The sequence below is a fragment of the Gallinula chloropus genome (assembly GCF_964237585.1).
Source record: "Gallinula chloropus genome assembly, chromosome: 4".
Classification (NCBI taxonomy): domain Eukaryota; kingdom Metazoa; phylum Chordata; class Aves; order Gruiformes; family Rallidae; genus Gallinula; species Gallinula chloropus.
In genome coordinates, this window is record NC_140088.1 from 35,718,373 (window position 1) to 35,789,469 (window position 71,097).

General features: G+C 43.7%; 5 protein-coding genes across 5 annotated transcripts; 3 read left to right on the top strand and 2 right to left on the bottom strand.

Annotated features, from left to right (window-relative positions):
* The first annotated feature begins 9,581 nt into the window (after positions 1–9,581).
* On the top strand, positions 9,582–11,836 carry PTPMT1 (protein tyrosine phosphatase mitochondrial 1). Its single transcript, XM_084263113.1, has 4 exons — positions 9,582–9,757; positions 9,829–9,909; positions 10,358–10,549; positions 11,589–11,836. Exons 1-4 carry the CDS (start codon positions 9,587–9,589, stop codon positions 11,718–11,720), a joined length of 576 nt encoding a protein of 191 aa, XP_084119239.1. The 5' UTR covers positions 9,582–9,586; the 3' UTR covers positions 11,721–11,836.
* A 268-nt stretch (positions 11,837–12,104) lies between these two features.
* On the bottom strand, positions 12,105–19,428 carry KBTBD4 (kelch repeat and BTB domain containing 4; the record flags this gene model as incomplete). Its single annotated transcript, XM_084263344.1, has 4 exons — positions 12,105–13,639; positions 14,222–14,328; positions 16,718–17,338; positions 19,410–19,428. 4 exons carry the CDS (start codon positions 19,426–19,428, stop codon positions 12,779–12,781), a joined length of 1,608 nt encoding a protein of 535 aa, XP_084119470.1. The 3' UTR covers positions 12,105–12,778.
* Positions 19,429–19,596: 168 nt separating this feature from the next.
* On the top strand, positions 19,597–25,051 carry NDUFS3 (NADH:ubiquinone oxidoreductase core subunit S3). Its single transcript, XM_084263991.1, has 7 exons — positions 19,597–19,676; positions 19,796–19,858; positions 20,691–20,788; positions 21,052–21,201; positions 23,042–23,167; positions 23,458–23,577; positions 24,804–25,051. Exons 1-7 carry the CDS (start codon positions 19,631–19,633, stop codon positions 24,969–24,971), a joined length of 771 nt encoding a protein of 256 aa, XP_084120117.1. The 5' UTR covers positions 19,597–19,630; the 3' UTR covers positions 24,972–25,051.
* A 5,179-nt stretch (positions 25,052–30,230) lies between these two features.
* FAM180B (family with sequence similarity 180 member B) lies at positions 30,231–33,432 on the top strand (the record flags this gene model as incomplete). The annotated part of the gene is made up of 3 exons (XM_084263361.1): positions 30,231–30,297; positions 32,324–32,403; positions 32,989–33,432. 3 exons carry the CDS (start codon positions 30,231–30,233, stop codon positions 33,430–33,432), a joined length of 591 nt encoding a protein of 196 aa, XP_084119487.1.
* Positions 33,433–37,645: 4,213 nt separating this feature from the next.
* On the bottom strand, positions 37,646–38,749 carry C1QTNF4 (C1q and TNF related 4; the record flags this gene model as incomplete). The annotated part of the gene is made up of 1 exon (XM_084262798.1): positions 37,646–38,749. One exon carries the CDS (start codon positions 38,747–38,749, stop codon positions 37,646–37,648), a length of 1,104 nt encoding a protein of 367 aa, XP_084118924.1.
* Positions 38,750–71,097: the final 32,348 nt, after the last annotated feature.

Consider the following 71,097-nt stretch of genomic DNA (forward strand, 5'->3'; position numbering starts at 1 on the left):
ACACTTTTTGCACTAGTGGGCAATAGGTACAAGTCAAACTTCGTATATACGTAACTCAAACATCTGCCTTCTAAGAGACAAAACCAACAACTTAGCTTAGCTCTGAAAAATATCACTTTCTTACATACTGCATTTAGGAAGATTCTTATCAAATGGAAAATTTAAATCCCCTAGTGCCATTCTACAGTCTGGCTTTACCTTTCATCTATGCAATGCACCTGGTGAACATTTATTTCTTCAGTGTTCTACCTATTTATCATAGCATCTCTCAAAAAATGGATACACAGTATTTTTTAAACATGCAGTATTATACTTCTAAGAGGCCTTTGAACCTGCTTATTCATATCCCTGCTACAAGACTGCAAGCAGGAGCTAAGTATGCTACCAGAAAAAAAGCAGGTAGAGAAATTACACAACCCTCATCACTGGCATCAAACAGTACCAAGATTTGCTTTTAATTTGTATCGTAAACTCAGAAACAGTTTAGATTATGTTTTTGCCATTTTGCTCTGGCTATTATAAATGAAAGAATGTCAGCTGGGGAGTAAGGAAGTATAGAAGTGGGAAGAGAAGGCAGAGAGCTTGAAGATGATATGAGAATTGGGAAACATATCAGAGCGCTTAAATCAACAAGCTTAACATCCCAGAAGCTGTGTATTCACAGTAAATTCCATAGGTTTTCCAGATGAAGATAGAACAACTATTGCAGTGTGTCCCCACTACACAAAGAATGATCAGAAAACAGCCACACAACAAAGTTGCTTGAGTTCAAGCACTTCAAGAATGAGATGACCTTCTGTCACACATCAATCACAGTTCCCTGCCTGCAGACACAGTGCTGATTCAGATACTGCTGGCCAGCTGAGATCCCTCAATTTTCTCCCAAACTCAAGACACACATAGTTTTCTCAGGAGGAAATACACTGAAGACACTGCAGTAGTAGGAAAGAAAAATAATTCAGACTGGGTTTATGGAACATGGTCCTCAAGAATTATTTTAGCAAGACACTGTCTTCTGTTTTATGGGTGAAACAGTATTTTCCTCACTTGAATTCCAGGAACAGAAGGCCTGATGCCTATTCAGATAGATATTCAAGAGGCAGCAGAATTTGTAAGTGGACAGCATCCCCTAAAAGACAGGAAAAGTACCCTATAGCCGCCTTCTCTTTTCTTCCTCTCAAAAAATCTACTGCCAATGTTAATGGTGGATCTAGTTGCTGCCACTATTTTGAGCGCCTTTCTGCTACTCAGAGATCATATCAACAGTTTACTACAGTGTCAGCAGCTAACAGACTTCCTGCACTATTTGCTCACCTGATCTACTAAAGAAAAGCAGTTGTGAACAGTCATCCCAATTTGTGCAGGGCCTTAATACAAAGTTTATGCAAATACACAGCCAGGGAAGCCCTAGTTACAACTTTCCAGCTCTTCCTAACAAGGTATTTCCTACAGCCCCATCCCTCAGCACCAGCTCCTTATTCCAAACTAGGCCGGCCAGGGTCTAGCTCCAAATTAACCCCCCCTTGCCCGTGACAAAGACGGCACTCAGTTCCTCCAGGACAGGATACAGCTTCTGTTAATCTTCACAGCAGACTGACAACAGACCTTTTATGGAAAGATACAGACCCTGGCTAATCACTCTCCACAGCAGGCATGGATATTAAAATCCTCATCCCAGAAGACAGCAGCTCTTTTGGAGGTTAAACCTGTATCTCTCTAATGCCACTGCCACCCACTAAATACTCTCTCTGCAAGACAACTGCCTTTTCTTCTCCACTCCCAGTCTGTACTATTGCAACTTGAATGAACTGCATTTTATGAAAAAATAAAAACATCCACAAACAGATCACCTTTCACTTGAAATGCCAGTCTTCCCCAGAGAGGCACAGACAGACAGACAGACGCAACAACAGAAACTGCAAGCCCTGGCTCTCAATTCTGCTCAGCAAATGCCGAATGCACACAAGGCTGGCCACACTGCCTGGTTCGCTAGTGTGCTCTGCTGTACAAATATAGAAAGCAGAAAGTAGAACACCAGTTTCAGCAGAGGAGATTCTGCTCTGCTCTCCAAGAGGGAGGAGCAGGGAGCTGAACTAGCCGAACTGCTTTACCCATACATGGTCTCTGAAACAGACCATTGCTAAGACAAGCTCCTTTACACACACACACACCCTCATTCACTGTCACACTGTGCAGGGGAAGAAAAGAATTAAAAGTGTACAACCTTAAAGGAGTTACTGTTTTGGAATAAGTTCCATGTCCATTTTGCTTGAGCTCACCTTAATAATAAAGAAATGTCCAACACTCTTCAACCAGCAGAATTTGGGCAACAACCCAGGCACAAGACAAAAATCTCCCAGCATCTCAAAAACTACTGAACTGGCCAGGTCTTCCTTGTTGCTTTTGAACACTCACACCCACACAGTAAGCTCTTGGTTGGACACCACTCCACCCAACACCCCCCCCCCCAGCTGACCTATAGCAATCTTTTTAAAATCATTCTCCCTTGTGAAGTTTTTCCCCAAACCAGTAAGCCTGACCTTTCCCATTGGTTAACACTAAATACTAGGGTGACATGCTGTATAAAGTCTGTTTTCCAGCAGCCCTTTTTGCCAGTGTTTAAACACAAACTAAAACTTTTTCTATGCATTCTTCTTAAAAACAGAAGAAATCCACTTCTATGAAGTATCTCCTCTCTCCTCTCCCTTTCCTCCCCGCCTTTTCATGTTCTGGCATGGAAAGAAAACAGAATCGGTTTAATTTTAAACCCTGAACCCTTAAGTATTCAAAGAAAAAAAAACAAGTGGCATAATTTCTGGTTGTTTTATTACACAGGTATGACAGCACACAAATATGAAAGCAGTTTTGTTCATATACAAAAGTGTAATAAGAGATTTACTACCCTGTGCTGCTGCCTATTTCTTATACTTATGGTATCCCACTTTTATATGATGATACAAATTTATTTTACAGAAGTTACCAAGAAAGTTCTCTCAAACAACTAAGTGGAAGTTGAAACTTTCAGCTGTATCAAGAATGTTCTACCAAATTCAGAACTCAAAGACGTACACTTAATACGCAGGCAGTTCTCTCAACATGACTTGAAAGTGCATATAAAAGTGTTGGATTAAATACCAATCTCAATACTTTTTTCAAATTTCTCTTGGCTGAGATAATGGTTTAGGCTACCTGCAAATTCAGAAAGACAGCAGCATAATCAGAATTAGCTGTACGCCTCAGAATATCCTGAGTTATTTTCCTCACAAAAAAGGAACATGAAAATGTGTCCTAGCCCTGCCCCCCTAAAAAGCAGATATGACATGTCTATTAAGCTTAGCCTTGACTTCAATTAAAAAGACTTTAAATCCCCATGAAATTCTAAAGCAATTTCTGCATCAGAGAATCAATAACACAGCCACTTCCACACTGTGAAATACAGACAGTACCACCTACAGCCAGTCTCTGATAGTGATCTAATTCTGGTACTGAGTGTACAATCCAAAATGTAATATGGCTGGCTTATACTCCATAAATACCTGAATATCTTTTCCTAAGTCACCAAGCAGTATGACCACAGATTTCTGAACAGTCAAAACTGCTTTAGAAAAGTTAACAGACAACCCTTTTTTTTTCCTGAAAAAGACTTTGCATATTTATCATTTTCAATGGTAGTATCACTTCTAATGTCAATTCTAATTGTGCAAATAATCTTTACTGTTTTGCTCATAAATTGTGTTAGAAATTGTACAATCATAACACAGTGATGGTCAAAAAAAAAAAGCCAAAACAAAACAGAAAAACCCAACCAAACGAACCAGAAGTAGTACAATTAAGTTGACCTGCCATCAAGATGAATGTTTTCTTAATTTAGAAGTTTCAATGGAAAGCAGGAATTTTTAGAAAAGAAACAGCAAGGAGGAACAGGTGAGTTGGCAAGAAGATTTTGAGATAGTGCTCAGCTTAGAGATCTAAATCTATAAATGAGATATTAATTACTTTTACACCGCATCATGCCTATGGGAAATGCAATAGGTAGATGTGACATTCAAAATATATTCTCTTATTTCAAGAGTAGTGTTTCATTCCCTTCTGAAGAACCATTTACCTAAGCTCTAACTTGTAAGTTTTTTGCAGAGGTACTAAGGTGTCTGGTGTCCATCCTGCAAGTGTCTACACGTACTAAATTAAGAAAGATGCTATCATTTTATATGAAGACTTGGATATTGTCTGCTAATACTTCATTCAAATTACAGACTTCATAAATAACCAATTTCTCTGCTTTGAAAAAAACAGACAAGAATGTTCCCTTTCCAACAGATTCTGAAGACTTGTTAATAGCGTGTGTATGTTGGAATATCTTTTGAACAGAATAGTTGGAGGCAAAAATAGCACAAAATATTAATAGATTCAGTGAAAACTTGAATTCTAAAAGACAGGATGTTTGAAGAACAATAGCTTTACTTTGACATGTGAAAGACTGAAATCTAGTGCACAAGACCTAAATTATTTTTGTGAAAGGTGTAGTGTGAAACGGCCTGCAGACAGAATTAAAACCTACCTTAGAGGTGAAAAAAAGCCAAAATCCTGAAAAACTCAAATTAAGTTGAAGCAAAAACAATGTAAGACATCCTTGAACTTGAGCTCAGAAGAGAATTCAGTTCTCAGAACACACAGATAGCATCAACCAAAGAAAAAAAAAAAGAAAGAAAAAAATTGTCTGCAAAAGCAAGCCTGCCAGATATCATACCAGCAAGACACTGGATACTCAAAAAACACTCATCCTCTTATCCACACGCTCATTCAAGATCTCCTTGAGGTATACTGATTAAAAGGACAAAGAACCTAAAGCACCTCCTTATTTGCAATAATTTCAGCAATATCTAAACCAGTAATCCCAACATATCTTCACACGTAATTTAGTTAAACACTGAAAATCCCAGGGAAATACGATTTTAAACCCAGTTTATATAGTCTTAGTCTACTTGGAAAACTTTACATCCAGAAGAGAAGGCAATAAGTCAGTTATAAATGTACTCATTACTTAAGCTTCCAGTTTGTCATTTTGCTGTTAGTACTGTGTCTAACAGAGCAGCCAGTAAAACAGTGTATCTTTTCTAAAAATAAAAACAAAACAAAAGACACTCAGTAAAAAAAAATCTACTGCAGACAGAAGGGTAACAGCATAAATGGGGCAGAGAAGATGGCTTATGGGTGATCGTTCCACTTCTGGCATAAAGCTTTCACACACCTGTGCCACAAGCTGTATTACCTGAACTGAAATTCTCTCCAATAGCTGAAAACTACTGAAGCCTTCTAGTTCAGCTACCTAGTTGCTCACTGTTCATCCAGAACTCAATAGCAACAATACCTTTTCTTTTAAAATGCACTGAGTTAAGATGGCTGGAGGTTGTATGCTACTCAGTATGTCAGAAAGACGACTTCCTTTATCTGGGATACCGTATCACTGCCAAACAAATAAGCCTGCCTGCTCTATCACAGTTCAGACTTTCATCCCTACAGCAAAGGGTACCCAGACTAACTCGCACTGAAACTTTAAGCAGTTTACATTTCCCCCCTTGCTCTATTCACATTTCCTGCTTTGATCTAAGGTATATTTCAGCTTTATGTGCTTCAGCCTCCCATCAGATGCAGACAAAATGATCGTCAGTTGACATCTGGGAAATCTCTTGCAAAACCAAATGCTACACCTCTCCCTTTTCACTGTTATGCCCCAAACACAAACTATTAGCAGAACAATCTAAGACAGATGTAGACAGTAACAGCAAAAAGGTGGTATCTTGCATTTTTTCCTATAATGCAAGCATCTCTAACGATAGGAGGAAGGGCAATAAAACTGCTAGTAACTTTTTTCCCTCCGTCAAGGTCATCTCTCTTGCCACAAAAAATCTTGTGACAGGATCACAACTCAAGATACTGTGCTACTTCAAGACAAATACCCATTAGAGGGCTTGGATAACATTTCTCCATTTATAGGTCCCATACTAATAAAAGCTGAAGTATGTTACTCTGATTTGATTTATACTGTTTTTGGTTTTTTTTACCTGCCAAATAACTGATCAACAGATAAAAATGATAATTTCTTATCTGAGGGCAGTTACCAAGGTAATGAGTAACTCTGCACGTAATCTTGGGGAATGGTGAACTAAAGACGAAGCAGCAATACTGAACAGGCCTAGATTGAAATAAAACATTTAAGACATTCATGGCAAGACTGATAAATAAGAATGCAGAGATACAAATCTGTGCGTATTAGACTATTGCCACTGTCAGTAGCAAAAGTCATATTATGACTCAGAAGACTGGACTGTCTCATGGACATACTGACAAACAACATCTTCTATTTGCAAAGTCAGACCAATGGGTTCTTCTGATACCAGAGTTAGAGACTAGTAGACAGGAAATCACAGAAACAAAGAGAATTCGTGTCACTTCCCACCTAGTCTGAAAAAGCATTAAACAAAAAATTAGAGCAGACCCTCTGAAGAAATTTGTAGCAGAGGACCCAGAAGGGAAACAGATGAAATTAAGAAACATAGCAACTGATTGGCAATAACCACATTTCAGAAAGAGATGCAAGAAATACTTCAGGACAACCTGCTCATAACAAAGGTTCTTACTGAATTCAGTTAGAGACTGGATTATAGGTAGTATTTTACTTGACTCAGTGAGTCTACTTTAGAATGACATAAACTTTTATCTTTTATGAAATTCAACTGTTTCAGCATAGCATTGTATGCAGTAATTAAAACAAGTTATACAACATTACAAATATATATTTTAGGTCAAAGCACCATAATTTGTTTCCCCTAATGATTCCCCAATTGACATAAAGTTTACATGCAAGGGACCCTGCAAATTACGGCATTTTCATCAGTGAGATACACAACTCTTGCCTATGCATGATATAGCCAGCCTCCTTGCTTTTCCCTTGAGGGGGGCAGTGCCAGGCAGCATGCCTTCACACACCTTCACCCCACCATGTAATGATAATCTTACAAGTGCATCGAGTTTTGCAGGATGGATACAGGAATAAGCACACAGTACTGCCATGGAGTTCTTCACCATATCTCCCATTGTGAAAAGACAGGCAAGTTCTTGTTAGTGTTTGAAAAGTGTATGGTTTACAAAACTAACATGTAAACCTTCAGGGTTTATTGTTTGTGAGTTTCTGATAATCACTTCAATTGTCTACTTTTGCACAGATGCTGTGCTTCTGCTTTCCCATGTAAACAAAATTTCTTAAGTTTGCATCTATTATTTTGTTTCATATATATATAGATAGATACATAATCATATAACTCAGGAAGTAGGATATGAGACTGACTTTTTTCTAATGTAACACTAGAAACTTTTACAGGGAAAGGAAAAACACAGCCAACCATGAGTGATCATTCAGAAAGGATGAACACACTCAACAAAACAGCATATACTTTGCCAGAATAAATATCAACAATAATTTTGAAAGTGAGCACAGGCTGAAAGAGAATAGTAAACACCTTTAAAAAAAAAAATAATCCTTCACATTACCATATTCTGAAATACCAATTTAGGAATTTTACTGTTACATACAAGTGCACCGTGTCCCCAAACAGACAGAAGAAGTGTGTTGCTGCCCTGGGGGACTATTCATCAGCAGGAATGCAACTGAACATATTAAGTTGCAGGATGCAAGCTGCACCCACCTTAACATTTCCTATCTCAGTGTTCACACGTAAGTAGTATTTTTAAACTTCTACCATGGCAGAAGTGTTTGCAACAAAGCTGCTTCTTAAATACTTGGGTCCCAACACAAGTCTAGGAAGTACAGTATCTCACACTATGCATGGCTCCCAAGAATATAGCTGAAGGGAAAAAAAAAAGTCATACGTCTAGTATGGATACACAATGCCAAGTCACTGCAGTAAAACGTATCTGATTAATTAATGTCTAAAGAGAAGCAATAGAGAAGACACCAAAAGGCACCAGGAGACAACTTAGCAATTATTGTGATCACTGGTACAAACAGTAAGACCGAAAGGACAGATACTCACACAAAAATAAAATAAAAAATAAGCAAATCCAAGATACTGAGAAAGTCCAAGCTTTTCTAGACCAGAAGCAAAGCCTACTTCACAACATAAATCCCCACTAAGTATTTTTCTAAATCTAGTGAGCTCCCAGTGAAACACACTTGATGACCACACTCAGGCAATACGTACAAGAAATCTGCAACATTTGAAAAATGCTCCCTGACAACTTTTGGCATAAAAGAATGCCTGTGCCTTAAAGGCGAAAACGTCTGGGCCACTATTCCTCAGGAATAGTGAAGACTCTACATGCTATTACAATGTTGCCCCTCAACTTTCTACTCCTAAGCAACCTTATAAAAAAAAATCTCATGCTGTTATCGACCTTTATTGCTTCCTCATGTATTAATCATTCAGTTCACATTCAGCCTCTCCTGGATTTTTTTATATTTCTTTTCCTACTTCGTTCCAGTAGCGTCCTTCATGCCTTCTCGCACTTGAGACTGCAGAAGCTCACGCTGTGCTGAACTCCGATTCCCCTGTTGTGCTTCTCGCACAGCCGACTTGCCTCTACCCCCTCGCATACCAGTATGCGTCTCATCAGACCAAAAGACAGACCCTTTCCGTGCCTCCGACATGTAACCGCACCCCAGGTTACTAGGATAAGCCCCCGGGGCCTCTCCGAGGCGCTTCAGCCGCCCAGCCCGGCGTGCTGACGGCGGCCGTAGCCCGGGGGAACCGCTCCCCCGGCCCAAGGGCCGCCCCGGGCCCGACGCAGCCCCCCCCACCCCAATGGCGACGACATCTCGGGCTGCGCCCGCACCTGCAGCGCCCCTCGCCGCCGCCCCGCGGCCCGGCGGCGCCCGAGGCGCTGTCAGCGCCCGAGATACGACAACCGGCGGCCTCCGGTTGCGGGGCCCCGAGGGGGCTCATGGAGAGGGGGCCGCAGCCTCTGGGATGGCGCACACAGGGCGGCGGTTCCTCCGCGGGGCCCAGTCCCTCCGCGCCGCGGGGAGGAGAGGAGGGCGGGCGGGAGCGAGGCGTCCGCTGCAAAAGCCGCCGCCGCGGCTCCGCACGAGTGGCCTCACCACGGGAGCCCGGAGGAACGGGGTGGCGGGGAGGGAGACGGAGAGCCGTTACCTGTGCGAGGCGGATCGTGCTCTCCGTGGGCTCGACTTCACTCCGCTCTCCGCGCCGTCCCTGCCCGGCCCGGGCTCCTCCTGGCGGCCGCCGCCCTCACCTACCCCCGGGGATCCACCCGCGCCCCGCTCGACTCCCTGCGCCGCCTCAGGCCGGCTCCGCAAGATGGCGGCGCTTCCGGGAGAGACCACAGTGAATCTGAGGTGATAACGCCAGGGCCTCGCACCCGCCCTCGTCGGCCGGCCGACGCCTCCGCGTCCCGCCTGACTCCGCTCCGCTCCGCTCCAGGCGCCGCGGCGACCAACTCGGCTCCCGCCCTCCACTCACGCCACAGGCCCGCCGCAGGCTCCCCCTGTCTCCTCACTCAAGTGCGCTCGTCCGCGGCGCTCCACCCCGCCCCTCGCCCGGCGCTGCCCGTGATGGGGGTGGCTGAGGCGCTGGGTGCCGGGGCAGCGCGGCTGCTCTTCTACCCGACGCTGCTGTACACGGCAGTGCGGGCGTGGCTGCCCGGGTCCCGCCGGCCCTGGTTCCACCGCATCGACGGCGCCGTGCTGCTGGGGGCGCTGCCGCTGCGGGGACGCAGCCGCAGGGTAAGGCGGGCGCGGCGGGGAGGGCCGGGAGGGCCGGCCGGCGGTGCCTGACGGTGCCTGTGCCCCCACAGCTGGTGGCGGAGGAGAACGTCCGCGCCGTGGTCACCCTCAACGAGGAGTACGAGACCCGCTTCCTCTGCTGCTCCGCCCAGGTGAGTCCCGGGAGCTTGCCGGTGTCCCGGGGGAAGAGTGAGGCTCTCGCCGCCTCCTGCCGTGGACCTGGCGGCGGCCGCCAAGTCCTCTGACAGGAGGGACGTGGCTTCCCCGTCCCTGAGCCGACTGTCAGAACTCTGCGATAAACCGAGTGAAAGGCGAGGACGCGAGCAAAGTGTCAGAGGCACGGTGGCGAGATGGAAGGGGCGCCTTAAATCCCTGCCCATCGCTATGCAGGTGCGAGAACATGTTTTGTTTGGGGCTGAAGCACATCTTTTCAGTTCCCTGTCTGACAGGCAGCGCTAAAGATTTCATACATCCCACTGAAAGAATGGACATAACCAGTCTGATTGCAACCCCGCTGAATTTCCCAGCTGTCTCAACAGGTTCTGGATGTTCTCTCTGGAAAAATAAAACACTGATCGAACCTGCTATGTCCCATTTCAGGAATGGGAGGCAATGGGAGTGGAGCAACTGCGTCTCAGCACCGTGGATCTAACCGGAGCCCCCACCCTGGAAAACCTTCACAAGGGAGTTGAATTCATACTGAAGCACCGAGCCTGTGGTAACAGCGTCTATGTGCACTGCAAGGCAGGACGCTCCCGCAGTGCCACCATGGTGGCAGCATATTTAATTAAAGTAAGACGGATTCTATGCTAAATGGGGTTTATTTTCATACAGTCTGGGCAATATACAGCCAACCTTTACAGTCTGCTTTTGGTGAAGAGGCCTGAGCGTGTACAGGTGCATTAGCATTCCATGATTTTACAGAGTTTGGACTGGACACCCATTTTAAAAGAGGTAGATAGCTAGGCCCCACGCTTACACTGCTGCTTGGTAGAAAGTGGCAAACGTGGGGTAAATGAACAAGTAAAACTTAAATGTTTGCTCAGCTGTGGTCTAAGATCAGTTTGATAATCTAGTTTATCTTTGCACACCTTGTTCATCTGCCCTTACGATAGTGTCAAGATAATGCTTCCTGGCAGTGAGATAGTGGTGAAGCTGCAATATAGCTGCCAATGTTAAGTAGTCTTTTCATTCATCTGTACTGCCTGCCTCTGTCAACCCAGTTATTAGGGCTCACTAGCAAAGACATTCTGATCTTAAGGGAAACTCACTGCAACAAAGCTTTGAAAGGTACGGCCTGATAGTATCTCCTGCTGGTTCTAGCAGATCATCTGGTTCTAGCAGATGAGTCAGACTTCAGGAAACCGCTCAGTTTTCTGGGCCATTAGTATAGCAAGTTCTCAACAGGTTTTGAATAATTCTGCAATTCTTAATTATTTTTTTTATGCAGGAACAGATTGAGGTGGGAATAACAAGTCACTTGTGAGGGTAGGTTCACTGGGCAGATAAACATCCATTTAAAAGCAAGAAGCACTTTTGCTGTGGTCTGATGGGACTAGGCCAGGAAACTATTCACAGCATGATGGAATTATGAGTGATGCAGAAAATGGAGGTTCCAGGCAGCAACCATCCCCCTTTAACTAAGGGACTCATTTCATGAACTTGCATTGATATTCAGGCCCCTCTGAGAGGAACATGAAATAAACACAAGGGACAAAGCCACAACTTTTCTAACAACTCTAATGCTGCCTGTAGCTTCCAGAAAGGTTCCATTAACTGGTGCAGGGATGGGATGGACTTTCACTTGCAAGGTTTCTTTCTGCCTTTTCAGCTGCATCACTGGAGCCCTCAGGAAGCAATCAAGGCTATTGCCAAGATCCGTCCCCATATCCTCGTTCGACATAAGCAAGTCCAGGTCCTGGAGACATTTCACAAGAACATGATTACTGGGACACCTGCATAATGTCAGTATGAAATATCAAAGTCTCTGTCTCAGCTGCTTTAAAAAAGCCTTATGTTTTAATGATATAATGAAGGCTTGTACTTCTTGACCATCAATAAAGTTTTTACAAAATTACAGTACAGGGTCAGTTGGACTCGTTCGTTAAAGCTTTCCTTCCTTATGGCTAACATCTTAGTTCTCTCTTGGAGCTCACAGTTCTTCTTCCTCACACACAGTATCAGTGCTGAGCTCAACTGCAGTCCACAAGAAGTTCTGTAATATTTGCAGCAAAGGACAGTAAAACTTTGTCTCGGCAGAGACTTTATTCAGATTCTTACCCAAAGGGTTACAGTGCCAACAGAGAGGGGTAGGAGGAAGTGGTCTTAATTCTGTGTTTCACCAACGCTAAATTATGGTTACAGATGGGAATTCCCTGTACAGTAAAGGAAGCCAATGCTCATAAAAACAATCTTGCAGTTTGTTACCGCTCCTCTAGAAGTGCTGAATTATACAACCTACTAATGGTCTTGGGGTCAGCTCTGAAATCTCTGTCGTGTTTCTGCCAGTCCCTTCTTCTGCAATGGGGACTCAGCAGTGTTTAAATGGAGACATCACTGGAGGACACTGTGCACATCTAACTCCGTGACTGACACGGCAGCAACACACAGTCTCCCAGGCATTTAAAACTAGCAGTCTGATCCAAGGAGGACATCCATATGTCATAGGATTTGTCATCAGCGGATTGGTTCCAGACTTAAAAAAAAAACAAAACAAACCACAAAACCATTTGCTGCAGTTTGGGCCTCAAATGCAAGCAGCTTATCATCAAGGGATCGAAGTAATAGCATTTACTCCATCTGAAATCTAAGATGCAGCAGTTCAACCTTAATAGTGCTATGTAGAAGAACAGGCTCCCAGCCAGAAAGCCTGTCCTTCCTCTACACAGGTATAGAAGATGGGGTCTTTACTACACATTGTGAGCTCATAGTAATTGGGACTGGTGCTGAGGGTTGTGGGTGCCTCTGAGCTCCGCAAAACACTGCTGCTGCCCTTCCTATCACTGGGCCTGTTTCTCCCACTTAGGCAAGGACAAACTGCAGGTTAGTGAGCAGCACTTTGATGCCACTTGTGACTGTTACCACAGAGGTGGCTGGGTTAAGTTTAAAAGTATTGGCATCACCCTTTTTATAGCGGTCACGAAAGACATAGATGCTGCCGTTGCAGCTAGCAATTTTCCAGAGCGATGGTACTGAGCTCCAGGCATCTGGCAGGCACAGCCGGGTGAAGCTATCTAGGAGGGGATTGTAGCACAGCAGTGAATCCCCCTCAGCTACAATGAACACCACATCCTTGTGCACAGCAGCATGCATGCGCCCCGCAAAAGGCAGTACGTATGGCTTCACGTGGCACTTCTCTGTGTTGGTATCGTAACACTGAATTAGCCGAGAGGGCTTGGTGAAGAAGTCCAAGTCATTTTCCTCCCCACCCAGCAGGTAAATTACGCCATTAAGGTTTACACCTGCAGCTCCAGAGACTGCTACCTCCAACTGGTTGGTCTCTGTCCAGACATTGTCTCGTACTCTGTAATAAATGACGGCATTAGAGAGCGTGTCCTGCAGAGTTTTCCCTCCAAGAGAGTATATTGCATCCTTGCTCGGCACAGAGACAAGGGTGTGTTGGAGCCGGTCACGGGGCAGAGGGGCACACCATTCCCAGTCTATAGTTGCATTGTTGCATTTCCACATGCGTCGTGGAATGGAGCCACCGACGACGTACAGGTCACTGCCGTGCTTGCAGGCTGCAGTGATCTGGTGGCACAAGCTGTTCTGGCCACTCACGCTTATGGAGTCGTCATCAGCACAATGCAGAGAGACAGCGAGTGAGTGCGTACGTGACGACTCCTTTCCAATCAGGTAGATGTGAACATTTTCTCCAATCACCTGAGAGAAAGGAAGAGTGTGTCAGCAGACTTGGACCCATTTACACAAACATCAGTGATGCCCAAGACTGAATTTTTCAGCTTGGGACCCACCTGTGGGCATGAGATGGGAGACTGCTTCCCAAGTACTGTCACCCTACAGCATTCAGGATTCAGAGCCTCAAAGCCTTTTCAAGATAACCAGTTATATCTGACATAGCAAAATAGCAACAGACTTCACTGCAACACACGTGTCTGCAGTTTACGTAAGGGTTGGTCACATCACTGATGAAATAGTTATTATAAGGGGAATGCACAACTCTAATTTTTGAATGGTCTCTGGTAACTCAGCATCTGGTGAAATAAGTTATTTGTGGCACTGCTCCAGTCACCACTGAAAGCAGCCTCAGGTTAAATTAAAAAAAGCTGTCAGTAGGGTTGCTAATTATGACAATTAAAGTATTCCTCATGCAAGCACCATGAATTTCAATGGCATTTGTGTCTTCTGACTTTCAAGTCACACCTGTGAGCAGAATACCCTGCCTTGGGAAGTGTGATATCAGCAAGCACTACACCGACCCTGGAACAGAAGGTCTTTTCATACCTTCAGACTCGATCGCAGCGTCTCTGAAAAGCCCGCTCGCTCCTCCTTGTTGAAGTTGATCCAGGTTTCTATGGCAACTGTCGGATTCTGAGAACATGGAACGCCATCTGCGGTTTGGGGAAAGAAAGGCATTTATGATATCTAGACAAAGGTGTATGTACTCAGGAGCATCCTGTGCTTCCTCCCACTCCCACCACAAACCCTACTTTCTACAGTGGAAAAAAAAGATACAGAGGTTTACAGATTTTGGCAGGCATGATCAGCACTGCCAGCCAGAAATCTACATGAAATTAGATTGGATAAATAGCAGAAGACAGAGCAGCCAGATTTTTAGCACTTTGGATGAGTTTCAACAAAGAAAGGCATCAGAACCTAAGTCTGAGAGAAAGAGGGCGAGAAAGAGAACTTACGTGCTTTGTGACAAATACTTCTTATTTGAGCTTTTAGGCAAAAAGATTCTCTTATTTGAGAATCATTGCAGCTGCCTTTTTTTCTGGCTCGTTCTAGAAACCTATCTAGCAAAAGTCATCTGCAGGAATTTTCCTTCTCTGAGCACTGTCAGACAGCTGACTCTCAAGACTGAACATCTGGTGTTGCAGCTATCCTCTTAACATTTGGAAATCCCCAATGAGCTACTATAGCTTTTCTTAGCTGTGTGACAATAGGAGCCACTCAACAGACCGTGTCAGATTTCAATTTGTTTCCAGACATAATTGGAAGCTTTGGTTATGCCACACACTATTGCATCATTGTCATCAGTGCATTATTACCTAGATTTTAGGCATTTACTTTCAGTTTAATTATGCTTGTGTTGCAGGGAGGAGAAAAAGCAAGGAACAAAAGCAGGTATTTCAACGCTGTTTATTAGTAAAAGGGATTTCTGTAAGTTATCCATCACATGCAGTGGTGAAATGAAAAAAAAAAAAAAGATTTTGAAATTAGTCAAGTGCCAGAAAAAGTAACCTTAATAAATTACTATTTCATTAAATTAATTTTCATCCTTGCCCTTAAGAGCTTCCTCTATTTAATTTTCCATTAACTGAACAGGGATGCGGGAACTGCAAGAGAGATCTTCCCTACCAGCAGGAGGAGTATATTTCAAATTCCAATCCATTTTGTGAACTACATCTTAGCATAAATATTGACTAATATTATCGTATATATGGACACAGATGATGCATGGGGAAAAAAAAAAGTTTTATATAGCAATTAATTCAATTTAGGTTCACAAACACTAAAGACCATAATCCTAAAACTAAGGTTACTACATGGAATCCCTAGGAAGCTAAAGGTGTTTGACCTCTATAATATTTTTTTCAGGAATTTAGGATTTTTTTTTTTTTATGAACTCACAACTCAAGTTTAAAAACTTCAGCTAGATAGTTATCCAAATTAGTCTAATTTTATCATTGTTTTTCTGAGTTATCAGTACTTATTCTCAACAGGTTTTGACTGTGAATCTCTTCAGATGCAGTAGAGACAACACAATGCAATGCCTGTAAGGACTCGTATGCACAGCGTCAACTTCAAAGGCTGCTTTAAGTCTCACAGAGAGATTTGCCAGTATTCCAAAGAAGCCAGCCACAGTGGGTTTATTGTAGCAGCACACAAAACACACGTATAGTTATTTATTCGTTTACAAAATTATTTAATCAAAGCAAGAAAGGGACAATCTCTCTGGTCCTAAGTCCAGCACATCGTATGAGCTCCTTCTACACTCCCACCTCCTCTAGTAATAAATAGACAAATACACAAAATGGAGCTGTGACTGCAGAATCATGGAGAGGTTTCCAAGTACTGTCTGTACCTACAAGGGCAGCAGAGAATCTTTAAGGATTTGTGGCTATTGGACTAAGTTGTTGATGTGTTGACACATCCTACACAATACTGAGTCATTGCATCCATTACTGTGGAAGGCTATTACCTTTACAAGAAGGGTAATTACTGTATTATTTCAGATGTTATGCTGCCTGTATTTCAGTCAGCCGAGTGCCTGGCCTAAATCAACAATTGTATAATTGTTAGGGTAAGAGCACTAACATGGTCTAAAAATACAGCTTGTGCTCAAGCCCTCTGACAACCCCTGAGCTGTTACATTTCTAAGTTAAAAGACTGTGAACTAAAGAAAAAACACTTTCATAAGATGTTCATTTCTGGTAAGGCTTCTTTGTTTTAATGTAAACAAAAATAGAACAAATTACTGAAAGTTACTAAATTATTTTTAAAAAATCCTGTAATATTTCTGACCTGTTGAATGAGGAACTGCTGGGAATTACCAGCATCCTCTATGCTTCTCTTCTATACTTTAGATGCTTCACACCCAGTAACAATGAACAGGGTTTTTTTTTCTGATTAAGCTACCCAGAATGTTTTGCTTTGCTAAGCCACTGAATATACAGGGAGCATGAAAAGTTGGACCTTCCCATCTATTTTGTTCATCCCTGATAAGACTGCAAGTCTGTATCTGCACCCTGGCTAGTCTCAAGAACTCCTTACCTGTAAGGATGTCTGTCAGTAGGCGGAGAGGCAAGTGTAGGAACTCCTCTGTGTCTTGCAGCTGAGACAAATGCGACTTTGCACAGTGTTTGGCAGCTGTGTAGAGCTCCATGTCACTGTGCTGATCTGCCAACCACATGACCTGCAGACAGTTCCTCACCTGCACTGTACGGGCCAGAAAGCGGGAGCACTCTTCAAAAAGGGCAGTCAGCTGGTACATGTCTGCCACTTCATAGGTTTCCTGCAACTCCTCTGCCCTCAGCTTTACAGTCCCATGGTAAATATAGTCCACGAGGAGCTGAAAGACGCTCTCGCTAACGTCCTGCAGCTCAATCACCCGGTTGTGGGCCTCCTTCAGGTTGGAGGTGAACATAGAGCGGAAAAAGCAGCTCTGAGCTGAGAGGACCAAACGGTGCAGCTGGAACTCTTTGCCTTCCACTGATATTGTAACATCAGCAAAGAGCTCGTCTTCCAAGCACAATTTCATAATGCCCTGGGCCACACGGCCTGAGTGGGAGCGGTCGGTGAAGGTGTAGTTCACAAAGTAGTTTTCTTCTGCAGAGGAGCCTCCGGTCTCTTCTGAAGAATCCATGGTGCTGCACAGATCAGACCTCCAGCAATCTGTAAAATCACAATAGTTACATGGATTTCTCTCTCCAATACTATGCAGTACTTCAGGGTACAAGGAAAAATCAAGCACATTGGTGGTAAGAGGCCAGCATATTTTAGGCTGAATATAAATAGCGCAGAAACTTGCGCTTGAGCTTCAGAATCTCAAACAACAAATAAGAAGGTGGCAGAATTAAAATCTTAACATATACACCAAACTTCCAGTAGAGTGAGCATCACATCCCCGCAGAACTGAGAGACGTGCATCTCTTTTCACCACTCATTTAACTGACACAAACACAGCAACAGTTATTCAAGTGGAAAGTCCAGCAACCACTCTAGGAAGCTTGCAAAGACAAAAGAATATGGCAGTGTCGTAGCTGAGCTAGATGGAAAAAAAAAATCCAGTGTCTAACTAAGAGCACAGAAAGCAGTTTTTATCATCAGGAGGAGTTAATCACCATCCAAAAGCAACATGACGATGAAGTGGCATCAAGCAAGGTGAACGTGTTTTTACCAAAAAGATGCATGAGAAGTCATAACCACCAGTCCATCAAGCTAACCAAATGAGATAGAAAACTGATGTTTACACTCAGTTTGTTAATGAGCCAGATACCTTCAGAATGCAAAATAACATGTTAAGATACTGCTAGCCGCTGTTTGCAAAGCAGTAAGGAGAGCTCGGTTTAAAAGGTAACACCTCTTAGAATAGGTACCAGAGATTGTCTGAACCAGGGGACTGCTGTAGAGAAGAGCTGTGTTTTATCACGGCTCTTGCAAGCATTAGGAGCAAGTAGATGCCCACCTCTATTCACTTTAAACTCATTTTTATGTCTCAACTATCAGTCATGGTGATCAATATCACAAATTTCTTCAACCGATACCAAATATGACTTCCAGGACAACATTTCCCAAAGATGGGATTTTTCTCTAGAAGATTCACAGTTACTCTTCCATGCTTTATGCTGTCAAACATAATTTTCTTACAGTAGCTCTGCTTGATACCTGAGAGCTCCTAAGTTCATTGGTCAAGTTCTGTTCATGGGAAGGAGTGTCTACATCCCTAATTGGCTAGACAAGTCCCTTATCATCCCCGATGATGACCTGCCCTAACGATACCCTTTTTGTGATCTTACAATAGCTCCAGCCTGTCTGAAAAGTACCTGTGGTCTGTAAGAGACTAAGGAACTGCAATTAGCGCCGAACACATCGCCACTATTTTCCCAGCTTTGTAAAGCCGGTACAGGTGGCTTCCACTTCAGTTGAAGCTCTTCATCCTCACAGTCAAGGTGCTCAGAAGCTGCAGCTCGGAACACTGACGTGACCACACGCAGCACCAGGATATGGATGGATGGATGGATGGATGGATGGATGGATGGATGGATGGACGGACGGACTGACACCCCTGCCCTCTTGGCAGAGCAGAATCAGCTGCCCCCCACTGCCCTGAACAACTTCCAGACAACTAAGGCCAAGTCACAAAAGAAATGCCGACAGCAGCTAAAGATTACCACAAACCTCACATCCTGCTCTGCGAACGCAAAGTTCCCCTTCGTGCCCACAGCATCTCTCCTATAAAGTGAGGCGCAGGCACAGAGAAGCGTCTCCTAAAGCAAAACCTTACGCTCCTCGCATCTTTTGCGTGACCAAACAACGACCTGCCTATGCCAGGCCGAAGGTGATGGAGGTGTAGCCAACACCCGGCACACCTGTTCCCTTCCTTGCTCCTGGCAGGGTCGCGGAGGCCATGAGAGCGCCGGGGGAACCTCCGCAGGCAGCCGGCGGCACGGGGGAGGGAAGGAGCGCTACTTCTCGGGAAAGCGCAGGCCCCGTTAGGGCCGCGCCGCGGCTCTGAAAACCTCAGCCCCGCAGCGCTGCTGCAGCCCGGGGCGCCGCGGCCCTTCGCGCCCGCACCCGCACCGGACGACTGACGCGTGTCCACAGAGCTCGCTGCCTCCGCGCCCGGGCCGGCGGCGGGGGCGGCTCTCACACCCTCCCGCCGCCAAGCCGGGCTCCCAGCCCACCCCAGGACACCGGGGCTCCTCTGGCCTCAACCTCCGCAGCCCGGCCCGGCGGCACCCACCTGCGGCGCCTCCCTTCATGCCGCCGCCCCGGGGTGCCCCAGCAGCTCCTCCGCGCCCCTCACCCTGCGCCAGGCGACGCCAGGCACCCGCCGCTTCCGGACACCGACCCGGAAGCGTCCCCAGCAAGCCTCTCGCGCGCTTCCGCCCCCCGGGGAAGCGCGGCGGCGACGGCGCTTTCCGCTTCCGGTCCGTGCCCTTGCCCGTCCGTGTCCCGGCGGGGATGTTGGCGGCGGCGGCGCGGGGGCTGGCGCGGGTCGCGCTGCGAGGTGAGGGCGCCCGGGGCGAGGGGCTGCGGCGGTGTCGGCCGCCGCGCGTCCCGGGGAGCCGGCGGGGCTCGGGCAGCCCGTGGCCGCGGTCGGTGAGCTGTGTCCGTTTCTCTCCGCAGCTGGCGCAGGCCCGGCGGCGGCGCAGGCCCGGCTGACGGGGAGCTCCGCCGCGGAGACTCGCCGTAAGTGATGGGGGCCGGCGGCGGGAGCTCCCGGTGGGGCGTGCGGCCGCCTTGAGGAAGTTTCTGCGCCGGCTGTTAGCGAGCGGACCGGAGAGGGGGGTGGCGGGTCGCGGGCCATTACCCCGAGCCCGTGTCAAAATCCTTCCCCGGGGCCCGGCGGCTCCTCTGCGGAGCTGCGCCCGGGCCGCAGCTTGGTAGCCCCGCATTGCCCTGAATCGCGGCGGGTATTTGCAGTCGTAATAATAATTAACAAAAACCACAAAAGCCAAAATGAGGCCCTGGGGTGCTTGGATTCTGAGGGGGTGCTTAGATGCCGGCACATCGAACAGAGGCAGGATTGTTTTGTCTAGGAAGAGAGATCCTTTCTAGACCCAGGCTGGATGTCACGAGCTGTATTTCAGCTCAGGTTGTTCAGCCATCGATGTCGCTCTCTTTTTCACCTGTTATTCACGTCTCTGCCATTGTGCTGAGCTGTCCCTCCTCCTGTATTTACAGTGCACAAAAAGGTCTGTCTAGCGCTCACGTGAACATCCTTCCCTATCAGAGCCTCTAGTTCCGTGTTCTGTGTACAGCACCACGTGTACGTCGCTCAAATCTAGTCTGTACTGCAGCATCCTTTGCCTTCCACTATACATATATTTTGTGTTTAGCTTTGAATTCACCACAAATGAACTTTACAGGTCGCCTCAACCTGAAGCTGCCTGGCTTCTGCCAGAGCTACTGAGACACACAGCTGCAGTGGTTAAAGGGGTTCTTAATCCGGGGGTGGGAGTTGCCGTTCTTCTTTTCATATTCCCTGCCATACTCTTGGGAACTTTATTTTTCTCTTTAGCTACTGTCAGACCAAAAAATGAAGTAGAACAGAAGCAGCTGTGTGCTTTTGGCGAGTACGTGGCTGAGATTCTGCCTAAATATATCCAGCAAGTACAGGTAGGTGCTCGAGAAAGTTCTTGGGGGTGGCGGGTGGTGAGCCACAGTGAACAAACATACTTGTTTGTTAGCTGCTTTCAGAAGTTGCACTGGGAAGAAAGATTTTCAGAATAACTTGAAAGTTACCGCTATTATTAAGCCCCTTTATCTGATGCCAGTACATGTCTGCTGTGCCTTACACTCTGTTTAGGTATCTTGCTGGGTTTAGTATAATGTTCATTCCTGCTGGTGTTTGTCCTCATGCCCTTTCTACTCTTCCTCAGGTGACCTGTTTCAATGAGTTGGAACTTCTGATCCATCCAGATGGAATCATTCCAGTTCTGACCTTCCTTCGAGATCACACTAATGCCCAGTTCAAATCCTTGGCTGACCTAACTGCTGTTGATGTCCCGTCTCGACAGTACCGCTTTGAGGTAAGAGCTGCTTGTAGGTGCAGGACTTGGAGAATTTCACAGGTATTGATGGCTGTGGGTGCTGTTGCACCAGTGACCATGGTTTTTTGCTTTCTGACCCTGAAAGGAAAATCCACTCCGAAATACTGGGTTTTGTTTAATCTGTTGATCATGGAAGCATTAGTAGTACTGACACTGCACGGATTCCTAGTCTGGCTTGTCTTTTGCATTCTCCTGAAAGGCTTTTTTTTGTATGTTTTATTGTGGTTGGCTTGTTTGGTTTTATCAAAGCATCTAGAGACTTCTTTCTGGCCAGACGTGAATTGGCGCTCTTCCTTTTTCCAGTTTGGCCTGGCAGCTCCTGCTGTTGACACAACTGACCATGTTTTTCTTTAAATCCTATCAATCTTCTTAACAGTTTCCCTTTCTAAAAACCCAACCAAACAAACCCACAACACACCCACACCCATTTGATTGTTTTAAAAACATTCATTCCTTGGAAGTTGGGACCTACTCGGAGGAGGTGAGACGCGTTTTCAGAAAGGTCTCAGGAAATTTGGGGCACAGAACTTCCACCAGCTTTCAGTGGATATTGGAGACTTCATTCCCACATAGGCTTTTGAAAATCTCCCCATACAGCTTCTCTCTCAGTTGCAGAAAAGTTGCAGCTGCAAACAGAAAAAGATACATCTTTGGGGAAACCACAGACTCACTGTCTTGGCTTCTCACCTACTATTGGAAGGCTTTGTTTGCCGTACTGTTGCAGAGATGTTACTGTAGTTTAACCTAGGGAGATCTGTAAAAGACAGCAGCAAAAAATGGCTAGCGCTCATACCCTGTAGGAGGCTGACCCCAGGTTGGGCAGCTGGATGGATGAAGAGGTGCCTGTCTTCCCTTGTCTAATTTGGCCAGGCTGTCTTTCAGACACGAGAAATGAATCAGTAGATTTTTAGTTCCCAGCAAGTAACAAGGATCACAAATAGCAGCTGAATTGTTATTTCCCTTTGGTTTGTCTTGTGGTATTAAATCTTTTACCAGCAGCCTCTCAGAAAGCAAAGGGTGGCAGGTTTGCTTTATCTAGGTTAGCTAATTGGATGTCTGCTTTCAAATACAGCTGCTTCTTGCTTTGCTAGTAACAGCTCTGGCTTGGTAATGTAACTCGTGATCAGGCAAAAATTGTGACAATTGTAGAGAGGGTTTCTTACCTCAGGAAGTTGAAGATTTTTTAGCTCGGTATTTTTCTTGCAAAAATCGGGGTAGTAGAATCATAGAAATCAGAGAAATATAGTATTAATGATGGCACGTTTTCCAGCCTTCTTCACAGAGACAGTATCAGGCAAGGCAATACAAATTCTAGCAAAGGTATGGAGTGGCTTTTTCAGTCTGCTCGTAATAAGTGTCTCCCTTCCCCGAGGTTCTAGTAGACTTCCTAAACAGCCTTTTTATTAGTACTTCATCACCAGTAGAGTTAAAATTTTCCCTGGTATCCAACTTCTTTGCTGAAAATTAAGTGTGTTTCTTCTCAGCTTTCTCCCATGGGATGCTGAGAGCCATTTACTTTGAGACAGGCTATTGAGAAGTTTCTCCATCCCTTCAGTATTCTCTTTTGAAGATTTTGTTTCCCTATTTACTTCAGCTCTTCTTCATCAGCTGTGTTTTCTAAATCTCACATGCTTTTCGTTACGCTTTAAGGGTAATGTTAGTTGTAACAATGTCTTTTAGTGCCCAGTTCTCAAGTGCTGAGCGTGATTCTGCTGATACGGAATGTTTGAAATGGTCTCTGTGTGTCTTTGTTTAGCTGGTACTGTACTACAGAAAGATCTGATGCACAAGACCAATGCCACCTTTTATTCTGCTTCAGATTGTTTACAATCTTCTGTCTCTGCGGTTCAACAGTCGGATCCGTGTGAAGACGTACACTGATGAGCTGACACCCGTTGACTCATCAGTGTCTGTGCACAAGGCAGCAAACTGGTATGAAAGAGAGGTGAGTGCTGGTGTGCTTGGGAGCAGAGGCTTTGTGGAGAGGACCTGTGTGTTTTCCTGACTAAACTGATTCCCGGGGCCCTGAGGAAGAAAGAGAGGTGTGTTTCCTGGGCTGCCTCTTCAGAATAGGAGATAAAAGGTGTTTGATTTGCTTTTTCATGAGCTCCTGCGTGGGTTTTCTTGGCCCTACACAAAGCCAGGCATGTAACTGGAATTTTGTGGACCAAATATGTGAAGAGTTTGGGTTTTCTTTCTAATCTAATTCAGCTTGCTTGTTTCCACTTCATTTAGGTTTGGGACATGTATGGTGTTTTCTTTGCCAACCACCCTGATCTAAGGCGGATCCTCACAGACTATGGGTTTGAGGGCCATCCTTTCCGGAAGGACTTTCCACTCTCTGGTTACGTGGAGGTATGAGACAGAGTCATGTCTAAAGTTATTAAATCTTTCCAGTACTGCTACTGAGATTCAGTACAGAGATGTGACTGCTTACAATCCTTTGTCCAAAAGGCACTAAGGATGTTTCACTTGCCTCTATTCCAGAGGGGTTGTATAAATCTGCATGGAAATTAGAAGTCATCACAGAGTGCCATCCCTAATGAGGCAGCCTCTAATGAGACACTGACCAAGGTTCATGTGCTCTACACCAAAGACATCTGTCTGTCAGAAAGTGCTTCTGCTTTTAGCATGTCTTCTGGAAGATTAAACTTTCCAATGCCAAACTGCAGATTCCCAGAGGAATGCAGGACTGAACTGATCCTAATGCAGTTGGAACTCCACGTTGTTGCGTGTTTGTAGGCCCAGGTTATAAAACTCCAGTCAAACTGGCTCTTGCTGTTTATCAAATACTTACTTCCCTATGGCAGTCCACAAGTGAAATGAGCATGTTTGGTATCTGTCTAGTTTCAAACCGTGACCTTGCAACAGCAGTCGTATTTACTGCAGTTCTAAAACTGTTGAGTCTTGGGAGAAAACATTGAGGTTCTTCAAGCAACAGAGGGTTTTAAGAAAACTAGAAAGAGCAGCAAATCCTGTAAGTAGGGACCAGGCAGCATCTCCTGAGCTGTGGTTTGGAGATCTGGACTGGCACAGTGAGGATAAAGCAAGCCTGTCAGAAGTGTCTGGTACTTACCTGCATTTCACCCAGGGTTTCTTTTTGTCCCATGTTCCAAGTGTTAGGCTAAGGGACACAACTAAATGAAACAAGCTGCCCTGTTAGGAAGATTCATGCGAGTAGTCCCTAGCTGTGCCAGGTGGTTGGGCCACCTTATTGCAGTGACTCAGGAGAAATTCCTTTGTCATATGACAGACTAAATGTGTTATTCCATGTGGGCCTTTGTATGGATGGTAGGGTGGGCGCTCCTAATTCAGGGTGGTTAGGAGAGACACCTGAGGTACATGGTAGCAAAAAGGAGGGTCTTCCTGGAGAGCCTAGAGGCCTTGGTGGTGTCTGGAGGGCTCTTGTTTAATGATGAGGAGAACTGAAGCTGTGGCAGAGGCCCGTCACCTGTCCATGGCATAAGAAGTAGGTTTGCCTGTACCACAGAGCAGTCTGGGTGATTACTGTGTACAGTTAATCCAGGGATGCCGTGGGGACTGTGTGAAATGACTGGCCTGTGTTATTTGCACTGTTCCAGGTGCGGTATGACGATGAAGTGAAGCGGGTAGTGGCGGAGCCCGTGGAGCTAGCTCAGGAATTTCGCAAGTTTGATCTGAATAGTCCTTGGGAGGCATTTCCTGCCTATCGTGCAGCTCCAGAACCCCTGAAAATAGAAGCAGGAGCCAAGAAAGAAGATGCAAAGTAGAAAGAGAACGGAGCTGATGCGTGGATTCAGCCTCTGAGTTCTAACAGAGTATTTATAATAATAAAAATCGATACGAGATTCTCGCCTGTTGTGGTCACATGAATAATGTTTTCAAACCAGATGAAAAGCACAGGGTGAGGGTTGCTAATTTACAGTCCTGGTAATCCAATGGGCAGATGCTTATCTGCTGCTTTCAGTTGTAAGACTGAATTTGTCTTCTGGGTTTGCAAGTTGAATGGAGTCCAGGCGTTCCCTGTGGCTAAGATGCTTTGTGCACGCTGCGTCTGCTGGCTCTCCCTGCAGGCATCAGTCCTAACCTGAGCACTTACCAGGAGATGGTCCTGAAGCAGCTGTGTAGCTCCAGCAGTGGGACAGCGGTATCTCCGCTCCAAGGTGGATGTTGGGAAGACCGTAATAATAGAGCAAACTGTCAGAGCTTCTGTTCTGTTCTAACGCGGTTGTTGTTAGGACAACACAAGGTGTACCTGGATCCAGACCAAAACAATTGTGGAAGGCTCTGCATTGTTTCATTGGGAATGAGTTCAGTGCCAGTTCTGGCAGAAGAGTTGCAGGTAACCTCTCGTGCCACTCCCTCACACTGGCTTTTGCTTCACAGTCAAGCAGTTTCTATTTTCTCCAGCATCTTCAGACTATGCTTCTTTCTGCAGTCAAAAATTCCCTTGTCCCACAGAGGAGAGTCTCTGCCTTTTTGTCACTGGTCCAGTTATTTTGGGCTGTGTGATATTACAGCATTACCACTATCTTCGCTCTTGTGGAAAATCTCGGCACTCTCCAAAAAAAGCTGGAAAAATACTGTAGTTTCAATCCACCCACCACCTGTTTGAATGAGATTACGTTAACACTGTCATCAGTTAATAATGTTCCTTGTCCTTAGTCCAGCAAGTGTGTAACGCAGTTCTGCATCACAAAGCTGGCTGACCTCATTAAGATCTGAAAAGTATTGTATAAGAGATTTAATGAAGTAATTCATAAGCTGTTTCCCTGAATCACCACTTGGACTTTTAAACTGTAAAAGGACTAATTAAAAAAGGGGGTTGGGGGCAGTTGGGGTACGGGGTGGAGGAAGGAATAGGACAATAATGAATTCAGAAAGGGACAAGTGATCTGTTCTAAAGAACAGAGAGATGATCTGTATGGCAAGTCAGGATTCATGTTTGTTTCCACCCCAGCCTTGTAAACATGGGCTTCTTTATTTTTCTTTTTTTTTTTAATATAATTTGTTTCAGGCTCCTGTGGCTGGGAGTGTTTGGGACGTGACTCAGAACAGTGTTGTCTAGTTAAAATTAGTAGTGTTTGCCACTCATCTTAAAAGTTACAGCTCTTTATGGGAAAGAGGAAAGAGAAGGGAATGCAAATCAGCAGAAGTTCGAGGTTCTCAGCTCCACTTCAGATCTGCCGTCAGCTGAGCTGATTAAGTAGGAAATGTACATCCAGTCCTTCCTTCAGCGTGCACCACAGCTGGTTCTGTTTGCTGTCGCAGGGGCTCTTTTGCATGATGGTGCCTATTGCACAAGGCAGAAAAGTTCCTGGCACTGCTTCTGTTGCTGTGAAAATTCTTCATAAAGCACACTTCCCCCATGTTCTCCCTCCTCCATCCCAGGTTGCTTGAGGCACCATGACAAGACTCATGGTCCGTGCATCATAAAATAGACATATTTCCCAGTACGATAAGTCAGAAGGCTGATGGTAACAGGAGCAGAAGGGAAACTGCCATTTAAACATGTTTGTGCAGAGGGAGAATTTGACTGACGTAACAGTAAGAAAGGTTAGACACAATGCCCTGTCAAGTTAGAGGATGTGACAGGTTTGCTAAAGAACGTGTGTACTGGAAAAGTAGCCAGCCAGGTGGGGATGGGCATTGGCTCTGGTAGGTCTTTAATATGTGGAATAGTTGCTAATGGACCCAAATCACTTCTCATTAGAAAAACCTGGGAGGTTGGGAAGAGTGCAATTTATTTACCCAGATGTATTATCCCAGGGCACAAGAGGTTACACAGCCTCACAAAGTTCTGCCAGTGTTGGCACATCACCTCCTCCACTGTTCCAGGGGCCATTCCTGCCTATGGAGCCTGCTTGCTCTGGGTTCCTTGTGGCTGGTGGGCACTTCATGTTGGGCAAGGTTGTGATCAGCTTTGTCAAGCACAAAGCTGTCTTCCAAGTGCCCTGTCTCTGCCTGGTTCACACTGCCAGCCTCCATGAGGCTTGTTTGCCTGGGTTGGATTTCCCAGCTGTAGGAGGATGTGAGATGAGGTGCAAGTCAGAGGTAGCTGACTTACAAACTATTTTGAAGAGATTTTTTTTTGGTACTGAGGGGACAAATAGACTTTAGAAGATGGGTCTCAGCCACCATGTTGAGCTTCCCCAGCTGAGTGGGCTTTGCTGATGTTCTCCAAAACTCTTGATGTTTCTCCCCGTGGCCACATGAGCAGACTCTGCCCCAACAGATGTGGCTGTTGATGGTGCCAGCGTGTCCAGCTGCATCACAGCCATGCTCTGTGCAGGCCTTTATAATTTATCTCCAGTCAAAATCCAGATGGGAATTCTAGCTGGGCCTTGTGCTTTTGTGGGACTGCTATTGTGGAGTTTATGGGACTACAGAGAGGCAGGCTGGATACCAGCACACCCTATATCGCCCATCACGGTGCATCCCATGACATTTCTCCGAGCTGTGTGAGGCCTGAGGGGGTGGAGGGTGTCCTTTTGTGCAGGAGGTGCAGGGGGATGGGGCCCTCCCTGTCACTGTTACACGGGTTGTCACTCCTTAAAGCCATTGATGCTGCTCACAAACTGAAAGGAAAAGACAGGGAAAGCAGTTGCATTAGAACCAGCAGCACTGTACCTGGAAAATACCAGTGTAACAGCAGAGGTCCTGTCTGGTTATGGTCAGTGCTTCACTCCTGCCTCCCCCAAGGTTTTCTTCAGTCTCCACCTCCAGCAACTCAGACCTCACCTTCCCTGGGAGCCATGTATGTCCTTCTTCCTCCACTCTTCCCTCACATTTCTTCTCCTCATCTTCCTCTTGTGAGCACCCACCAGACAGACCCAGGCTGGGAACTCCCCAAGTTCTGAGTGAGATGTTCAAAGCAAGGGATTTTTCTCAATTCTGTAAGTAGAATTTCCCTTTCCTGAAAGTGCTGCCTGTCTCCCTGCAGTCCCATTCCAAAGAAACCTCCCTCCCAAAGAGGCTCTTCTGATGCTGTATTAACCACACCTTGTGCTTCAACAAGCATTTGACCAGCTCTTGCAGGTTTTGATCGCTTAAAACCTGTTCCCCTTTCCCATATTCAGAGGCTCGTGGTGGAAAGGATGAAACCAGTCAAGGTGCCCCTGCAGAAACCTGGCTTGATGTGATGCTTGGAAACTGCTCCCATGACAGATGGGATGACCAAAGGGAGTGGGGAGGGACACCGTTGTGCACACTCGGCTGTGAATGCCTGGCAAGGACAAAATCCCTGAGGAGGAGCAGGTGCACCGGCCGCCTAACGCCAGGATCTTGCATGCAGGGACCATGTGCAGCTGTCAGAAAACCAGGCTTGCTTCCGTGCTTGTTAGCTGCTGCTTTACACGCAGCTAAGGCACGTTTATCACTCTGCAACTGTTTTTCCACACAGGATAGCAAGTCAATTCCACAAAATCCCCTTAGCTCACAGCAGCATGTGCCATCAATGCTTGCAATATGGAGAAGAACTTTTCATGGTGAGGGTGACAGAGCCCTGGGACAGGCTGCTGCCAGTGGAGTCTCCTTCTCTGGAGATATTCAAGACCCATCTGGATGCCTATCTGTGCAATATGAGCTAGGGAGCTGCTTTGGCAGGGGGGTTGGACTCGATGGTTTCTTGAGGTCCCTTCCAGACCCTAAAATTCTGTGATTCTGTGATATCTCATCCCAGAACAGTATGGAAGTAAAGTGTAAGCAGCAGATAATAATGAGAACTGAAAGAAGTGTAGCCTGACTTGAAGATAGCCAAGGCTATGACAGAAACATGGGTTTTATTGAGATCCAAATTAAGGGTCAGAATGGATCTGAATATTGAGGGCCTCTCATCCCATGACAATCGTGGGACTCTCTCATGCTGTGCTGCTTCTCTTCATAGTTGCTGTGAGTCCACAGTATACTTATAAATCCTGGAAGTTTCAGAAGCCATGCTGCTTTGCACACTGACGACTTACTGACTGGAACATCATCCCTACCCTCAGTAAACTATCTGGTGACACTAGTCACTACAAACACCCTGTAACTTGCTGAGAAAGATATGTGTTTCAGCTACACCTCCTCTCTGTTCTAAGCAGAACTCTTTCCCCCTTTAACCCAAGGGAGATGGTATTATTGCTAATTTATACATGTTACTACCTGTTTGTACAACTCTGGCATCCCAGAGTCTGTTCAAGAACCCAGGGCCATACTGTGCCATGCAGAACAGAAATACAGAGCAGCTTGACCGGGGATTGGGCACTAATAGAAGTGCAAAGATGTGTAGAGAACAGGTGTCTGCTGCAAAGAGAATCAGATGAAGTTCCACCTATGGAATTCACAACATCTAAGGTGGATCAGCACTCATCTTATCCCAGAGGTCTTGTCACAGGAGAGGACGATGAGGTGCTAAGGCCCATCTGGCTCTGATGCTTGCTGTTTGCTAGGTCAGAGTTCTCCCTCTGCGAGCTTTGATATAGAACTCAACAAGTGGCATTTCTTCTGCCTGCTCACATGTTTTGGCTGCTACCACCCTTCCATGAATCTGCACAGGCTGTCAGCCTTATCCACTTGTGACATTTCAGAATTGTTTGCAGATTTTCGAACTCAGGAAAAAGGAAAACTGAAAATGAAGCCAAGGGGCTGAGCATAAGTGTCATGAGATGAGACAGAGGCACAGTGTGGATGTGGAAGGGACCAGAACATCCTCCCTTCTTCAGAGGCAATCATGTAGTGAAATTTCTTGCAACTAATAGCTTCCTGCAACAAACTGCAGTGGGAAAACAGTCTTTAGGAAAAAAACCTGTAAACAATTCTGCCAAAAACTTCACAACAAAATCTTCCAAGTTTCCAAAATATGACGGAAAATATCCGTCGGGGTCAGCAAGTTGCACTGCAAGCCCTTCCCAGGATGCAACCAGAAACAGAACGATGGCCCCATTCCAGCAGAGGCTGCTGGGACCAGAAGCAGCAAGGGAAAGACGCCACAGCAGACTGCTCCACGAGACCACGGAGGTGGGTGGCAGCTGCTGCTGAGCGGGGCTGCTATGGCCCAGGCCCGGCTCGGTGCGTGGCTGATCCTGTGCGTGTTTGCTGGATCCCAGAGGCCGACAGGTAGGAATCGCACCTGCTAGCGATGCGGGGGCTTGCCTTGGCTGCCCCCAGCACAGCCCTTCCCCGCCTTCTGCAAATATCACCAAACGCCTGAGGTGCTGACCCCAGGGCGAACTGGAGTCCCAGCCAGGGCTGCTCCCTGTGGGGAGGCACTGGTACCTGCTTGCAGGATGAAGACTTGCTGCATGTTTTGGTGGCAGGGGGAGGGTTTTCTTGGGTCTCCACTGAAAATGTCTGCTCCTGCATTCATGTTTGTGGATTTTCTAGATTTTTTTCTTGGGGGAAAATGGTTTAGCATCTTAGGGATATGGTTTAGCATAGGACGGGAACAGTTGGACTCAGTGATCTTAAAGGTCTTTTCCAACATTGTGATTCTGTAATCCTGTGAAATAAAGCAACTGTTGAATGATAACGTAAGGCACCATTTTCCCATCTCCAGAGGATGTATATGTTACTATTTCCATACTGCATTTGTTATGCTTTGGGGTCTTTGTTTTGTTTTGCTCTACTCAAAACTCTAACACCACATATATCTGTGAGACAGTTAATACTAACGGCAGTTTGGCGGCTATTCAATGCATTCAGTGGCTTCGCAGCCAATCCAACGTCTGTCAGTAGAGGGATCTGTGAACCTAAGGGATCAGCTAGCACCAAGACGCCCAGAAAAGGCATTTTCAGACGATGTAGTATTTTTACCTGAGCTAAAAACCTTGCTGGCATGTCCACAGAGGAGTAGGAAAGAGCAGCTACATCCCTGCTCACATTCCCAAGCCAGAGCTGGCTTGGATCAGGGATCCTGCAGCTGTGCAGAGAAACAAACCCCCAGAGCCTGTGGAGTGGCAGTGCACTTCTTCGGGCAGCTCGCACATCTCCCTGGAAAGCTTTAATCCAGAAGGGAAAGTTGGAAGCGGGGTTTGGTAGTAGTCATCACACACATACAGCATTAAATTGTTTTTCTACTTTTTATAAGCACCTGCTGACCTTAACTCTGGGGTACTACAATTCTCACTCTTTTTTTGTATATAAAACAGCCATCATCTTTGTAAACCTGGAAAGAAAAGTGTGTTAGAGGGTTTACTATTTCATATGAGCCTTTTCCATTTCATGTTTCTTGACCCAAAGAATGAGTCTGTAAGAAGTAGAAGGCAGTCTTGGCTTTGCAGCTATTCTGATGAGCACAGGGAGGGGAGGGGATGCAGCATTCCCCTCGCAGACCTGGAACAAGGCTGCTTGTGTCCTGTTTTTCACAAAGGAACAAATAATAAAGGCAGAATAAATGCAGAAACTATGAGTGTTTTAAGTATTAGTTAAGGAAAATTGAAGAATTCTTAGGAGTAATGTGACTTTCATATTAATAAACTCCCATTCCCCTGGGCTTGTATCCATTTTTCCTAGTTTAAATCATGTCGGTTGGCCCAGCAAGGAATTAGCTGGACATGAGAAGAGCCATAACAGATCTGACCAGTTTTCTTTTACTCTCACATTCTGCCCCACCAGTGGCAGATGATCAGGGAAGAACTAGAAAACCAGGGCAAGCATCAGGTAATGTTCCCACCAGCAGGTCAAGGAGCCTTCTGTCAGGCAGCATTACTTTCTCCAGCAAAAAATGCCAAGCAAGCAAACCCCATTGTTTTTAAAATCTTATCTCCCTCTCTTCAAAGTCCTCTGAAGAGTCAGAGGAGACTAGGCTTATCCTATCTACTGCTTCCTTTATTGGGAAGGGAGTGGGCTGAGGGGCCACTTGGCATGAGGGGCTTCTTTGCTACTTGTCAAAGCAGGTGCCCCTGCTGCCATATTCTTAGTTCTGTTGGCAGGATTAAGGGCCGTTGTATCCAAAACTTACAGTTCTGCTTCTCTTAAAAAACTTACTTTGCTCATCAAAATCCCACTGTCAGTGTCTGTCCTGCTTGGCAAGCTATGAGTGGCAGCTCAGAAATACTGGAGACGTTATTGACAAAAAAAACACCAAAAATAAACAGGAAGGGCCATGGTCTTGCTCTACCAAATTCTACCTGATGTCTTCCAGATGAACATCCTCACAGCAGGGATGGTGCTGGCATCAACACACCCCATCATGGCCCAGAGGATGCTGACGTCATGTTAGAGGTCTCCTGGGTACTGGGGGCCCATGGGCTGAGGTGCTGTTAGTGCCCGTGCTCCCACCTGCCTGCACGTAAAAACTCACGCGTTCTGCTTGTTCTGGTCCCTGCCTGATGTCAGGAGTGCTTGGGAAATGCCTCAGCAATGCCCTAATTGTGTTTCTGCTTCCTCCCACTGCAGGGTGCAACTGGAGGGGCTCTGATCCCCTCCGTGGCACCTCACACCTCCGGGGTGGGACAAGAGACCATCCTCAGTGGGTTAGGTGACTCCCCCACCAAGCCCCCCACCCAATACAGCCCTGCCAGGGAGCCACTGTGGGAGGGACTGTGGCGGGAGACGCAGGGTGGGAGGCGAGAGCTGGATGGGTCCCAGGGGGAAGCTGAGATGTTGGGACGGTCGGAAAAGGGGTGTGGGGCTGGCAGAGAAGGACATGGAGTGGGACTAGACGGGCCATGGGCAGCGAGTCAGGGAGCAGCCGCCTCGTGGTCCGGCCCAAGATTTGGCAGCGTCGCAGATGGCTTTCCAGTTCAGTTATAACTGGCAGAGGGTCTGTGCTGGGCTTCCCGTGTGCATGCTGCTCTTCTCTTCCAGATGCTTTGGAGAGGGCTGGATATTCAGGCCAATGGGACAATCCTTCTGCGGGATGAAGAGCTGGCCTCCCTGCGCTCGGCACGGCGGTTCATGAGGATTTTACAGGACAAAGTTCCCAAAACACCAGCAGAGATTGAACAGCATCTGAACTATTATTCACTTGCTGACACCCCCTTGCCTCCACCCGAGTTTGACCACCTCCTTTTCACCAGTGTGTACTGTGCCTATCAGCTTCGCTCCGTGCAGGGCTTGGATAAAAACCTCTGGATTCGTTTTTTCTTTCAGCTGGTCGATGAAATGTTTCGGGATCTGTGCAAGGGGCTTTGCCCCTCCAATACCACCCTTGTCCTGGCTTCCTGGCCCTGGAAGGAGAAGCCTTCACATTTAGCATCCCTGAAACAGTTCTATCACTCTAACCTGGCCAGGACCAAGAGAGACACTTAATAAGGGAAACTACCACAGGGAAGGACATGCCTGATGTCAGCCGCATCCTTGGTTATTCCGAATGCTTTCAGCATTATTCGGGACTCTGTACAAATACACCACACCTTTTTGTCCTACTTTCTGCATTGTGCTGGCAACTCTCTAAAGGTTTATATGCAAGGTTTTATTTTTAAATGAAATAGGAAAAAACCTATAGAGTGCATTCACCATTCCCTGTTTTTTTGGGGAGGGAGTTTGGTTTTTTTTTAAGGGAGCTGTGCTGAAAGGAACAGTGGTACTTAGATGTGCTATCTATCTTGGTCATGTATGCTTACTGGAGAGATGCCCTGGCAGTTTCTTTCCAGGATGTCACACTGGTGTCCTAGCTTACGTACTATCAGATAATTTGGTTCAGACTCCATGTATTCTTCCCGTGGTTTCAGCCCAATACAGTATCTCTTCTCCTCTCCAGTAAGCAGCTCTGTAGATTTTACTGTGTTTCATGATATAGGTCACATATTTAATTTCAGATTTCTGCTCGTGTGACATCACATTTTATTTGTCTGCAGTAATTTCTTATCTTAGGTATTCATTTTTCTTTGAAAAGCAACCTGAAAATGTACGTATTCCGTGAAGCTTTCTGATATTTGCATATCATATTTTCACATGTACACTGCTTTGTGTCAGTCATCAGTTTGGAATATGCATCCTTAAGTATCATTTAAATTCCTAAGGATCATGACCTAGTTTTTTTTCAGCAGATTTTAGCTCTTCTATGAAGTTTATTTTGTACAGCTCTGTCACTTTATAAGCCAAACATAATAAATACACAGTTTATATCCTCAAAATCAGGAACACAATTATGTTATAGAAAGAAATCATTAACCTCTCTTTGTCTTAGACATTGCAGCGTGGAATTAAATAAATGTAATTATCTGCTTGGGAGAGTTTTGATTATATTTTTTTTCCATTTCTACTAGATTTCTCACTGCCTTTATAGCTACATCAGGTTTGAACCTTTGTTGCATGTGCTTAGTTTATGAGATCCTTAATTCCCTTTCTATCATTATAGTCTTAATTTTCCATGCTCAACAAAGGAGGCATGTGTGACATTCAGAGTGGGAACTCCAAGCTTCTGACCTAGTTAATCTTCTTCCAAGCTGTTGTTCTCCAACAGATGGAGAGGAGAAGTGGTGAGGCAGGAATGAGAAGCCTGGAAGCAAGATGCCACAGAGAATGGTTTTAGAGGTCAAGTTATGGCTATGGCAGGAGAAGATAAGCAGAGAGATTCACACACTTCATAAAACAGTGTGTGAACAGCAGTTGGTTGTTGCTTTGCTACCCACCCCCACCAAAAGATGTAGGAATTAAGATTAGCATTGTGGTTGAAGTATAGCTTCTAGCAGACTTGTATCCCACCTAGTGTTCTTCTAATGCTGGTCTTTTATAGACTTTCAGTCTCACCCTTTAACCTTTTCCCAACTATGCCCCCAGTCTCTAATGTGAAGGATGTGTATGGAGTGCTGGAGGCAGGGAGTGGCTGCAGACAAAGTCCAGTTCAAGCAGAGAATATAATCCAAAAGCTGAGCTGGGATGGCACTGGTGCATGAAAATACTGTCTTGCTGGAGCATATACAGTCTAAGCTGTATGAATGCATGGCTAAAGGTTGAGGGGTTTGGCTCGGATACAAATATGCAGTTTAGAATCCAGGACTTTGGTACAGTCAGTTTAAGAGCAGTTCTGTCTGCCAAGCAGATTATAAATTAAACTAAAGTGATGTCACAGTTTTGCACATGCTCAAGATGATGCACTTTTGCAGTGTATGTATTTTGGGAGTCACACTAGGGCTTAGCTCAACTGAAACAGCACCAGTCACACCAGGATGAAGCCTCCAGCCTCCTGCTTTCCTACTACCTACCTTAGAAGCTGTGCTGTAGGAACACACCAGGACCCTCTAAAGTCACACCTGTCTCTCTACAGCAGCACTCTGGCTGGAAAAACAGGTAGTCATCAGCAAGACTCACTCACCTTTTAGTAGTCCCATGTGACCAGTGCAAAAGTCTGATAGAGGGTGGACATTATCAGTAGACTATTGTAGCCTGAAGAAAGTGACACCACCACTGAGTCCTGCTGTACCAGACACGTTAGAGCTCCAATACGAACTGGAGTCAAAAGCAGCCAAGCATATTGCTACCATTCACATCACCAATGTGTTCTTCTCAATTCCTTTGGCAGCAGAATGCAGGCCACAGTTTGCTTTCATGTGGAAGGGTGTTCAGTACACCTGGAATCAACTGCCCCAGGAGTGGAAGCACAGCCATACCATTTGTCATGCACTAATCCAAACTGCACTGCAGAAGGGTGGTGTCCCTGAACATCTACAATACATTGATGACATCATTGTGTGGGACAATAAGGCAGAGGAAGTGTTTGAGGTGGAAAAGATAGTTATTCAGATTCTTCTGAAAGCCATTTTGCCATAAAGAAAAGCAAGGTCAAGGGACCTGCACAAGAAATCCAGTTCCTGGGAATAAAATGGCAGGATGGATGCCATCATATGCCTATGGATGTGGTCAACAAGATAGCAACCATGTCTCCACCAGCTAACAAGAAAGAAACACAAGGCTTCCTGGGCCTGGTGGGATTCTGAAGAATGAGTATTCCAGGTTGCAGTCAGCTTGTGAGACCTCTTTATGAGTGACCCAAAAAAAGATCTGTTTTGGATGGGGCCTTAAGCAACAACAAGCCTTTGAGCATATCAAACAGGAAATAGCTCATATGGTAGCCCTTGGGCCTATCCAGACAGGACCAGCTGTGCAAAATGTACTCTACACTGCAGCTGGGGAGCATGGCCTTACCTGGCCAGGAGTGCCTGGCAGAAAGCAGGAGGAGAAACCCAAGGTCAACCATTAGGGTTTTGGAGCCAGGGGTGTAAAGGATCAAAAGCCCCCTACACCCCAACTGAAAAAGAGATACTAGTGGTTTATGAGGGGATTGGAGCCACTTCAGAAGTTGTTGGCACAGAACCTTCTCTTTTGGCACCACAATCGCCTGCACTACACTGGATGTTCAAAGGGAACATCGCCTCTACACATCATATAACCAGTGCTACCTGGAGTAGGGGGATAGCACTGATTATGCAATAAGATCAACTGAGGAAACCCAACCATCCAGGGATCCTGGAAGAGATTATGGACTGGCCAGAAGGTAGAGATCTTTGGGCACTGCCTAAGGAGGTGGCTTGTGCCATATAATGAGTTACCAGAAGATGAAAGGCGTTATGTTTTGTTAAACCATCACACTGGAGAATGTAATGCCCCTGCAGTCAACACCACCATTGCATGGCATGATACTACTCACACATTATGACCCTGCCTCTGACCCAAATATGAAGAGATTTAAAATACATCTTTTTTATTCTTCTTCCTAATCTTTCTTCTGAGCTTTCAGAAGATGGTCCATTCATAAATTTGGGCCCTCATCCTTTACTGCAAGGGCTGGAAGCCTACTTTTTGTGTGTTTCTAAATGTATTATTTTCACTAAATGGAAGCTGCGATTCTCAAACACAGCTTCTTGACTTCATCAATGGCAGGGTAAGAAAAGCATCAAATGTTGCGACACTTGCAATAAAACCATCAGAGGCACCAACACTTCACACACAAATGATAAGGAGGAGTGTGCACAGACTGGCTCAGTAACACACACTGCAGCTTGTACAGTCGCTGTGCTGCTTTCTGTCTGGACTGGTACCCCGGACAGTGATTAGCACACAAATCTCACAAGCAACAATAAATTCCAATCTGACAAAACTTTACATCTTTTGTATTTTTATTACATTCATTTTCATTACATCTATTCCCTTCCCAGATATGCAAGGAAAGTCACCACATCCTTTGCTTTCTGGTTGCTCAGCATCTGTAGCAACAGTACTGCAGTGGCTCTCTGATCCCCAGCATCTCACTACACTGGCCCACCCCTGCCCCCAAACTACCTCATGCTTTATGCTTAAGTCAAACACCAACACGGGACACACGCGTACAACCTGTAAATACCTTTCTAGGGATGAATGGCAGACACAGCAGCGGCCCTGCAGGCAGAGCACAAGCGTGCAGCGTAAGGAAAGCACGGGACACACATGATAGCATGCTCAAAGTAAAGGACGGTATTTGAAGAGGAGCTGGACCCAAGTTCATGGCACCTTGGCTTTTCTTATGCTCCTTTCACATCTGCATTTAATTATTTGACCCTTGGGGTGAACTGGCAGCTGGAAGCCGCTTTGGCTGAGCCTCTGAATAGATGAGGAAGCCTGTGAAGGTGATGTACTTGCCATGGTTGCTATAAGCACCATAGCCATCGTGCTGATGGCTGTAGAGCCAAACGGTGTCCCCATATTTCAGAGGCAGCATGATACTCTGACTCTGCATCTCCCGCCTCTTGGAGTGGTTGTCATCATAGATCATGGCCTGCACCTCATTGTGGTTCTTCATAAGTTTCACTGACATGGTCTTAAAGGGCATTTTACCAATGGTGAAGGAGAAATAGTATGCACCAGGTATGCGGCATGAGAAGATGCCGGTGGAGGAATTGAAATCTTTTCCAATGTTAACAAACTCTGTGTCAAATGTGATTGGCTCATGCTGGGTTTGCTTGTCATCTGTCCCCAGGAGACTTTGTGAGCGGGCAACAGAAAACGCAGAGCGAGGGTCTTGTTCTTTGTTTGGTTGATCAGATAACACATGTCGCTGTGAAGCTTCTTTCTGCTCTCCAGGAAGCTGCTGGATAGTGTGATGGTGTGGCCCCAGCTCTTGAGAGCTAAGAGCATTCTGGAAGAAGGCAGAAGTGTCTGGGTAGATTAGGTAGCCGTTGAAAGTTGTATAAGGGCCCACATTGCTGTAAAGAGCATACTTGGGATCTCCATGTAAACGCAGCCAAACTGTGTCACCGTAGTCAAGCTGCAGCATGGCACTCTGGCTGGCCACCTTCCGTTCTTTGCGGTGATGCTCATCATACACAATCACTTGCACCTCATTCTTGTTTCTCATCAGCATGACAGACAAGTTTTTCTTTGGGTATTTCCCAACAGTGAAGGAGAAGTAGTAGGCTCCAGGGATCCGACAGCGGAACAATCCAGTCTTGGGATCAAAGTCATTGCCAATGTTCACATACACTTTGTCAAAGGTAATGACCATCTCAGAACTCCCTTCCATGCTGCTGGTTCTGGCCACAGAGAAAGCAGAGCGGAATTCAGTACTGGTGTCTGCTGGGAAGCCATCTGTAGGCAGAAAAATCATGGAGCAAAGGAAACCAAACAGGATTTGAACCTTCAGTGTCATCATTGTACCTGAAAGGAAAAAGAAACATTATTTTAGTAGGAATACCATTAATTTCCAGCTTATACTCCAGTTGAAACACAGATCTGAATCTCATTAAGTAGATAAGGAGGCCTATGCCCAAATACTGACACGTTTTCAGTGCATTCTCTGATCAGTGTACGGGACCACACTGCAGTTCAGATCCCAGCACCATTTTGATATTTTCCCTGTACTCATAGGAAGAGAAAGAATCTTCTCCTTTGAAAGCCTGGCTATCCTACAGCTTGTCTGCAAATCTGTGTTGCTCGTAATGCAGAAGGATCTCAGAGCTTGCTGGGGCTTTGCCAGAGCTCCCTTTTGTAGTGCTTTTATTAATAAGACCAAGAATGAAACAAAGCCCTAGACAGACCCTGTATTATACAACTGAGATACAGCTGAAGGGCAGGGAGAAGAGGACACAGGTTCTAGAGATTCCCATGTAGATGCCATTGCGTAGCACTGCACCAACTGTTTCACAGGATATAGAAGCTGGAAGCCAAGTATGTTGGTAGACCCCATTATTCAGACAGACTTCATCATGAATCTGTGAAGACTGTAAAGAAACTAGAAGGAGGAATGTTTAGGGAGGGAAGGAAGACAATAGAGAACATGAATGAAATGAAGAAAAAAGAATGAAAACAAAAGATAAATAAAAGGTTTTGCAAAGTATAGAATCCCTCAGAGGGAACTGAAATACTGAAAACAGGGAAACAACTTCCTATCTGGATAAGACACCAGTGAGAAAAAAACTTCTTTGACCCTTTAAAAAAGACAGGTAAGTCAGAAGCTAATGGGATTTTCAGCTCCTAGTTTCCATGATTTTTTTTTAATTTTTTGGACTGGGCCCAAAACTCATCTATTAGTGCTTTCAGGCTGAAAACAAAACTGCCAGTCATTCCAGTGAGAAGCTTCTCTCTCTGTCACCTCTCTGTGCTTATTAAAATATCATTCAGGCTGGGAGGCAACTGCCTGGTTTGCAGTCTGCCCCATCTGTCACCCCAGAACTGGTGCCATGCCAGCCCGCAAACAATGAATTCACAGACCAGCAGAACAGGAGCAAAACATGCTTCTCATTGAGGGGAGCAGTGAAGACACATCCTGAATTAAAAAGGATAAAGGGGTAAATATTTGAATCAACTGGGGTTGCCTAGTAATAGAAGTAAAGCAGATGGAATCTGCATAGGCTGTGAGGTGGCCAGGGAAAGTGTGAATTTGGCAAAATGTGATACCTAGAATCACTCACCAGCAGAAATTCAGCTTGACCTTGAGTCCCTGCCCTTTCACACTTGAGAGTAAAACTGGAATCTGAAGTGCAGCCCTAACAGATACGAACCCCACTTAACAAGCTGAAAGTGACACACTAGCAAAGGCAAAGAGAAATATCCATCCATGTCCCAGTTTTACATGAACTCACTTCTCTTCCAACAGATCAGTGTTTTCCTCTGTGCCCCTGAATTCAGAATGTATTACTGTAGATCATGTCTAACCAAACTGAGTGCCTTCTTGTGAGAAGAGATCAGTAGATGTCACCTGCCTTTTAGCAAGGCTTTTGTTACAGCCTCCCAGAGCATTCCTGTGTCCAAGTTTTGATGTTATGGTCAAGATAAGTGAACTACTAGATGGGTGAAAAACTGGCTGTGTTGTCAGGCTCAAGGGCTAGTGTTTAATATTTCACTTCAAATGTCTTCAGTATTTTTATTAATGACCTGAAGAAGGAGACAGAATGCTCACTCATCAAGGCCGCAGATGACACCAAAACGGAGCGTTTGCCAATTCATGTGGAGGCTCAGCTGTTACTCAGAGGGACCTAGACAGGCTGGAGGCATGGACTGAAAGGAAACTCAGCAAGGACCCCTGTGCATGGGATGGTCTTACCCTGTGGGTACAGGCTGTGACTAACTGGGTGGGGAGCAGCGCTGCTGAAAAGGATCTAGGAGTCCTGGAGAACAACCATTTCTACCTGAGTTAGTGGTGTGCCCTGCAAGTAATGAAGGCTAACAGCACACTGGGGTGCATCAACAAAATGTAGCCAGTAACCACAGGCAGGGATTATTTCACTTTATTTGACACTTGAGTGACTCCAGAAGAGGGCAGACAATATGGTTGAGGTCTGAAGCATCTGTCCTGTGAGGAGAGGCTGAGGGAACCGGGCTTTTTTAGCCTGGGGAAGAGAAAGATTTTTTGGGGGGGGAGGGGGGGGCGAGGGGGGGGGGGGGGCGGTGATCTAGTGATAGCCTTCCTGAACCTGTGAAGAAGTTACTGAGATGACAGAGTGAGGTTCTTCTCTGATGTGCATGGTGGGATAATAAGACACTTTGGTCAGAAAATCCAAAGGGAAGGTTCAGACAGGATATAAGCAGAATATTCTCATGCTGAGGGCAATTAAGAGCAAAACAGTTTGACCAGGGAAAGATTTTTGCAATCTCAATCCTTGGAAGTTTTCAAGACCAGACTGGATTCATCTGTGAGCAACCTGTTCCATGCTCAGTGTTGGCCCACTGATTCCCATAACTACTGTCGTCTCACAGTTGGAAATTCACTCACTACTTACCCTAGCCATGACACTTAGAGGGAACTAACCAGCTAATGGCAGGTCTGACAGACAAACTGTCTTTCATCTAGCAAATTAATTTAAGAAAGCATTTCCAATGGAACTATTAAGCCATAGCTAATCACCATGCATCTGCTTCCATGCTGTCTTTATTTTTTCCTCACTTTGGCATTTAGTTACGAGTTCTTCGGGGCAAAGGATCTCTCTTTTTCCATGTCTGCACAGCATTTCACCACTGCTGCCATTTAAACAATACTAACAGGCCCACCAGGAACTAAATCCCAAACTGTGCGCTCAGCCTGTGGTTCAGCAGTATTATTTTTGCAGAGTGCTGCATCTAGCACACCAGGCTAGAAAGCCAAGCACTAAAGGCAAACTTAAAAGAGCTATTAGATATTTCTGATTCATACTCATCCATTGTTATGCCAGTGCTCACCACGGTGTGGCTGCATGGAGAACCAGGATGACTGTGACGTGGCTGCAAGTGCTTGAGACAAGAAACAATAGGAAAGGGTTTGTCATTTGTGTTTTTAGCCTCACTAACAAGCCTGGTTCTAAAGCACTGTCTGGGCTCCAGAAACTGGCTCAGCAGATCCAGGAACATCCTGCAAGCATGTCACTGCTGGCCAAAAAAGCCCACAAAAAGAACAGTTTAATAAATTCTGTGGTGAATCTGACCTTAGGTTCCTTCAAATGACCACTGTTCTTCTTTCTGTTCAACTTCTCTGTAATAAGTTCACTTATTACAGCTTGGATCACTCAGCTATGATTGCAACGACTATCTGCTGCTTAGTCCCTTATTTATCAGTTCTTCCCAATAACTTACTGGCAAGTCATTAAAATAAGGCAGTTAATTATGCTGTGTTTCCATTAGCAAGTTGTTTCCTTGACAGCTCCCACTCACCACTTTCAGGAATATTTAAGTTCTTTATCTTTTTAAAATAATTTAGAAAGCATCTAATAACACGCTAAACCAGTCTAAGAATAATTTGCCAACAATTAGGCAGGTTCAGCTAGCTCCAGGACTGTCATAAACAGAGACAACTCACGACAACTCAGTATTGGCATAGTAAGTCTGAAGCTAAAGCTTCCAAAATGCTGTGTTGCTTACAAAGTAAAAAATTTCTTTTACTGGGATAGTTATCTTCCATCAGGGAAGAGAGAACACCAGGGATGTGAGCCTGGCCATTGACACTCTGGTATCAGCTCTAAGTTCATGCTATGGCCTAAGTTTTAACAATGCAGGGCGAGGAGAAAGACCCAGGCTAGAGGTGAAAAGGTCTTCAGCATGTGTCATACAGCAGCTGTGTTATTCTCATTAGCATTTATATATGAATCAAGGCCATATATGAATCAAGGCCCTACCATTCTTATTGTGGTAACACCACAGACGTGTGGAATGAAGCTAGGCAGGGGGATACACAGGGTAGGATACCGCCTTTGTTCTAGTCAGTACCAACAGGGAATGCAGCCCACAGGGAAGAAGTCAAGAAACTAATTTTGGAATAGGAGGCACAAAACACATGAGGGAGCTAAGCAGTTCTCAAAGGCACTGACATTAAATTAATGACCTGAAGAGAAGGGGCTAAAATGGTAGCGACTAACGTAGCAGAAGAGGACTCGCAGATCTTTTTTTGCAAGGAAAGACAGAATTCACCATTTGCATGACCCAGGAACTTTAATAGCTTTGTGCTTGCTGGAGGTGATATTTCTGTCCTGGAACAGAATCAATCCACCAGTGGAAAGACAATTAGTTTTATTCTTTTACTGAAATCCACGGATTTTCAAAAGAACTTTCAACAATAGAAAGGTCACCCCATTTCCAGACTTGTAGGCCAGATCTTCTTGTAAATCTCACAAGGGACTTCTCTTTATTCCAAAATATTAATGAACTAGATTCCCTAGTCCTACATTAGGCAAGAGTTCTTTAATTTCAGTGGGAGTTTTACCCAGATCACTGAAGAATGAGATATGAAACCACAGTGAAGCAGTGCAGTTGGATTAACTGTTAGTAAAAGTTCTTCAAATGCTGCAAGCTGCAAGAGCAAAGCCCTGTTCTTCTGAGCTCTCACTCTAATACTTAAGGACAGCTGCAAAAGTTTCAATTATTTGAATCAATGAAAGCCTGTGTAATGAACAGGCATCTTGGACTGCAGTTAGCAAGATTTTTCCCCCCTCCCCGATACCACATACTGTCTGTTCCACTCATCAATACAGATTAAGAGATCAGATAATGATGCAAATGCGTCACTTCTTCTAACATCAAGGAGAAATTAATTGTAGCTGATCCTAAAAAGCAAATCTGTGTAAACAGTACTCTGACAAGATCAGGGATTCACTTATGGCTTTGGCCTTTCTCTGCTTTTGATGTGATTTTTTGAACTCTAGAACAATCCTGACAGGTAAAACATTGCCTGAAGCATTCGGGATGCTTTTTGGAAACTCTAAGCCACACTTTGAATCACAGAATTGTATGGCATTAATATGGAAAATACTAAATTTTAAATGTTTATTTGAGTCAAGAGAGTCCTTTAACATAATAAACCAGCTTCTCTGTACTCAAATCTCTGTGGAAATGCCCCAGCTCCAGCCATACTCAGGAGAAGGAAATGGAAAGACTGTATTTTGTCAGAAGCCTCTAATGTTAGCCTGCACTTCAGAATATTTAAACCTGCTATATTTCAACCAAAGGCTTAATAACTCTGTTTAAGCTAAAATGATGACATACAAGATGATGTATATTCACTGATAAAAATGGAAACATGGTTCTGACATGAAGATTTTTCTTTCTGTATCAAGGAAGCATCCAAGGAAATTTGTTATAAACATTTGAAGTGTCAGCATGATACACTGTGTCTTCTGTTTTGTCTACTATTTATATTTAAAAAATAGATTCATTTAGACAGACAAAGTAGTGTTTTAGTAGAGAAGCTGAATAATAGAGAGTAGCTGAATAAACCTTAGGTGGGAGCAAGGAGTTATTTTAAGAGACTCATGCCTGAAAGTGTAATCATTTGTTTTTTACATCCTTTTCTAAATAAATTACGGGAATCCAACTCTCCAGCACATAAACACTCCTCAAGCAAAGTCACATACTCTAATATTGATCAAAACAAAAAAAAACAAACCAGGAAACATCATTAGAACTTTTGGGTTTAAACTGTACTTCACAAAATGTGTTGAATACTATGAAGTTGTTCCACACATGCAGCTAAATAGTCGATAAGCTGCCATTAAGATCACACCAGCTCTAAGTAGTGAAAAAACCTCGCTGTCGCCGGGGATGCATTCAGTGATAAATGGTTCCTGTGACAGCACAGGCAAGAGAAGACTGGGAGCCACAGCTACAGAAAGCCAGAAGTTTGTTGCTCTACAGTGTTTATTTAACACTGCTACCTTTGGACATTAAACACTGAGACCATTTCAATAGTAGGAATTTTTGCATGGATCCAGTTACAGCTACAGTAATGACAAAATTAAACCACCTCTTTTTCTGCCCCCAAACCTAATTTCCTTTTTTAGACCGGTTTATGTGTGCATTTTTTTCCTCCTGGTGTGCGCAAGAGATGCTGAGCCTGTGGAATGAGGCTTGTTGAAGCATCCCATCTCTCCAGGAGGGACTGGATTGCTGCACCAGAAGGCAGATCACGCTGGCATAAAGGATTAACAGAGTCAGTCTGGCCTGGAATACCAGCCTGTATTTGGACAGGTGAAAGACAGTAACTGAGACTGTGGCAGCATATACCATTAATATTGCAGTTAAGACAGCAAGAGAAGGTATCACTGAAAGGCAGACTGGCCAGTACAAAAGCTAGATTTAAAGAGAGAGGAAGGCACAGAGATCTCAGAAAGTAGAGTAGGGGGCCACTTCTTTTTTGCAACTGGCTGGGCTAGAAGCCGTGTAGCAGGAGGACTCTTTCATGGAAGACCTGTTTGGATTGTTGGTTTTTTTTCTCTTTGGCTGCAGAGGTAAAACCACATGAAGCACAGGGACACTGCCAGACAGACAGCCCCAGGAACAGACGTACTAGTGTGACAGCCACCTTATGAGGAAAAATGCTGAGCACAAACACTGCAATTCAGGCTATTCCAAAGATAAATGGGAAATTATTGTTTTGATAAGAGCAAGACTCAGTTACTGGGACCATTTTATTTTAAACTTCTCACCTGGCTTAACGTACTTAAACTATGATAGTCTGCAAAGAAGCTGGTAGCCTGCTGAACTGCACAGGGGTGGACTCTGTAGAAGAACTTTTAAGAGGTGCTTATAGTCTAGAAGGCATAGGTTAGGAGACGAGGGTAATAACAAGCAAATGTAGCATAGAATTTCTTACTTTTACTATGCCATTATAAATTCCAAGAAAAACACCAACAAACCCTTCAGAATTAAAGATGCTGAAGTGAAAAAATAAGCAAGTAAGATGGTTCCATTTTATCATCTGACCAGCTGGAATCAACAAACAAGATCCAGTTAGTGCCACAGTAGTGCTCAAGGAGAATGTGAAGGGGAAGGTAATGGCTATGCAGACCACGAGACTCTTAAAAGGCAATGAGGGGGAAAGTTTAGAAGTGTTTTCAGATGACATTTCTGGGTTGGAGTCAAAAACTGGCAACCTAAGGCTCAGCATAACAGACTACTCATAATTTTTCTCTTTTAGTAAGAGTTTGGGCAGGAAAAAGATGAACTTTTCCCTCAAGAACTAGTGAAGCAGGAGGCCTTTAAACATAAAGAACAAAAAGGCTGTTTAGACAGTCCCACTGAACACAAGCTTGGGTTTAGGTTTTCCTGAAGTGGTGATGTAGCTCACATCATTAGGGACATTTTAAAAAACCCCCACATGTCCACATAATAATAAGGTAAACTGAGATGTGAATGACAAAGTGAAAACACTAGATGGGCAGAATGGCACTGGAACCAGCTCAGATTCTGACTCCTTTACTCTTTCTGTTTTATTGCTACATACTGTGGCTCAGTTTCTCTACCCCATTTCCTTCCAGCGAAGGAAAGTAGCTCTTGGGATAATCCTCACTCCTTCTGTTAACAAAGCAACAGTTCAGAGGCATAAGCATAGGTAGTTATTGCTTAGTTTTTTAAACCATGCTTTCCTCTATGCATCTAAGTAGCCATTTCCACCAATGCAGCTGAATGTTTTGATCCTCCACCATACAGACCAGAAGAGGAGGTTGCTATGCTGTGCTTAGAGTTGATGTCCTATTTTTCAATTTTCTTTCAATCCTTAGTTGTGACAAATGCTTATAGATATTAAAGGAAATCTTGTCAGGATGAGAGTAAGTGTTCCAGTGAAAGTCTGTACCTGCTTTCCTTCCTGTTCCTTACTGCCACTTTCATTCACACGCCCCAGCATTCAGCAGACCTGTCCAGCACGGTGAGCTGGGAAAAACCTTGCAGTGATCCTTTCATGGTCTCCTCTTGTCCCCTCATTATGAATGAAAACAACTGTTGATAGTAGGTTTATTTGCCCGGGAACTAATAGGAACCCATGGAACCTTCCACCCATGAAGTTGCACTAAATAGGAAAGTAATTTTGACCGTCTATACACTACATTAATCACAATTTTGTATCATACTTTCCTGTTGTAGACTATTGTATATGAGATTATGAAGATATTATAACAGATATTGGAGCCTGTGATGTACTTTCAAGGTTTGTTCATTATCCTCTGTAATGATTTTATGCCCTCAATTTCCATCCTATGTGCTCCTGTGCCTTCTATCAGCCAATATATGATTTTAATTTAGCTGCTATGTAAGGTCCTAATAATAAAAGGGAGCAATTTATAGATTTTTCTTGTCTGTTTTCTTCTCTAGCTGCATAGCCACACCTTCTCTTTCTCTCTCTTGCTTGAGTGGGCACATAATTCTCATTTTTCCTGGAACTCTGCCTGCAGTAGTTGCTTCCAACCTGTTCCCCCAGTCACTGGAATGCTGCCCTCCAGCCATTGCTCTAAGACCTGCCACATCACCCACCTCAGAGAAAGAGGGAATATGCTGGTTGATCATCAAATCACAAGTTAGGATGAGCCTATGGAATCCAATAATCATTCCCTAAAGGAATTAATGGGCAGCTGAGTGCCAGCTGGGATTACATGCAATGACAACAAAAGGCATTTTTGTTCCCTAGTCATCTCTGAGCTCACTGACTTCTAGGAGATGATTTAGCAATGCAACCAAAGATGTTCACTAGTCGTGTAATGGGTCCTTCTCTTTGATTACCTGCAGTTAACAGAAAGCTTTCAGAAGGGAGGAGACTCAGCTCCCTTTGCTTGATGGATCAACTTGTAACACTATGTTTCATCAATGGATACATATTGCTTTGTTTTTTTTATCCAGCAAAAGCCACACTGTAACACACTTTGAGAAATGTCACAGCATATTGACTGGTATTTTCTGACAGTAGGCTTTGAAAATCATCTGAAAAAACTATCCGTAATAGGGCATTTGCCTACAGGAATGCTGCTTTCCTTGGGAGATTTTTTTCTTGTCTTGACAGGTAAGGCAGGAAAGCATGCTGTCTTTTAACATCTGCCACCACGCTCAGCCAAAAAAAATCACCTTCATTTCTTTTCATGCCCTGCTGTTTCATTACTGTGAAGATACTCAGAGAACACTGAATTGCACTGCAGTGCTGCTTTTCACTGCCAACATGCTGCAACATCTCAATTTGGAAATTCACTGAGCTCTAGTTTAGTGAAGAAGGTGATCAAAGGCATTAAGATCTGTATGTCTTCCACATCTATTGTAGCATCTTCCATTCTGCTCCTCCTCCTGCTGCATCAGGGCACAGGCCTGGAGCTGGAGAACTGAGAAGAGACAACTGTCATGTACTCAATACCAAGGCAGAGGCCAATATCACAGAATTTAAACTCTGCTCTGCCAAACTCTGAGGAAAGGGAGGTCCTGTTTAGTCCTGTTCTCTGATTGTCTGACATGACAATCCTGTTGTTTTCATACCCAGTGAATTGGTAGACAGAAAGAAACAAGCACTAAAAGTATAATCATCGTATGTGTGTACTCCCATTTTTGTCACCAGCCAGTCTGTTGAGACCCACAGTCCCCCTGGGTATAGACATGTTCTTCATTAACAAAGCAATCCTGCAATACATAAAGTGCTCTCAGTATACGTTGTTTTTCACGGATCAGGTTTATCAAACTCAAGCCCAGCACCGTTCTTTCTTCTGTGTCTACAGATGCACAGTTAAGAGCAGCAAAGTAAGTTGGCAAAGTCAGTCACTGCCACTGTTTGTTCATTAACACTGACCCTTCGCAATCAGCATTTTACTGATTGTGCCATTTTACCAACAACTAACAACATCTTACTAACAACTATTTCTCAGAAGGCTATGGCTGGTCTCAATGACACAGCCCAAGCCCATGAACTCATAACTGATTATCTTCAGGAAAGCCCCATTTTCTGCTTCCACTTTTTAAATTCTAGGTATGTTTTGGTCAATAGATTTAATCACCTTGTCATCTTCAATGGGGAGCTACGAATTTTCTCCCTTAAACCCTGTACAAGTCAAGTTTTCATGGTTGTGCTTTTGAACTTGGATTTTTCTACGTCAATTTGGCATAGAGGTGTTGCTGCCCACAGGCAGAGTCTCCTGCCCTAGCAGAGAGACACAGAGTTGCTGAACAATCTCCTCAATGCACACATGGTTTGAAAAGTTTTCCCATATCCACTTTCTGGTTTCATGTTATTTCCAGTATTCAAAAAATGCCAGTCCCCTCATAATGACAGTAGAAATGCTTGTGTGACTATTTCTGTACAACTCCGTAAGCGGTGGGAGGCTGCTGGTAAAAGGTTTTGGCATTACCATCAAAAAGCACTGCTGGACATTGCTGTTCACTCATCAGTTCCTCATTCACTTTGAGAAAGCACTCAGAGCCTGTCAAATGTTCACAGATTCCAGGCTCAGCTGCGTGACCAGCCAGTTTTCTCCTAGGCAAAATCGCCTTTGACATCTTGAAGCTGCTGCCTCTGATTTTTGCTCATAGGAAGAGAATTTTACTAAAATGCTGAAATAATGACTCCAGCAACCCACTGGCAGATTTTACGTAACTTTTTGAACCTAACTAGACATAATATAAAAGGAAAAAAATTGAATTGACATGAAGTATATGGCTGTTCTGAACACTGTTTTGCAGATGCTTTATTTAAAGCAGCCTTGGATATCATTACACTGCATTAAATATGCAGCTCCTACTGACAGAAGTGCCATTTGCAATAGCCTACACAATTTCCTCACTACCACACTGAAAAATTTCAGCCATGCACTCTAAACCAAAATGTTCACATTTCGTTCATATTTCAAGCCAGTGCTCCCTCTACTCAAATTCTTTCAGACCTTTACCTTCCTTCTAGCTACTTGTCTAACACCTTTCCTTTTCAAGACAATTATCAACAGCTTCCAACAGATTATCATCTGCAGAACCCCCTCTAGCATGTTCAGTGGTTTTCTGCCAGCCTGTCTCAGATTTCCTCCCAAGTTTCACAGAGAACAATCCTTCCACCTTCTTGCTTCCTCCTACCAGTAAAAAGATGTTTTATGTTAGATAACCTTTGCTTTATCTCCTTCCAGAACCATCTTGTTCCAAAGCTGAGCCTCCTTTAGCATCAGGTCACAGTAAGATTTCTTTTGAAGTCTTCCTCTCTCAAATAAAGACTGGGTTTCACATATGAGAAGTAAAGAAAGGAAAGGGAAGGATGGGAGAAGGAGTGAGGAAATAAACTCAGGCGAAGCAATGCAAACTAATGTGAACCCCTGATCAGTCTCTGGCTTGAATTTACTTTGAAATATCTGGGGCACCAAGTGACTGGCTTTCTAAGCAAATCATCCTTTTTCCAAAGAGTTGAAGCAGCAGTGGAAGATGGGGGCAGGGGCAAAAGCAATCAGAGCTTGTGTAGTGTCAGAGTTTGTACTTACATGTCCCAGAGTAAATCAAAATATAAGGATTTCCATCAATTTAGGGATAATTCCAGTGTAAGAGTGTTTAAACGATGGCAGATTATAATGCTAATATGCTACATTTCACTGAGCAACAGCTCCATGAAAACAGCCTTCTAAAACGCACAGCCTAATTCTTCATTTTCTCCCTGTCTTGTTCATTCAACACAGATTCTTTCCAGCAGCTGCTCTGCAACCTTTCAGTCCCAGAGAGTACCTGCTTTCATAGAAAAAATTCCCTATTGCCTGGTTGGTCTGAAAAACACTCCCACTCCTCCCAGTATGTCTTTATTTATCTGAGAGCTCTTCTTTTTGTCTGAGTGGAGAGGTCTAAAGCCTGGGGAGAGAGAAAAATTCTTCTTCCTTCAGAGAATTAAAAATTTCTTTGGTTGGACTCAAAATGTGTTCTATTCAGGATCTTCTGTGCAGCTCACCCCTGCAGCATCCAGAAGTGATGATCATTGCTCTCTTATTTCTTTCTACCTGTCTCCTCACAGAGATGCAGCATTTTTTCACCATTCACAGGGGATTGCCTGTTCCATTTACATTAAACAATATATGTTAATCATGAATACTACAGGACCTAGATTTTCTCTCCCTGGAGAAATGCCTAAAACCATCAACTGTAGAACTATGCTTTATTTTATTCCTATTCTGAATTCCATTATTTTATTTTATCTGTGCAAAACCATTTTTGGACTATGGTCTTTGATTCAAGTAAAATACTGGAAGAGTTTGTATTTTCAGTTCAGATCACCTTGCTAACTGCTAATCCTCATTAATTTTTCTTCTTCCACATCACTGTTTTCAGCATTCATGGACAGTCAGGCATCTGCTCCATGGAAATCAGAATGTTGTGTTCTCTATGTCTTCTCCAAAAAGTGAGATAAATTTTAACTGACCTTTCTTTCAGGTTCCTTTGAGAAAGAGCTGCACTGTGTCGTGCTATGCTTGGATGCTGGACAAACATCAAAAAAGGGCCAGCAGTTAGCTTTTACTTAATTTACATGAAATGAGCATATTGCTTTCATAAAATGATAGAAGAATGGCCTACAAGAGAACCTGAGACATCAAATAGTCCAAGGTGCTTTCCCGTGATAGGATTACTAGCCTAATGTCATTCTTCACAGGCAATTGTCTAACTTGTTCTTAAAATAATGGAGTGATCACTACCTCCCCAGACCAAATATTCACCAGTTTTCATTATCCTAGGTCCTAAAAAATTATTCTTGCAGTCTAAACCAATCTTACTTTCTGTTGGTTCTCTCTTTCCACTCCACCCTCCGTGAGGCCAAAGGAAAGACCATTTGCTTCTCTTAAGGCCATAATATTCCCCTGTCAGCTTTCTGGTCTTTGGGCTAAATAATTTGTTCTTTCAGATAATTTTGCAGGTCATGTTTTTCAGACCTCTGATGAGTCCTGCTGCCCTTCTCTGTGCTCTCTCCAATTGAATTACACCTGTCTTGAAGTGTAATAACCAAAACAGCACAGCCTCTAAGCTGAGGCTTTAGCAATGCTGAGCAGAGCAGGAGGATGGCTTTGCATGTCTTCCAGGCTATATGTCTTTTATATATCCTAGCAAGATGTTTGCCTTCATTTGCAACAGCATGACATTGACTCATGTTCAGTTTGTGATCTATCATAATGCTCAGGTTCTTTTATGCAGAGATGCAACTCAGCCATTTACTTCTCTCTTGTGCTTATGCAGTTGATTATTCTTGCCTTATCGTAGCACCTTGCATATATCCCTGCCAATTTCATCCAGTCTTTTTCCTAGCTTTTCTTCCAATTTGTTTGAATAATTTCTAACTCTATTTTTTTCCTCCAGCATATTTCAAGTCTCACAGATTTATGTCCCTGGCAAATGTGATACACCCACTCTTTATATTACTATCCAGGTCATCTAAGAAAACAAAAAAAACCTGAACAAAAGCAGATCCAGGACACACCGATGCAGATATTATATCAGTTTTAAGCAGCTTGTGGCCTCTCTGAAGGACTGACACAGACTAAAAGCACATGGATTATGAGCTCTGAATTTTCTGATATTATTTAAAGAAGATCTTCCTGTTCAGAACATCATGTTTACCCAGTTTAGCCTCCTTCACATCCTGTGCCCCGTGCCTCACTAAAGCAAATATATAAAATTAATGTACAAATGGAATCAAGAATCTCAACTGTCACTTAAAAAAACCCAAACCAAACAAATTGAATCTCTCACTCTTATGCCACAAAAAACATCTTTTAATATCTAAAATGAACAAAAGCCAATGTTGTTAGAATCTGCTGGAGTGCTGAAATGATGAATGGGAAAGATGTGACCGGTTTTCTTCATAGACTTAGGGCTGTATTAGAAATATCAACATTTATTACATCCACTGTAGTTACACCAGCAGCACACACTGACTGGAAGGAATGCACAGAGGCAGCCAGTTGATTTCAATGGACTAAACACTTTCTTTGAATCTGCCCCTGACCAAAGGACTGCAGGTTCCTTTCCCCAGAGCTCAAATGCCAGCCGTGGTGGTCACAAGCAGGCACTAGCATATAGTAAGCCTTTGTGTACGTGCGAATAAAGATGATCTGGTATGCCTCCTCACAACAGTGCCTTGCCTGTCTCAGTTGGCTCCGGCTCTCATCCCAGTAACCATTTCCATAGTCTACCCAGATTCCTTAGCCCAGTATAGATGTTTTTTTCCAGCACTGTGGCTGAGGCTGTGGCACAGCAGAAAACATACATGGGACGAACTAACCAGCTGGAGGGTGAAGAGAGAGAAATATGACTTTATGAATTTGTACTGTTTCTCAGTGGGGCCCTAGTAATCAATTATTAGCCTCTGGAGTAGACACTTACTCCTTGCTTTGTGATCATCTCCTGATTCTAGCTGTGTAACCTCTGCTGGAAACCTCAGACCTTTGATTAGATGCAGCAGGAATTCTTCCTTTGTTCTCTAACCTGTCTGAAGGAAGTATACAACTAGATCCAGGCTTTTCAGGGACAAGAAAGCACTTAGAGATCAGGGACTGACAAGAAAGCCAGCAGCACAGCAATTGTGCATTACTGGCTTGTGTCCTTTGAGCTTCGGGCAATTTTCCTTTCCTGGGATAGGGGCAAAGAAAAAGATAAAGGGAAGCTGAAAGAAAAGCCTAAGTCCTGACTTTACTTCAGCTTGGATCTGCAGTGCAATGGGATCTATATTAACTTTCTCAGTGTCAATGAAGAAGGAAGAGCTGAAGCTTTTAATCTCTACTGGCTGCAAATCGGAGTCAATCAGGTAGATTCTTTCAAATAACACATGACAATCTATCACATCAAGCCATAATGTGTCTTCCAAGACAGTACAAAGATCCCCACCCCTAAAGGGTTATCAGTAAAATGTAATTCTAAGACAAGTGCAATGTCATTTTCCTTAACTGTTCACCTTGAAGTAGAACATACACTTCATACTTTGTGCAGAGTTCAGGAGTAAATCCCACCAAATTCTAACATCTGACCTCAGATGCTGTTAACAAAAACCCAAGACTTCAGCATTTTTAAGATTCTAGCATTTTTAAGCCCTAAGATTTGCTCTGTTCTCATGCCTTAGAGTCAATGTAGATGAGTATCTATTGGAGGGAGATGTTTCACTGCAGAGAATATTATCACTTTGGAAATCCACTGTCACTATCAGATTAGTTCCTTTCAATGCTTTCTGCCTATAACTAATCATAAAAATATAGACATTTTGGGACAATGATAGTGATCACTTGGAGGCTTACTGCATGTTCTCTGCATCAGCACCAGCCTCTTTTTCTTTGGTCTTCATATTATTGGGTGCCATGCACAGAAGGTTGAAACAATCTTGGGTCTATACACCTTAAACACACTATTTCTCTGTGTGGCTGTGTTCATCTAGCTTACTATTTGGTAATGAGAGTGAGTATTCCAAGAGCTTGGGATCAACAACAGCCTTCTGCTGTTTGGAAATATGTCTATTATTAAAATAGAGAATATAAAAGCTATCGTATATCTGCTTGACTATAGGTCATAGTCTAATTATCCTATATTTTCACTGCTGTCATTGTGGGTGCACCCAGCCTCATTTAATTGGAAAATATGAATGGTTCTCAGTATATCAATAAGCACTTTTCAGAGAGCACACCGTGATGGCCAGATGATCACACTAGTGAAACATAAATAGCAACAAATGGTATTCCAAGTTTTACCTCCCAATTTCTAGTTCCAATGTATTTCATGTAGGCACCCATTTATTTACAAAACAGACAATGTCTACTATGCTGAACTTTATCAGATTTAAATCAATTCCATGTTGAAGCCATAGGTTCTCCATTCTTGAGGCAAAATATGCTTTAAAGGCTTTCCTTCTTCCAGGCGGAAAATATGAAACTAATTCATAGAGTCCAGTCCACTAACCATTCAGTTCTTTCATCTCAGCTTTATTATGGCTTTTGGAGGGGAAGAGAGGGAATATAAAGGGCAGCATTCCCCCACTGGGAATTCTTATTCTTCCTTGACATACTATTTACTGTTTTAAATTAACACTTAAGATGGGATATACAAGCAAACATCTTAGCATCACAGCCTCATTGGCAAAGTATTTCAAAGTCTTGTTACACATCATGTCTCTGGAGAAGAGAAACTGCAGAAGGTTGCAATAGTATCAGAATAAATAATTGAAGCACGTCTCATTCAGTATGTGCATAAACTGAAGGGTCACAATGCTGCCAACAGTGCAGAAACTCGCCGAGTGTCTGACAGAAACATCATCTGGAGATGCTGACCCACTTCCCTGGAAGCTTTAGGGAGTGGGTTGAGGACATGACTGTGGGATTGCCAAGTACACAGAGAAAGATTAAGCTTGATTACCTGACGGAAAATTGGACATTACAGAATTGATCACATATGCTACTCTTGGGAGAACCCTTGGGAGTCAGTTCCCCTGGGGAAACTAAAGTAGAGAGAGATCCATGCAAGATGAATGCTATTTCCTACCTGAGAAAATGCCCCTGTGGAAATTTTCCAGGATGCCCTTCCCCGTGCCTGGCCCCTGAGAGGTTCTCCAACCTCGGCTCCACGCTAAGCAGGAACAAAATTTCCATACCCTTTCCCACGTAAACTCTATTTATTTATTTACTGGAAAGACAAGGGGTGTGTGTGTGTGTGTGTGTGTGTGTGTGTGCGTGTGTTTAACTCAGCCAGTGCCCGCTATTGTCCAGACTCTCAGCAGGGTCGGAGAGGGAGCGCAGCCAGCCCGGGCGGCCGTTCGCGCCCTGCCCGCCGCCCCCGGGGGCCACGGGCTCGGACACCGCAGCTTGTCCCGAGCGCCCGCCTTCGCAAGAACCGCGGCATCCGCCGTGAGAAACCCGACGGCCCCTCCGCAGCCGCACGGCACCGCTCCGTACCGACGGCCTCCCCACCGGCGCCGCCGCGGCCCTCCTCCCACAGACCCTGTCCGGCCGGGGGATCCCAATGCCCATCCCTTCCCCGCCAGGTGCAGCCCGGCCGCGCCAGCAGCGGCTCCCCCGGTACGGTACCTGCTGCCGCCCCGCGGTGGCGGCTCCGCGGCGGCGGTTGGTGGCGGTTGGCGGCCGTTGGCGGCGCGGGGCTGTGCGCGGGGCCGCGGCGCTGCCTGCGCACTGACAGCTCGGGAGCCGCGGTGGCGGCGGGGGCCGGGGCTGAGGAGGGGGGCTCGGGCACCCGGGGCTCCGGCGCCGAATCAGTGACGGGAGGAGGGCCCGGGGGCGGGCGGGAGAGGGGATGGGGAAGGGGGCGGTGAGGCGAAGGGGCTCGGAGCCCCTGTCACAGCCGGCAGCGGGTCGGCCTCCGGGAGGCGACGACGCCGGCGGGTGCTGCGGGCGGGGGAGGAGTGCGAACGCCGACACGGGAAGGGGCGGCAGGGCGATGCGGCGGTGTGAGAAAGCCGGGCTGGGCTCCACGCTGCCTTCCCGGGAGAGGAGAGCACTGGAAACCGTCGCCCTGGGATTATGCACCAGCCATTCAGCACAGAGGCGACTGCGGCGGCAGAGGGAGGCGGGGGGAGCGCCCTGCGGTGCTCCCCTCCTGGGACAGGCCGCCGGCGGGAGCACCGGCTGGGGCACCGGGCGGCGAGAGGGCGGCGGCAACAGCGTAGGACCGGCCGGGTCGCGGTGGGGTTGCGGGGTGGGAGCGCAGCGCCCTCCAGTCCCAGGCGAAGCGACCCGCGGGGCAGCGCTGTCACCCCGGCAGTCCTCGGGCAGGTTGATGAGGGAACGTTGGTTAGCCGAAACGATGTAACTGTGGGACACGACGTGCTTTTGGCTACCCAAGACCATGTCTGACCTGTTCTGGAGATTTGCGAGTCCAGAAGCTTGTCTGTAAACCAACTGTGTTATTTGGTCCAACAAAAGCTCGTCTGTCTGTCTCTCAAGAAAGCTTGGCTTGCCTTACATCGACACCTAACAGCAAGGCTGCTGCTTGTTCCTTTGAAGGTCGGCATTGATTTTTCCTGACAACAAAATAGCAGGCATAGAACATTACTGTTTTATGTTGAAGAGCAAATTTGGGGTTTTGTAAAACATGCTTATTGTTAGTTAGCCCTGTAAAATCTAGCATTGACTTCCAGAAAGATGTAAAGACCTGAATGATTAAACAAAGTTCTAGCTCTCCAACTCCAGAGGTCTTTCACTCTTCTATAGCCAACTGCTAAGGAAGAAATTTACATGCCAGCCTACTCAACTCAGACTACATATGGGGCACCTAGTGATGCATCTCCTCGAGGATGGTCCAGCCTTTGCTGCCTTGTGTTGGCATGGTCCACTTTCCAACCTCCATATTCATTGACACCTCTTGTGGTAAGCACCAGGACTTTCCCCGTTGCAGCAAGTGCATTGATGCATTTGAATCAGTTCTCACATCACCCCTTTTCACTCTCCTCCCTTCATCATGTGGTGGCAGAGCTTGGGTACACCAGTGTACCAATCACAACGCTGATTCCCCACAGTAGACAGTGAGAAAATGGGAAAACAAATTGAGAAAAGGGAATAGCTTTCCTCTTAGAGGAAGGGGACTGACCATAAAGTAATGGCCATAAAGTAATTTCCTTTTCAGTGCAAGGATGCAATTTATGGCATACCAAGAGCTTCCTTCTATTCTTCCCAGTAGCATGTCTAATATAGCGTTCACAGCATATTAAATACCTGCCACCACACAAATCCTCCCTAGCTTTTACCCACCAGTGGCTGCTTCTGTCCCTGTGTTATACCTTTCTCCTTCTCCCCTCCTACAGAGAAAAACAAAAAGGGGTGATGACAAGCAGAATGAGACAAGAGAGAGTTGGAGACTAACCCTTGTGTGGTTCTGGTAACAGCTGTCAGCTGAACAGAGTATCCTGGATGGGCTCACATCCAGCTGGTGCTGCTGGCTAAACATACTTTGTGCTCTCTTTAACAGCTTCTTTACACGTTTCAAAGGACAGATAACTCAATACCCAATTTACTGCTCCTGGAGGAATGAACGGACCACTGACTCCCAGGAGATGAGAATGCTCATCTTGAGCATAGCCCAGGCAAATGCTTTCCTTTTAATCATATAGCAATGATAAGCTTGATTAACAGTATTAACTGTATCATAGAATTGCCTTTCAAAATATGTATGTCAGTGATTGAGTACTGAGATACTACAGTATTATAAACTAGGCATCTATTTTGCGGTGCCCTCTGTAATCTAGATAAGATGTGCTCTGTCCCTGTTAATTTTGCCTATACTGACACCAGTTTTTCTTTCTCATAGGGGCAATACTGCTACATGCCTTCTCTGCCCCAGCTGAGGGGAGGCAGGAGGCTGACAAGTAGACTGTGCTTCTACCCATTAGCACCCAGTGGACTCACTCTTTTTCCCTGGAAAAGTGTTGAAATAGAGCAGAGCTGCCTTATCTGTGTGTCCCTTGGAAGGAGGCAGAAGGAGGTAGAGGTTTTGACAGGGGAATGGAATACGCTTCCTGAAAATGGAGAAGGGAGAAGAAAAAGTGACAGAGCTCTTAGTGTAATCTCATACTGTTGTGTTCACTGCAAGAAAAAGTCTTCCCCACAAGGACATATCCCTTGAAGCCTCATGGAAGTACTTGGATACTTTTTTGATGTTGGTAACATAACAGTTCTCATGGCATCACTCAGTAAGTGGCAGTCTCAGAAGTGTAAAAGTCAATGTCACAAAATTCAGTTCCAGATTCCATCAAAGTTTATTTATTTATTTTGATAAATACGAGTAATGTCTTCAATGGAGTCTTGACCTTGTTATTTGAAAATATCACTGATTTCAGTCACTTGCACTCAATCATTCCTATTTAACTTATTCACACTTAAAAGCACCAAAAGGTATGTCTAAGTGGTCTGCTAAGGACTGTGTATGCCTGTGTGTGTGTGTGTGTGTGTGTGACACAAAGGACAGGAGATACTAGCTATTGAGTCCTTGGTATGCCTCTTAGGTTTGTCTTGATTTGGCAAAACAAACTATAATTTGGACAAGTTCTTTTATATCCTCTGGGAGTCAAGAAGTCATTATGACATCATTATGGCCTCGGTTTTGCTTTCTTTGTCCTCTCTAATTCTTAAGCAAGAATTCTGGGTATCTTTATTGTTGCCTTCTAGTTGAGAGAATGGGAATGGGACATGGTGACATATCGAAACCTTGTTCCCATCCTTCTGTTATTGGACCCAAGCCTACTCTGCTGCTAAGTCATCTTTGATGTGATCTTGTTGCTGTGCAGGTGGTCTTGATGTATGCATATTCCTCATTAACAGTTTAAGTGCTGTTGACTGTATTCTTAGTAATCAAGGTGTGCTGTATTTTTAATCCTTGACTAGGATTGTATCACTATAAAACGAGAAATGTCAAAGTAAGTACTGATCAAACAATCCAAAAGATTAAAAAGAATACCCCAAAGAATATGTAAAGACTCACCAATAGGTAAATCAACTTATAGCCTTATAGTATAAGGCTAAAAGAAATAAACCTATGCAGTCCGTGTTTGATGAGGTAACAGTTACGGGTGAGGTGCCTCAAAATTTTGTGTGTATTACTAACCTGGAAATGGAGCAATTAGCTTTTAGCAGATGGTGTCACTTGACTTACAATGAAATCTCAACAGCAAATACATTATCAATTGGTATCATGGGTGAGTAACATGATTTTTTTGAGAGCCCACCCGCAAACCATGTTCTTGGACAAGAAGGGTTTTAGTAAGCTTTTGTTTGGTTTGTTTCTTTCCATGGTCTGGGGTTCTGTGATTCTGAACAGTCTGCTTAAGAGAGATATGCATGTAATTTCCTTTAAAGGAATTCAAAGCTTCAGTCTTGGGGTCATTGATCATATCAGGTATGTGGAGTGTGTTGGAATGGCAGAAAGCCAAGCAGGGACACATTCTGGATTTGTTGAAATCTGGAGTTGGTCCATCTAGAAAGGTGGTCAGAGGGAAACAGTGATTCCTTCTGTAGAGGAGTAGCTCTGTCCCATGTGCATGTGCGTGAATGAGAAGGGAAAAACTGTTGTGATCAGTGCTGTGCTTTTCTGCTAATTGAGAGAGATTTGGGGTGCATGTGGTACAAGCCAGCAGAAATGCAGCATAAATTATGATGATGTGATTGAAGTGTAATCCTGGTTACAGAAAGAGCAAATGAAGTTTCTTTGAATGGATAGTTTGGGAATCATTGGCAGGGGTCACAGAGAAAATGGTCAGCAGCAGGAAACCACAGAGAAGAAGAAATGCATGTAGCTGACTGGCAACTTATGATATGAGGTGAAAAAACATCTGGAAAGCGCTCAATTTATCAAATAGGTGTTAGACTCTCAGCAAGTCACCTACTTAGGAACTTGTCTGGCAAAATGTAAAAGAAAATTGCAGGAGATATTTGATGGGAGTTCTTGCAAGAAGGTGAGCAATAGCTGCTGGTGACTCCATGACAAAAAAGGCAGATGAAGCCACCAGCACAGTGATAACAGAGCAGCATGCTGCAATTCTGCTGTACTTGATAGATATGAATGCTGATCTATTTCAGTGGAGTAGTAGCCAGGAAGGCAGGAAACTGACAACAGAAGAAGGTAGAAAAAATAATGTTTGCATGTATGGCACGCTCAAGGTGTTAAAGAATTTAAAGAGAAGAAATATTTCACTTGTTTATCTCCTAATTCTAGAGCTCAAGAAGCAAGGATAAAAAAGGTGATGATTCTTGAGAATTTTTTTTAGAAAAATATTTATATAACTGACAATACTGAAATGTCAGAACAATTCTCATGACTGGAATGTTGAAGGCTCACATAACTTGTGAAGGAAGGTGTGGTATAATTCTGTGAAATTTGAAGTTATGCCAAGCATTTCACTATGACCAAATGTGAAAAGAATGTCCAAAATCCTCCTAAAAGAAGCTAAGTATTTTCCCTTATATTTGAAGAAGTTAACATATGTCAGGAAGGTGGACAGTTCTGAACTACCATGGACAAGTATACAGGCCTTTTATATACTCAACAACAGATTAACTGACACCACGATCAAATCTATCTCAGCAGAAACAAACAAGCAAGAAAGCAATTGCTTATCCAAGTACCAAAAAAACCCCAACCAACACCTTTCTAGGTATTGGCTTTCCCCGTTCTCTTTCAGTCTTTGTTCCTTTTTCTTAAAAATTTTCTGAAAAAAGTAATCCTTTCACTTATCAGTAGGATGTAAGGCTTAAATGGTTGTTTTCTGTAGTATTGTCACTGTATCAGCCTCTAAAGATGAAGATCAGTTAGCATTTGCAAGTAGGAAAGATTAGCAATACCATTGTATTTGCATCCATTCTGAAGCACAAAGCAAGTTCCACAATTTTTGATGGTAATTGTATAAATAGAGGGGCAATTATTTCTTTAAGGCATATCTTAACTTAAAATGGTATCCACTGACAGCTAACTTCATAGTTCATTAGTGCTAATAAAACTTGCCTGAAATGATTAAGAACTTTTTTAAAGATTATTTTACAAAACTAATATTATATATCAAACCAAAGATAGTATAATTCTATATTTTAGGCACACAATAAAACCATATCAAAGTCACCCTGTCCTCAGTGCATACCTATAAATATATATATCTTTGGTTTTCCTACAGGCCTTCTGAATTAAATCTTGAATTATGTGGGTGTTTACTCACAACAGCTAAAATTACTTTTCAACTCTGAGCTATTTTCATGAAAATCTGAATATTAAACTCTTCATCCTCACTCCAAGAGACTAACAGAAGAGTCAAAGTGCCGCGACGAGAGGGAAGAATGCTGCCAATCAATGTGATTGATAAATCACTTCAACTTTATTGCAAGCACACACTTCCTTTTATACTATTCTTACCATGTGTTATACTTACCATATTTTAATTGGCTCTTAACTAAAAGTTACATTTACATACTGCACCCGTCTTGCAGCCTGGGAATCATGTCTTCTTCTCAGTCCCAGGAACACTGAATCCTTATCACACCTCCTACTCCCACATCTTGTGACCATGCTGTATGATACACAAAAATACACTGACCGATTGTTGACCCTTCTGTTCTCACCAAGACAGCGTGGGGCCTGGTCTTACTGAACTACACAAGCGATTGCTTGGACAACTGCTTCATAGGCTCATGGCCTTGCTGCTCAAGCCATTCTGCAACATCAAAGAGGTTGAGAAAAGCCTTCACAGGATCAACCAACTTTTTCAGTAACTAAATCCTTCAATATTTCAACTTGGAAATCTGTTTATTATTAGAACCCTGCCATCACATCTATGTGGGCTTGAGATTTGATTCTTCACATTTTTTAAATTCTGTGAATTGACAAATTCTTATTACTACCAGCTACCTTTTATGCATCCTTGGGATTCAGGATCTCTCTTTATTAGTTTAAATTATAAAATAAACCACCAGGCTATTTTTTACTGATAAAAACATAGCCAGGAATTTCTGAAACTCTGTGTACATAACAGAACTAAGAAGTAACTTCTAACATTTTGCAATTTTTTTTCTTATCCCTCTACTGTGTTCTGAAGTGTTTCTGGATTAATATTTAAGCCCTCATGTGGTAACCCACGTTAAAACTGTATTTGTCTGGAAAATAGTCCAAGAAAAAATTAAAAAGAAAAAAGAAAAAGAGAATGCAGATCATCATCCGGATGAGATCCCTGGTCCTGTTCATTGGGCATTTTCACATACTGTTGTCCTGGCATCTGTCAGAAATCAGGCATGGGCAAGAACAGCCCAAGGCAGCATTGCCAAAAGGAGAAGTGTTTGTCAACTGGTATCCTCAAACATGTACACAGCCTCCTGCAAATGTGTTTGGTCTCTTCATATATAAACCTTCTGTATGTCCTTAGGTGGTTCCTTCAAGCGTCTTACATGGATGAAACCCTTTCTCTAAATCTGATCCCAGCCAATGATCAGCATGAAGAGCTCCAGCTCTTCAAGATAGCCTTTTTCACTTCCACAGTTCTCAATTTAGCACTTAACTGTCTGTTGAAATAAGCTACCAGTCTGCATGTGGGATAAGTCACATTATTTTGAGTGAATAATGACACAACAGAAGTGCCTGCAATAAATCACCCCTCTACACTACCCTGCCCACTCAACAGAACACAGCTATAAAGTCTCATTTCTTGAGTGATGATTTCTTCACTATTTTTGATTTCAAATAGTGCTGTGAAATATCAGACTCCTCTTCCCCTTCCTTGTTAAAGCTAACTTTGATTGCATCACAGTTCTCAATAACAAAGTCCAAGGCATTCACTACATGTATGTTTCTGAAAAGAATTGGTGATCAGAGGGTAGCATCATCCTCAACTCATGTAAAAAAAAAAAGAACAAAAAAAGAACATGTTTCTTGAAGTCAGCTCTGACATTTGGAAAACACCTTCTGATTCTAGAGACTTTGGTGCTATGGAGGATGGCTCCAAGTCAGTTTTATCACTCAAAAATGGCTTTCCTTCAAAAAAATTCCTACACAACTGCTATCTGTGCTAATTCTTATGTATTTAACTCTAGAGGCAAAGAGGTACTTTTGTCTCTCCATCTGTGCCAGCTCCTTTGTCTGCAAACAAAGAGCTTCACTATTTGAATAAAAATATTTTCCTGATACTCAGATCTCTAATTGAAATCATAGGATGAACTTAACGCACATTCCATTCTTTATAACTTTTTGAATAACATTCTTTTCTTGGTATTCATTGAGGCGAAAATATTGAAGCACAAACTGTATTCAATTTTCTTCTAAATACCCTACATAACTGGACAGAAACTGTCATCGTGCCCTACTTTCTTTGCAGTTCTGCCTTCACCGCCTGCAAAAGACTACAATGTTTTTGATTTCCTTCTCCACAGGAAAAGGAATCTTAATTAGATTTCTTCTGTTTTGTAGTTTCTAACTCTGTAAGTAATACTACTTTGCATTAAACAGTTCAGAATATTTACAGTTTTTCTTGAGATCCCAAACCTTCACATTACAATATTTAATTCCTTGCCCAGTATGCTCCAATCCCCCAGAAATCTCACATGTGAATCATGCAGTCTCAGATCGTTAGTCGAGACATGTCTAAATTTCCTAAGCAATTTAGAGGTGTAGAGATGGCATAGGAAGAAGTGATAGAAATTATAGTGTGTGTACTTTTACTGTGTACTGCTGAAAATGACAAAGAACCTGTTATTCCTGCAGAATACTAAGGGTGTAATATTGCATGAATTGGATGGTGATTGTAAACCTTTTTCTCAGTTAAAAATAATTTTTCTTAAAGAAATAACTAATACCTTGAGAGAAAATTCTTGCTGATTACGCTCATTCTAGATGACATCTCTTGAACATCTGCACTCCTGTCAGTTGTTTGGAAATTCATTTAACTTCCCACTATTTACCTTCTTTGGATGTATCTTTATTATACATAAAGCTTTCTCTAGAACCAAGCTTTCAGTCCACAAATTCATGTTTGTATGTAAAATTAAACCATTTTAAGGCAAATCTGTTCTACCAAACTTAAAAATAACTATCTCAATATATACAATGAAGCATGTATACAAAGCTATGCTTGGTACTCTGACCACAGATTCACTGTTTCTTCCAGATTATAAACATACTTGTCCTGGTTTCAGTGGGGACAGAATTAATTTTCTTCCTAACAGCTGGTATAGTGTTGTGTTTCAGATTTAGGATGAGAATAATGTTGATAACACACTGATATTTTAGCTGTTGCCAAGCAGTCAGGGACTTTTTATATTCTCATTCTGGCCTGTCAGCAAGAAGGTGGTGGTCATGGGGCACTCAAGAAGCTGGGACACAGCCAGAACAGCTGACTCAAACTAGCCAAAGGGGTATTATATACTCTATGATGTCATGCTCCATATGTAACTGGGGAGTGGGCTGGGATGTGGTGCAGCTCATGACCTACCTGAGCGTTGGCTTCCGGTGGTGAGAAATTGTGCTGTTTGTCACTTGTTTTGTATATTCTATCATTATCAGCATTGCTGTCATCATCATCATAATCTTTCTTTTCTGTCCTATTGAACTGTCTTTATCTCAACCCATGAGTTTATTTTTTTTCCCCTTTTTGATTCTCTCCTCCATCCTATTGGGAGGGGAGTGAGTGAACAGCTGTGTGGTTGTTTTAGCTGCCTGCTGGGTTAAACCATGACAATACTCTTAACCTAGCTTCCCCTATAATACTTCAAACTATTGTTCCAAATTACTTAAATACAATGGCCCATAAAGCTCAGTCTCCCAATCCAAATGTCTCCAATGAATTAAAAACAACCCCCACAGTAGCAATCACACATCTCCTGTGCCTACTCATCTCAGGAAGCAAAGTAATTCTCAACAAATTCTTTCAAGTTAAGCTATAGCAACCACCAGCCTCTTTCTCATCATCCAGCTGTACTTCTATGCTAAATTTCCTGTCGATTACATAAAAAGTCTGCCCCTCTCCAGGGTGTATCAAAGTTCAAAATAAACCAAAACACATCCAGTTCTTCAGTATTTGTCTGTCTAGTTTCATGGGTCTTTTTCTTAGCAGGGCTGAAGGCAACCTCCCTCTAAGGTCTGTGTTTTCACAATCATTTTTCTTTGTTTTAGAATTCTGTAAAATGTTTTTTCCTTTCTTGCTTCAGACACAATTGCTGAACAGAGAAACCCAGGTAGTTCTTCTGTTAAGCCCTTCAGCTCTCTGTAGCAGGACATTGTGGAGAAAAGCAGGTATTTAATGTGGTAGGATCTTACTTGGATTGTTAGAGACAAGTATTTAACACTTACCAATATGAATTATTATTTACTTCAGTGATTTCTATCTAATATTAGTGTAGTGTCTTCTGACAGATGTCTGTGAAATTCATGTTCAAAGCAACTCACATATTACAAAATCAGATCTGAGGCAGATTTCTGGCTGGGCAGGTGATTCCTGTTCAAGAGAAAGGACATACGTTTTTAGCTGAAGTGCTGTGCTTTCTCTTTCCATCTCTTACAGTCTCCTCCTTGTGCATGGTGACAAAGATGTGTGTGTTGGTGACTGATGCCAGGGGAACAGAAAAGCATCGGGTGACTCCTGCGTGTTCTCTGTTCAAACAATTTGTCCACCCACTAACTTCTTGTTTTCTTTGTTTTAATGACTACACAACAACTGACACAACTATCTGTTTCCATAAGTAAATATGTTTCTGCTGAAATGTTTCATTCTAATATACTTGTAAATTCTGTAACTATTTTTCCTGGCTATTAGCTTAAGGCACCCAAGCCTAAGGCCTAAACCTTGAATCCTGCCTGTCCTGTCTACTTCATGTCCCAGGGGCCAGTTGGGCAGCCTATTCTTAGATGCCCTCTATACTGCCAACTCTTGCAATACGATTTATCAGTAATGGGTTTTGCCTGTCCTTGAGTCTGCTGTAGAGTGACACAAAAAGCTTTAACTTTCTCATATAACTCAGTCCTCCTAGGGGAAAAAAGTGTAAGAAAAGACAAATGGTTTAATTAGCCTCAGCCTCGTTGTCTGGAAAGGGCAGTCATCAGACCTGCCTGCTGTGGGAAGCAGGAAGGTTCCTTCTCCATCTCCTCAAGGACCCACACTTTTCCCAAGAGAGAAGAGTGAAAAAAAAAAAAAAAAAAAAAAAGAGAAATACAGGACAAAGAAAGGCAGCTCAGTTCCTTCTTCTGTTCACTTCCTTCTGTACTTTTTCTTTTCTCCCGAGAAGTTGGGATTTGTTGCTCTTCACTTGTCTCCTTCTGGTGGTACATAAATTCATCAAGCAGGCAACAGCTGCAACAGGATCCAATGGCGGGAAGGACTGCCAAGTGCTAGCCTGCTAGCACAGGAGAAACAGTTACTAGCTGCCTAGCTTCTGGAAAGGGCTGGCTACAACCCCATCTCTTCAGAGAATGAGGTCAAGACTGAAGCAAGCAGAGAAAACTCAAGTTATTTTCTGCATCCACCTTGAAAAATCTGTTTCTTATACCCCACTTTCATTAGCAAAATATAAACAATGTCATGCAGGCACTGTCACTCTGTCTGAAAAAGCTTGGGCTCTGAATAATTTGATTAGTAGCATGCTCATTCTGCAAGTAATTCCGAAGGCCCCTATGGGGGCGTCTTGTGAAATCAGGATCAGCTCTCCCTGAGTGAGAAATTCTGAACCCAATGCAAAACAGAAGTGTCTATAAAGCTTCCTTTCATAGCTTGTAATTAAGGTATACTTACACTAGAGAAAGAGATTAGAAAGCTGAGGATCCTGGAAGAGTCAGTTCTACCTTTTTCTTTATGTATGTTAATGGTATATTTAACTCCTAGCTTTTGTTGTAATATAAGGATTTGGCTTCACATATTTACTGCAGACTGGAAACAGGAATAAATGCTTGGCACAGCAACAAATGTCAACACTTTATGTCACAAAATATAAGTAAATAGATGGTAAATAATGCCAAAGGGCTTCTGAAAATAAAATGGTCAAACTTATATGTCAAACTCAGTGGAATGTCAAAGGGTTATGAAAACTTAGCAGGAAGGCACTTGAAAGGGTCAACCTTTAGTAACAAAATTGCTTCAGAAAAACAACACATTCTGAGACTCAGAATCCCACGTACTCAACAAGAGAAGAATTAAAGAGGGCAATCAAAGATTTTTTTAAATGTCTGAAATGTGACAAAATGACATCTTTTAGCTGGTCATGTTTTCTCTGACTAAAATTGAAAAGACAATAGTTTGTAATACATTAGCATCATCTGCTGGATAGCACAGGGAATACAGTTTGGAAACTAGAATAATAAATATGACATATAGCATCCTTGTATTTGGCAAGCCATCTAGAATAGGTGGAACAGTTCAAACTCCTTTTTTTTTATAACATCTCACATTTGATTTTCTTTCTAGAACTGTGATGCTTCTCTGGTGAAAGATGGGGATTAAATAGAGATTTTCTGCCTAAAATGTCCTAGCTTTATGTAGCAGAAAGTGCTGTGTGATAGCTGTAGGAACAGATGACATTCCAAAAATATGATATTGGCATGTAATTGCAAATGTAATATTTAATAAAAGGCGTTTAATTACTTTAGCTATAGAACAACTTAAGCATCTTTATAAAGAAACTCAGAATAATAATGCAGTCAGAAGAAAGCAGTCCAAGTCACCTTAGAGAGGAAAAAGGAAATTGGTTTGTGTCAGAAAAAAATAAGGTGTGGTAGGAAATAGAAGTCTCGTAACTTTTAGCTGTAAGGGATGTTAGATGTTAATTTGACATATTGAAAAAGGGATGCATTTCTTGTGCATGGAAAAGACGCTTAAAAATGAACATCAGCAGAACTCTACCAGGATTGCTCTAAATTTCTTCAAAACTTATCAGAGCTGTGAATCATGAACAGCTACAGTAGACACAGATCAGTTACTGTTTTATTACTGGATATATTTTTTTGTAAGGGCAATGCTGTATTCTCAGCAGAAGGCCCTGTGCCTTACAGAAGGGCAGCTGTGCTGTGAACTGGACAAGAGTTACTACCCTGTAGTGTCACTGGCCACACTAGAGCACAGCAGATCCTTCACAAGCTGAGACTGCTGCAACATGAGGGTCTTCTCATACTGTGGAGGAGCCAGTGGAGCCCCACTACTGCTGATTCATGTGAGAACAACTCTTATTCTTTGGGTTTTGTATTAATCATCTGTCTAAAATGCAGTAATTCTGAGGGATGGGGCATTTCCTTCTTTCTCATGCACATCGCTGCTCAGAACTGGGAAGCTTTTCCTTTGACTTTTCCTTATGCCCATACTGGTATGGATCATGGGGGTTCAGAGAGGAGAAAAATGTAATTTCAGGAACACATGGATGTTACCACAGAACAGGCGAGGATATCTTTAGTTTACTATCCTCTATGACAGAAGACAATTAGTATTGTCATAATTTATATTGTGATTGCATCTAGTAAGTACCTACATGGTGTAAAGAACCCATAACGTGAGCATTTATTTGAAACACTTCACTTTCTAAATGCAGAAAAAAGCAAATCCATAAATGCAGGAAAGGAAAATGACATCTTACAAAGTCAAAACCTTGCTTTACATAACACTGCACCACAGCCCCAGCTACTGATCAGCTATGTCTTGAGAGGAAGCACTGTGGTCCTTTTAAATGCTCATGAATATACATAAGCAAATACATAGCCTTTTTTTGTATCTTGAAGCAGAAAGTTTGACTATGTAAATACATTCTGCTTGAATAAAATTATTTTTTCTGGATGTTTTTAACTTTTAATTTCTAGAAGTACTTTCTTATTTTTTATGTGTTTATTTGTATTTATGTATGATGATACTAGCAGCTAAGAATAAAATCCGTAGAAGTTGAGAATTGTGGGAATCCAATTTCTAGACCTTTATTAAGTCCTTCAGAGATCCTTGTAAACTTCCTCAGCCTTGACTGACTTAAAGAATTGCTCTTTTTCAACATTTTTGCCAGTCCTTCCATTTATGCCTTCCTTCCAAAATTCACAGAGACTTCACAGAGCTTAATTTCTTTTGTGCTGTTTATATACAGCAATATAGCAGGTAGACAGTCACAGTCTTAAAACACTTAGAGCCCTATTGAAAATACATAGTGACAATGCATAAGTGAATTCAACAACCAAATGGTTAGAGATGAAGAGTAAGGAAGGTCAAGTAATAATAGCATGAACATGTTCTGGTGACAGCCTGTGATTCTGAGTAGTTTTGTACTTAGATGCTGCTGTTTCATATGAGGTGGCAGAGATGAATTGCAAAAAGGAAGCTAAAGGAGATATTCTTTACTTTTTCCATGACCCATTTATCATGTATCAAGGTCAATGTAACAAAGCACTGAGATACCAGTACAGGTTATAGAATAAAATAACAAAAGTTGGAGACAATGTTATTTAGCGAAGGGGTTGATCAGGGGTGGTATATAATAAAAGCACCATTATAGAGGAGGACACCTAGTTATAAGTTTGTGCAACTGAGGAATAGAAGCAAAACTTGATGTAGCAGAGGATGAATGGCACAAAGGAGATTAGCAGTTGGAGAAGCAAAAAGGGAAGATCATGAAGTCATTGACATTTTTAATGACTCTGAGCACATGTGGCCCAGAAGAGATTCTAGCTGTAGTGGAGCAAGAGAAAGACAAATGACAAATTGTGACATTTGGTCAAAGAATAGGAAGCCAGATATTAGGAAGATAAACTGAGCATGACAGTTTGTATGTCATAGCCATACAAAAATGCTGGTACATATAGAAAATCATGAGTGTATATCTAAATAGCTAGGAAAGTAGCTGAATCAGTGTGATTGATTGTGCTGGGTTTGGCTGGGATAAAATTAATTTTCTTCACAGTAGCTAGTATGAAGCTGTGTTGTGTATTTGTGCAGAAGACAGTGTTGAGAATATGGAGATGTTTTAGTTACTGCTGAGCTGTGCTTACACAAAGCCAAGGCCTTTTCTGCTTCTCACACCACCCTGCTAGTCAGTAGGCTGAGGGTACACCAGAAGCTGGGAGAGGACACAGCCGGGACAGCTGATCCTAACTGACCAAAAGGATAGTCCGTATCATACGATGCTGTGCTCAGCTTATAAATCTGAGGGAAGAAAAAGGAAGGAGAGGACATCTGGAGTGATGGCATTTATCTTCCCAAGTCACTGTTATGTGTGGAGGAGCCCTGCTTTCCATGGAGATGACCGAACACCTGACTGCAGATGGGAAGTTGTGAATGAATTCCTTGTTTGGCTTTGCTTGCGTACATGGCTTTTGCTTTATCTATTAAACTGACTTTCTCTCAACCCACGAGTTTTCTCACTTTCACTCACACCCTGCCAGGAGGGAGTGAGAGAGCAGCCACATGGTGCTTAGCTGCTGGCTGGGGCAAAACAACAAGATTGACAAAGAAGGAACATTTAAGTCTTGATCAGCTCAGGTTGTGGGCAAGTCACAGAGTGGCCAAAGAGGGGGAGGGGGGTGAGGAGATGGGAGCTAGATTTCTGAGTCCCTGAGTTGAAACCATATCAAAAAGAGAAGAGGTGTTGTTATGGAAAAGAATCATGTTGGATAATAGCTGAAAAAGAAGGAAGAGAAAAATTATTCATATTGTTCAGACTGTGAACTAGTGGGGAGAAGCATTAGAGAAGCAAATTAAGGTGAACAAGGGATGGAAGGATTTCAAGAAGCAGGGAACAGTGGCCTTAAAGGCTCAAGACAATATGAATGGGATAGGAGTTGAGACCCTAAGATTACCTTAGGATGATCATTTGAGGCTAGAACACCAAGGCTCTCCTTCAGCACCAACTTGTATCTCTATCTTTTCTGAGGGCATGA

What these genes read in the sequence shown, in the direction of transcription:
- PTPMT1 (XM_084263113.1), top strand. Translation starts at nt 9,587, where the DNA reads ATGGGGGTGGCTGAGGCGCTGGGTGCCGGGGCAGCGCGGCTGCTCTTC. An exon ending in TGCGGGGACGCAGCCGCAGG is followed by an intron (nt 9,758 to 9,828) that starts GTAAGGCGGGCG and finishes GTGCCCCCACAG; the next exon opens with CTGGTGGCGGAGGAGAACGT. An exon ending in TCCTCTGCTGCTCCGCCCAG is followed by an intron (nt 9,910 to 10,357) that starts GTGAGTCCCGGG and finishes GTCCCATTTCAG; the next exon opens with GAATGGGAGGCAATGGGAGT.
- NDUFS3 (XM_084263991.1), top strand. Translation starts at nt 19,631, where the DNA reads ATGTTGGCGGCGGCGGCGCGGGGGCTGGCGCGGGTCGCGCTGCGAG. An exon ending in GGCGCGGGTCGCGCTGCGAG is followed by an intron (nt 19,677 to 19,795) that starts GTGAGGGCGCCC and finishes TTCTCTCCGCAG; the next exon opens with CTGGCGCAGGCCCGGCGGCG. An exon ending in CTCCGCCGCGGAGACTCGCC is followed by an intron (nt 19,859 to 20,690) that starts GTAAGTGATGGG and finishes TTTTCTCTTTAG; the next exon opens with CTACTGTCAGACCAAAAAAT.